A 72,089-nucleotide genomic window follows, 5' to 3' on the forward strand; every position below is an offset into this window, starting at 1 on the left:
TTGTGGCCTTGAAAAAGGTGATCCCCGAGGTCCCCTTTTCACTCAAAAAGGGTGAATATCCGGAGATCCGACATGAGATCCGAAGAAGAGGTTGGGAAGTACTTACCGACCCCATTCAACAAGTCGGAATCTTGATGGTTCAAGAGTTCTATGCCAATGCATGGATCACAAAGAACCATGATCAAAGTATGAACCCGGATCCAAAGAATTATCTTACTATGGTTCGGGGGAATCACTTGGATTTTAGTCCGGAAAGTGTGAGGGTAGCGTTCAACTTGCCTATGATGCAAGGAGATGAACATCCTTACACAAGAAGGGTCAACTTTGATCAAAGGTTGGACCAAGTCCTCACAGTCATATGTGAAGAGGGCGCACAATGGAAGAGAGATTCAAGAGGCAAGCCGGTTCATTGAGAAGGCATGACCTCAAACCCCGTGGCTAGAGGATGGTTGGAGTTCATCCAACGCTCAATCATTCCCACTACACCGGTCCGAAGTTACTCTAGACCGGGCCATCATGATTCATAGCATCATGATTGGAGAAGAAGTGGAAGTTCATGAGGTTATAGCCCAAGAACTCTATAAAGTGCGGACAAGTCTTCCACCTTGGCAAGGCTAGCCTTTCCTCATCTCATTTGTCACCTCTGTTATTCAGTTGGAGTTGACATAGAAGGAGATACCCCCATTGATGAGGACAAGCCCATCACCAAGAAAAGGATGGAGCACACAGAGACCCTCTCATCATGAGATCCCTGAGATACCTCAAGGGATGCACTTTCCTCCACAAGACTATTGGGAGCAAGTAACACCTCCCTAGAGAATTGAGTTCCAACATGGACAACTAAGGGTGGAGCATCAAGAACACTCCATCATCCTCCATGAAATTAGAGAAGATCAAAGAATCATGAAGGAGGAGCAACAAAGACAAGGAAGAGACATTGAGGAGCTCAAGCACTCCATAGGATCTTCAAGAGGAAGAAAGAGCCGCCATCACTAAGGTGGACCCGTTCTTTAATTTTCTTGTTCTTTATTCTTCTGTTTTTCGAATTTTATGCTTATGTTTATCCATGTTTGTGTCTTGTGATCATTAGTGTCTTAGTGTCTATGCCTTAAAGTTATGAATGTCCTATGAATCCATCACCTTTCTTGAATAAAAACGTGCTTAATTGAGAAAAAAAAAAGAATTGCATGAATTCTGAATTTTATAATAGTTTAATTATTTTGATGTGGTGGCAATACTCTTGTTCTCTGAATGTATGCTTAAACAGTGCATATGTATCTTGAATTTGTGGTTCATGAAGGTTGGCTCTTGAAAGAATGATGAAAAAGGAGACATGTTACTTAGGATCTGAAAAATCATAAAAATGATTCTTGAAGCAAGAAAAAGCAGTGAATACAAAAAAAAAAAGAGAGAGCAAGCGAAAAAAAAAATCGAAAAAAAGAAAGAAAAGAAGAAAGAAAAAGAAAGAATAAAGTTGTGATCCAAGGCAAAAAGAGTGTGCTTAAGAACCCTGGACACCTCTAATTGGGGACTTTAGCAAAGCTGAGTCACAATCTGAAAAGGTTCACCCAATTATGTGTCTGTGGCATGTATGTATCCGGTGGTAATACTGGAAGACAGAGTGCTTTGGGCCACGGCCAAGACTCAATAAGTAGCTGTGTTCAAGAATCATCATACTTAACTAGGAGAATCAATAACACTATCTGGATTCTGAGTTCCTAAAGAAGCCAACCATTCTGAATTTCAAAGGATAGAGTGAGATGCCAAAACTGTTCAGAGGCAAAAAGTTAAAAGCCCCGCTCATCTAATTAATACTGATCTTCATAGATGTTTTTGGAATTCATTGCATATTCTCTTCTTTTTATCTTATTTGATTTTCAGTTGCTTGAGGACAAGCAACAATTTAAGTTTGGTGTTGTGATGAGCGGATAATTTATACACTTTTTGGCATTGTTTTTAGTATGTTTTTGGTATTTTTTAGTTGAGTTTTTAGTATATTTTTATTAGTTTTTAGTTAAAATTCACTTTTCTGGACTTTACTATGAGTTTGTGTATTTTTCTGTGATTTCAGGTATTTTCTGGCTGAAATTGAAGGTTCTGAGCAAAAATCTGATCCAGAGACTGAAAAGGACTGCAGATGCTGTTGGATTCTGACCTCCCTGCACTCAAAGTGGATTTTCTGGAGCTACAGAAGCCCAATTGGCGCGCTCTCAACGGCGTTGGAAAGTAGACATCCTGGGCTTTCCAGCAATATATGATAGTCCATACTTTGCCCAAGATTTGATGGCCCAAACCGGCGTTCAAAGTCACCTCAAGAAATCCCAGCGTTAAACGCTGGAACTGGCACCCAAATGGGAGTTAAACGCCCAAACTGGCATAAAAGCTGGCGTTTAACTCCAAGAAGAGTCTCTACACGAAAATGCTTCATTGCTCAGCCCAAGCACACACCAAGTGGGCCCGGAAGTGGATTTTTATGTCATTTACTCATCTCTGTACACCCTAGGCTACTAGTTTTCTATAAGTAGGACCTTTTACTATTGTATTATAATCTTTTGATCATGTTTTGATGATTGAACCCTCTTTGGGAGGCTGGCCATTCGGCCATGCCTAGACTTTGTTCTTATGTATTTTCAACGGTGGAGTTTCTACACACCATAGATTAAGGTGTGGAGCTCTGCTGTACCTCGAGTATTAATGCAATTACTATTGTTCTTCTATTCAATTCCGCTTGTTCTTTGTCCAAGATATCACTTGTTCTTCAACTTGATGAATGTGATGATCCGTGACACTCATCATCATTCTCACTCATGAACAAGGTGACTGACAACCATTCTTGTTCTACAAGCAATCAAGGCTCTAGTGAATATCTCTTGGATTCCTGATAACACGATGCATGGTTGATCGCCTGACAACCGAGTGCTCGCCTGACAAATGAGCCAACCATTCCGTGAGATCAGAGTCTTCGTGGTATAGGCGAGAACTGATGGCGGCATTCAAGAGAATCCGGAAGGTCTAACCTTGTCTGTGGTATTCTGAGTAGGATTCAATGATTGAATGACTGTGACGTGCTTCAAACTCCTGAGGGCGGGGCGTTAGTGACAGACGCAAAAGAATCACTGGATTCTATTCCGGCCTGATTGAGAACCGACAGATGGATAGCCGTGCCGTGACAGGGTGCGTTGAACATTTCCAATGAGAGGATGGGAGGTAGCCACTGACAACGGTGAAACCCTTGCATAAGCTTGCCATGGAAAGGAGTAAGAAGGATTGGATGAAGACAGTAGGAAAGCAGAGAGACGGAAGGGAAGGCATCTTCATGCGCTTATCTGAAGTTCCTACCAATGAATTACATAAGTATCTCTATCTTTACCTTTGTGTTATTTTCGTTCATCACCATATCCATATGAGTCTGCCTGACTAAGATTTACAAGGTGACCATAGCTTGCTTCATAGCAACAATCTCCGTGGGATCGACCCTTACTCACGTAAGGTATTACTTGGACGACCCAGTGCACTTGCTGGTTAGTTGTGCAAAGTTGTGTAATGCCATGGAATTGAACTACCAAGTTTTTGGAGTTCATGACCGGGGATTATGAGAGTTGTGAAAAGTATTGTTCACAATTTCGCGCACCACTTCTGCAGGCATTTTCTTTAGGTGAATGGATCCACCTGCAGAATGGTCCAGTGACATCTTAAAGAACTCAGATAGACCATCATAGAATATATCTAAAATGGTCCACTCTAAAAGCATGTCAGAAGGACACTTTTTGGTCAACTGCTTGTATCTTTCCCAAGCTTCATAAAGGGATTCACCATCTTTTTGTTTGAAGGTCTGAACATCCACTCTGAGCTTGCTCAGCTTTTAAAGAGGAAAGAACTTGGCCAAGAAGGCCGTGAGCAGCTTATCCCAAGAGTCCAGGATATCTTTAGGTTGTGAATCCAACCATGTTCTAGCTCTATCTCTTACAGCAAAGGGAAAAAGCATGAGCCTGTAGACTTTAGGATCTACTCCATTAGTCTTAACAGTATCATAGATCTACAAGAATTTAGTTAAGAACTGATAGGGATCTTCTGATGGAAATCTATGAAACTTGCAGTTCTGTTGCATTAGAGCAACTAGTTGAGGATTTAGCTCAAAATTGTTTGCTCCAATGGCAGGGATTGAGATGCTTCTTCCATAAAAGTTGGAAGTAGGTGTAGTATAATCACCAAGCATCCTCCTTGCACCTCCACCATTGTTATTGGGTTCGGCCATGTCTCTTTCTTTTTAGAGATTCTCTGTAAGGTTTTCTCTGGATTGTTGTGCTTTAGCTTCTCTTAGCTTCTTCTTCAGAGTCCTTTCAGGTTCAGGATCTGCTTCAACAAGAATGTCCTTGTCCTTGCTCCTGCTCATATGAAAAAGAAGAGAACAGAAAAAGAAGAGAAATCCTCTATGTCACAGTATAGAGATTCCTTTATGTGAGTAGAAGAAGAAAAGAATAAAATAAGGAGGAGAAAAATTCGAACATAGAGGAGAAGAGAGAGTTCGAATTTTTAGATGAAGAGAAATGTTAGTAATTAAATAAATAAATAGAAAGAGATGAGAGGGGGAGAATTTCGAAAATTAGGAGAAGAAATAAAATTAAAAATTTGAAACAATTAGTTAATTAAAAGAATTTTGAAAAAGAGGGAGGTCATTTTCGAAAATTAGAAAGAGAAAAGTAGTTAGGTGGTTTTGAAAAAGATAAGAAATAGTAAAACAAACAAAAAGTCAATTAGTTAGTTGAAAAAGATTTGAAAATCAATTTTGAAAAGATAAGAAGTTAGAAAAGATTTTGAAATTGATTTTGAAAAAGATATGATTTGAAAAAGATATGTTTGAAAAAATATTATTGAAATTTATTTTGAAAAAGATTTAATTTTTAAAATTAAAATTGATTACTTGGCTAACAAGAAACTAAAAGATATGATTCTAGAATTTAAAGATTGAACCTTTCTTAACAAGAAAGTAACAAACTTGAAATTTTTGAATCAATTACATTAATTGTTAGTAAAGTTTTTGAAAATCATAAAATAAAGTTAAGAAAAAGATTTTGAACATCAATTTTTTTAAAATTTTTGAAAATAATAAAAAAATGAAAAAATTTGATTTTTGAAAAAGATTTTGAAAAGATAAGATTTTTTAAAAATGAAATCTTGACTTGACTAACAAGAAACAACTTATTTTAAAAATTTTTGACTAAGTCAACCCAAATATTTTGAATTTTATGAGTAAATTAAGGAAAAGATATTTTTTATTTTTGAATTTTTAATGAGGAGAGAGAAAAACACAAATATGACCCAAAACATGAAAATTTTGGATCAAAACCAATGATGCATGCAAGAACAACTTATCAAGAACAACTTGAAGATCATGAAGAACACCATGCATGAATTTTTCGAAAAAATGCATAAATTTTAAAAACATGCAATTGACACCAAACTTAAAAATTGACTCAAGACTCAAACAAGAAACACAAAATATTTTTTGATTTTATGATTTTTTTATAACTTTTTTGGATTTTTTTCGAAAATAAATTTTGGAAAAACAAAAATAAATAAAAAAATTTTGAAAGATTTTTGAAAACATTTTGAAAAGAAAATTACCTAATCTGAGCAACAAGATGAACCGTCAGTTGTCCAAACTCGAACAATCCCCAGCAACGGCGCCAAAAACTTGGTGCACGAAATTGTGATCATCAACAATGGCACCAATAGACTTGAAGCTCTCAAACGTGAATCACACTTTGTCACAACGTCACACAACTAACCAGCAAGTGCACTGGGTCGTCCAAGTAATACCTTACGTGAGTAAGAATCGATCCCATGGAGATTGTTGGTATGAAGCAAGCTATGGTCATCTTGTAAATCTCAGTCAGGCGGATTCAAATGGTTATAATGGTTTTCGAAAATAAAGATAAATAAAGTATAAAATAAAGATAGAGATACTTATGTAAATCATTGGTGGGAATTTTAGATAAGTGTATGGAGATGCCTTGTCCCTTCTGAATCTCTGCTTTTCTACTGCCTTCCATCAATCATTCTTACTCCTTTCTATGGCAAGCTGTATGTTGAGTTTCACCTTTTTCAATGGCTACCTCCCGTTCTCTCAGTGAAAATGGTCCAAATGCTCTGTCACAGCACGACTAATCATCTGTCGGTTCTCGATCATGTCGGAATAGGATCCATTGATCCTTTTGCGTCTGTCACTACGCCCAACACTCACGAGTTTGAAGCTCGTCACAGTCATTCAATCCTTGAATCCTACTCGAAATACCACAGACAAGGTTTAGACTTTCTGGATTCTCAAAAATGCTGCCAATGGATTCTAGCTTATACCACGAAGACTCTAATCTTTCGGATTGGAGGCTAAGATATACATGCTCGTTCTAAGGTAGAACGGAAGTGGTTGTCAGTCACGCATTCATAGGTGAGAATGATGATGAGTGTCACGGATCATCACATTCATCATGTTGAAGTACAACGAATATCTTAGAATAAGAATAAGTTGAATTGAATAGAAGAATAATAGTAATTGCATTAATACTCGAGGAACAGCAGAGCTCCACACCTTAATCTATGGTGTGTAGAAACTCCACCAACTCCACCGTTGAAAATACATAAGTGATAGTGGTCCAGGCATGGCCGAGAGGCCAGCCTCCAAAACGTGATCAATAGTCTCCTAAGATGAACAATAGATTAAAACTGAAACCAAAGATAAGACAGGACCAGATGTGGTCAAAAGACGACTAGTACAATAGTAAAAAGTTCTATTTATACTAAACTAGCTACTAGGGTTTACAGAAATAAGTCTGATTTGTGCTTGGGCTGAGCTTGAGCTTTACACGTGCAGAGGCTTCTCTTGGAGTTAAACGCCAAGTAGTAACGTGTTTTTGGCGTTTAACTCTGGTTTGTGACGTGTTTCTGGCGTTTTACTCCAGAATGCAGTATGGAACTGGTGTTGAACACCAGTTTGCATCGTCTAAGCTCGAACAAAGTATGGACTATCATAAATTGCTGGAAAGCCCTGGATGTCTACTTTCCAACGCAGTTAAGAGCATGCCATTTGGAGTTTTCTAGCTCCAGAAAATTCATTTAGAGTGCAGGGAGGTCAGAATCCAACAGCATCAGCAGTCCTTTTTCAGCCTTCTATCAGATTTTTGCCCAGGTCCCTCAATTTCAGCCAGAAAATACTTGAAATCACAGAAAAATACACAAACTCATAGTAAAGTCCAGAAATGTGAATTTTACATAAAAACTAATAAAAACATCCCTAAAAGTAGCTAGATCCTACTAAAAGCTACCTAAAAACAATGCCAAAAAACGTATAAATTATCCGCTCATCAGAGAAGAAGATACTATTTTCGAAAATTAAGGGGAGAAGATTTAGTTAGGAGGTTTTGAAAGAGAAGAGAGAGAAAGTAAGATATTATTTTCAAAAATTAAGAAAAGAAGAGTTAGTTATGAGGTTTTGAAAAAGAAGAGAGAGAAGATAAGATGTTAATTAAGAAGATATTTGATTTTTAAAATAAGATAGAAGATGAGATAAGAAAAGATTTAATATTAAAATTTAAAATATAAGAAAAGATAAGATGAGAATTAAAAAGATTTGAAAAAAAATATGATTTTAAAATTGGATGTTAGAAAAGATAAGATAAGAAATTAAAAAGATTTGAAAAATATTTTAAGAAAAGATAAGATTTTGAAATTTGATTTTGAAAAAGATTTCATTTTAAAGTTTGAAATTTGAAAAAGATAAGATTTTTAATTTTGAAATTTGAAATTTGAAAAAGATAAGATAAATTTTGAATTTTGAAAAAGATAAGATAAGATTTTTGAAAAAGATATGATTTTTATTTTTGAAAAGGTTTGATTTTTGAAAACTTGACAACTAAGATATGATAAGATAAAAATTTTGAAATTAAAATCTGAATTTTATGGTTAATTTTCGAAAATTAAGTGAAAAAAATAAAAATAGAAAAGATTTTTTTATTTTTGAAATTAATGAGGAAAGAGAAAAACACACAGAAGACACAAAACTTAAAATTTTTAGATCTAGTGCACCAAATTTTCGAAAATTTTGAGGAAAAACACAATGGGACACCAAACTTAAAAATTTGACACAAGAATTAATCAAAGAAAATATTTTTGAAAGATTTTTAGAAAGAAGGACTCAAAGGAAGAATAATTACCAAGAACATAAGCACAATGCTCTAACCAATTGAACACAAAAAATAAAAATATTTTTGAAAATTTTTTTAAAATTTTCAAAAAAAAATAGAGAATAAGAGAATAAAAGATAAAAGACTCAAAGACTCAAAGAACACAAATTAAACAAAGAAAAGAAAAATAATTTTGAAAGAGTTTTAATGATTTTCAAAAATTAAGAAAAAGAAAATAAAAATAAAAGACTCAAAAAAACACAAACTTGAACAAAAAAAGAAAAATAATTTTTTTTTGAAAAAGTTTTTAAGTTTTTCGAAAAATAGAGAAAAAGAAAATCAAAATCAAAGATTTAAAAAAATAAAAATTACCTGATCTAGGGAGTAAGACAATTCGTCAATTTGTCCAAACTCAACAATCCCCAGCAATGGCACTAAAAACTTGGTAGCACGAATCCCCACACATTTCGTACTGTTATACCAGCAAGTGCACTGGGTAGCCCAAGTAATACCTGAGCAAGTCAAGGTCGATCCCACGGAGATTGCGGTTTGAAGCAAGTTATGGTTGTCTTACAGGTCTTAGTCAGGCAAATCAGAAGGTTGTTGGTTGTGAAAGGAATACCGAATTGTAATAAATGATAGGAATAGGGTTGAGGATCGGAGTTGCGTTGTCTTTCTGAATTAACTCTAGTACTACTGTCTTCTCTGTGAATGATCTCTTCAATGGCAGGCTGTAAGTGATTGGCGCCTTTATTGAAAGGTCGCCAATACTCCTCCGGATCTGAACCACGGGGTTAGTGTGGATCCATCTGTGCTTGAGGGTGAAGCGCGTACAGTCCATTCTCCTTAATGATCATACTTAAAACGCCACAGACAAGGTCGGATCTTCCGGATCAGAGAATGATGCATCATAAGGTTCTAGCCTCTACCACAAAGACCCTAATCTCCCCGAAATCGGCTGAACTTGTGTCCTGAGAAGTCCCCAACAAAGTCGTGGATTAGCCGTCTAAGAGATGTATGATTCAAGCTAGTGGTGTGTGCTTTCACTGAAGTATTCACACGAACCCAAGTAGACGTGGGTGTTTGTCAGGCACGTTCATCTTAATGTGATGAACAGAGCTAATTTGTCAAATCATCCTTTTCACCATGATGAAGTACGAATATACATATTAGAATTAATCAAACACGGATCAGAGAAGAAATAGTAATACTTTTATTAATTTATAGGACTCAGCCAGGCTCCTCCCCTCAACCTAGGAGGTTTAGAAAATCATGCTGAAGTAAAACACAAAGTAATTGAAGAAGGTCAAAGAGGGTCTAAATTACATAAATCTAATCTGATGCCTTAAATACTAAACAAATGACTAGTAAGGGTAAAACAATCTTTTTAGTGCTAAAATCCACTTTTGGGGCTCACTTGGTGAGTGTTTGGACAGAGCTTTGATGAGATCCACGTGCTATGAAGTCTCTTGGGCGTGGAATGCCAGCTAGGAGATCCTCATTGGGTGTTTGGACGCTGGTCTCTGCTTTTGGGCGCTGGACGCTTGGAAGGGGGCAGGAAGCTAGCGTTGGACACCAGTTTTGGGCCTTCTAATCCGAAGCAAAGTATGAAGTATTATATATTTCTGGAAAGCTCTAGAAGTCAGATTTTTATAGCCGTTGAGAGCGATCCATAGTGACTTCTGTAGCTCCAGAAAAGTTCTTCCGAATCAAAGGAGGTCAGATCCGGACAGCATCTGCAGTGCTTTCTCTGTCTCTGAATCAGACTTCTGCTCCAACTCCTCAATTTCAGCCAGAAAATACCTGAAATTGTACAAAACACAAAAACTCAATTTCGTGTGCGTGCGTGCGTGCGTGCATGCGTGCGTGTGTGTGTCGCTTTACTCCTATCCTATCCGATTTACGTTTACTGCTTATCTTAGTGATGCGCTTTTTTGTTTAACGCTTTTGTTTAACTTTTCTTCGAAAGGCTTCTAGATATAAATTCTTTTCAACTATATATATATATATATATATATATATATATATATATATATATACTTTTAGAGATTGTAGCGTCTCGCCACTTCTGTTTTATATCCTAGGTGTAAAGTTCTGTGTGATAAGGTGTTACAATCTTTTACTAATAGTAGACTATCAAAAATTGAATATCAAAACTTGTTACAAGTACAATTACTACAGGAACAAGTAAATTTTTTTCTAATCGTCAAGGGGTCAATTACCACTCAATTTTACTACTAAGGTAAGATAAGGATATATATTATACTTAAATTTATGGACTTATATGGTAAATGTATAGACCGATTTTGGTGTTATTGTTGCTAAAATATTTTATTATTAATAGATAATGAATTTGTATAATTATATTTTTTAGCAGAAAATTAGAAAGCCTTGTTCTCCGCCTATAGACCTTATTTTTGGTTAGGACCAATTCTATATTGAAGCTAGAGATGTCTATTAGGACTCCACCAAATTTGGTATGATATAATGAAAGTAGAATTAATTATACATGATTGAAGCTTGACTGTCAAATTGATTCTTAAAACTGATTTTTCTCATGTTGGCTAGGATTTTAATTTGGGTGACTAATACCGTTAATATCATCTTATGCTAGATTTTGTCAAAGTCATGATGAAAAAAGCTTTAGATAGTTTGTTAAGATTCCACTCTAATTTTTTTTAATATTTTCATTTCTAAGTTATAGATTTTAAATTACTAGTGCAGACAAAACTATTTTGTTCTGATAGTCATGAAACTCAACAAAATGGATCATCCAAGACTTAAAGGAATTTTATGATTGAGATTATTATTAGCTTTACATACATGATAGAATTTCGTTATTATGTTGATTGAATTTATGGAGTTAATATTCAATTTAGTTCCAAACTTGTACGTGAATTTCAATTTAATCTCTGAAGTTTTAATTGTATTTTTTAGTTTCCAAATTTTGTAAACGTGACTCACATTAGTCCTTGGGACGATTTTCGGCACAAAAGCGATAATAAAACACTGACATGGACAACCAAATATTATGCTGGAACTTGTAAAACGACGTCGTTATGGTTTTGTCACTTAAATAGTCCAAAAATGATGCCAGATCACTTATTTCTGGAGAAAAAAGTTTTAATAAATACCACTTATAATTTTTGGGTAAAGTATTAAATTGGTCTCCTATGTTTAGGCGTAATCTTGTTTTAGTCTTTAAGGTTTAAAGTATCCTATTTGAATCTAAAAAAGTTTTATTTAACTTCAATGTAGTCCCACCGTGAGATCAAAATTAAATAATTAACGAAATGTCCTACATAACAGCAGTATAAGAACAAGGTTGATAATTTGGAGAACAAACTCTAGAGGCACAAAATCAACCGAGGATGCATAAATACATTAATTTATCATTCTCCTTACAATTTAAATGAAATATTTTCTATAGAACTAAAGAGAATGACAAATAAATGTATTGATGCATCTACAGTTGATTTTGTTCCTCTGGAGTTTGTACTTGTTCTCTAAATTATCGACCTTGTTCTTGTACTGCTGTCATGTAGGACATTTCGTTAATTATTTAATTTTGACCTCATGGTGGGACTACATTGAAGCTAAATGAAACTTTTTTAGATTCAAATATGACGCTTTAAACCTTAAGGATCAAAACAGGATTATGTCCAAACATAGGGGACCAGTTTAGTACTTTATCTATAATTTTTTTTAAACTATTGGAGTGCCAAAATAAAAACAATGTCGTTTTACAGAATTCAACATAGCATTCGGCCATCCACATCAGCATTCCGTTAACATTTGTATGTAAAAAATTAGCCTAGGGACTAACCTGAGTCACATTTACAAAGTTTTGGGAGGCAATTAAAATTTTAAAGACTAAATTAAAATTCGCATACAAGTTGGGAGACCAAATTGAGTATTATCTCGAATTTATATATATATATATATATATATATATATATATATATATATATATATATATTATCTTTTGAAACACAATGTTGGTATTTTTTGTAGATTTCTACTTTTGAGAAGAAAATATTTGATATTGTAGTATTTGTTCCATATAAATTATTATTTATAATGGAAATATTTTTTGTACAATTAATAAAAAAATCTAATGCTGAAAAGATTGTAACAATTTTGACCTACCACAAGCGTTTAAAAACGATAAACTTGATGTTGGAGGGATTGTGACGATTTAAAACAGTCACTAGATCTAAAAAAGTGGTCACTAGAATTAATAACTTAGTGACGATTTTAAACTATTGCTAAATATATTGTGATAGCTTAAAACAGTCACGAAATATAAAAAAATTATCGCAAGATTTAGTAATTTAGTGACACTGTATAACATAAAAAAAACACACTAGCAGGTGTTACAAATTAGTAATACTTTTATCAACGGTGGTCTAAAATCGTTGTTATATCACATAGCAATGCCCGAATTGGTGATACTTTTTTAACCGTCATGAAAAGATTTAGTGATGATTTAAACCCTTGCTAAGTAGTAAAAAAAAAAGTTGCAGAATACTGTTTTAATGTAGTGAAAAAATACCATTCTGTGATTGATTTCTTTTTACTATAACAAAAAATGGGATTTTTAGACAAATAATATAAGAAAATTTGTTCAACATAATTATAATAGAATCATGGAATATCATATTTTTTATTTTACTTGTGTAAACAATTTGCAATTTACTGATGTGGATGAAAAATCAATCAAAAGAAATGAGATCGAAAGAGATAAAAAAAAAAATTATGTACGTTTGGCTTTTGACTTTAGAACTAATGATCTTTCTATTAATTTTATTATTAGAACCGTAACATTTACTGTCATTTTTTTTTTAAGTTTATTCCTGTCAAAGGTCCAAAGAAAAAGAGATCAACGAAGAGTGATTTCAGTTAAAATAAAATGACCGAGGAAAAAGGAACCAATAACGACACAACGAGAGATTCCTGTTAAAAAAGTAGTCAATGAAAATAGCTTACATCGGTTGAATGATATTGCTCCAATCTCTTCCTGTTAAAAAAGTAATCAATAACCCTTTTTTAATCTCTTCCAAATCTCTTATTTTTCCTAATTGATTTCTTTTTCGTTATATTTTAATTCGATTTTTTTACACAAATAAAATAAAGATGTACTATGTTGGATGATTCTATTAGGATTATTTTGAACTAATTATTTTTATATTATTTGTGTAAAAATTCCGTATTTTACTACTAATGAAAAAAAAATCAATAAGAAGATATATAGTTTTTGTCATTCTTTTCCATCATTGTTCTTTCTCTATGTTTCCTTTGAATTCAAGAAGCTAGGTTTAATAAAAATTTATTGAGACTATACTTCTAGTAAAGTGTGGTTTCAAACCAAACTTTTGTTCGTAAATCGTGATTCTAAACCACCGTGTATTTTGTAATTTACTGTTTGAAACCATTTTACATACACTTGAAATATAATACGAAACGAAAATAACCAACTTTATTTTAAGAGAATTTTATAATATTATATGTATTTTTTAGAAAAAAAAAAGTTTTAACTTAACATTCAAGATGGAAAAAAAATTTGTGATTTTTTTTTTTAAAAGTTTCTAATTATTTACATTATATAAAATAAATTTTACTGAATTTATAAAAAGAAAAATTCTAGACCTGAGTACCTGACGCCATAATAGTGACGTATTTTATTTTTATATCAACTACTAACCACGTTTAGCCTGGTAATTTGGTGATGACCCATGTGGCTAATTGAACCATGCGAATGTTTCTCTTTTCCGTTTTTCTGGTTCTCTACAGACAATAGTAAATACTAGGTGTACACCGTTGACCGTTACACGCAAAGGCCGTTTGATCAGAAAAATAAATATAATTTAAAAAATTAAAAAATAAACGACTCCACTGGGGATCGAACCCAGAATCTCTGGTTCCGTAGACCAGCGCCTTATCCATTGGGCCATGGAGTCTTTTACGGTTGCGATTTTCCAACTTTAATAACTGTAATATAATTAGAATATACTATTTAGCCTATGATATCGATTCACTTTACGCCCTCATTTGTCTTGTTTGATTGTTCCTGATTTTAACGATTTTATCCTATTCCATTCCTTTAATAAAGAATCGAATTTTCGTACGGCACTCTGATATCCAAGATTTACACAACATATTGGATGTATATGTACCTATCAATTAAATAGCTGGCAAATATTTCAACCAAAATACCACGTTAATTTTTTTAATTTAATACCCACTTTTACTAGAGACGAAGAGTTTATTTTGTATGCACTAATATTGTAAAATATTTTATTAAGTTGTTATATATGATTATTCAAATAATCAATATAAAAAATAATTATTTTTTATTATTAATATAGTGTTACGTAATTGAATATACATTTAAAATTATTTTAAATTAATAGTGTATTAAAATTAAATTCAGAAAAATAAAGAAGAATTGCACGTTAAGACAACTATTACGTGTATTTTCTTCTCAATTGTTATATGTACATAATAAATCAATCAACAAATCAACTATCCGTATAAAATATATGTTAAGATATAAAATACATATTAAAAATAAATTAAATAACATATGTATTTATACATAAGTACATAATAATTTGGTAATTGATTTTTGATGCACATTTTTTTTATTTTATGGGTACATAACTATTATACCTCCTAGAGGCTTAAACACTTTTCTATTGCTTTTAAATGAATTATTTTTACAATTTTTTATAATTAGCTAAAAATTGCATGTCAATATTCTAAAAGTACGATTGAAAAATGTTCTACTAATTTAATAATATACAAGTAAATATTTAAATAAATTTCTTTCATACTTTTATTTTATCTCAATTAAACAACCAACCAAATTTTATTACCAAAAATTGACTATTTAAAGAGGTCTTAGAAAGAGAATATTAAATTCCCAACAGTTTTCTTTCTGTACTCACAAAATTTCCTTTTTATCGCTAGAACTCAAATTCTTAATCAAGTTTTTTTGCCAGAAACCCTTAATCAAGTTCGATTAAAGGATTAGTGTAGATGTTTAAGCCCAGTAATCTCTACAAAGTAAATTCATACAATGGCATAGTGCATCTAATACATTCATTCCTACAAGGGAAGACACATGTACATTATCTTTTTGGCACACATTTCACATTTCTAAAACTTTGCCAAATGCTACTCTTCAAAATCAGCAAACATCGAATTTTTTAAGAAAAACTATTTGATTCGTACTCCGGCAGTCTGGCGTCCGTGGCCGTTCAGAGAAATTCATCCTCTGACGACTTTAATTTTCCTTCCCTGCAGTCTTCCCTAAACTCGAACAATCACCGATAGCAAGCAAACATCACTTTTATTTCTCCCTTTTTTGTTCTTTTTATCACCTTTCATTATTCCACTCCTCCCTTCCTTCCTATAGAACCCAGACCTCACACTCTTCTTACCTTTGCTGTCACCTCCTTCGTTGTCACTCCATTGGAAAGTGGGTAGTGGTTTTCAGGATTAGAATTTAGGACGAGCAAATTTACAAATCCATTATTTATTATTTTTAAATGAAATGATAAAATCTAATGAATGGTAAAAATGGGAGGAGAAAAAAAAAAAAAACTGGAACAAGTGAAGCCAGTTGAAGTGTCTAGATATACAACAGGCAAAAGCACACACAAGCATGGAACGAACAAATCAAGGCATAGAAAGGGGAAGGGATATTGGAAAAAAATGTGAAATAAAAATAAAAAAAATAAAAAATCACTACATTAACTTCAGTGGGGCAAATGTTGGAATCCGTTCACGATCTAAACAATTAAGGCTATACTGATACAAATTTCTATACTTTCCCTCAATGAATGGTTAGAGCTGAAAAAATTGATGTAATGGAGCTCTGACCAGTTCCAAAAGAAAATTTGTAAAATAACCCTCGAAAAAAAAGAAAATTCTCTGGTATATAACATTTATTGCAGAGTATAGTCTATTCTAGTAGAAAATGTTGATTTCCTTTTCCGCCATCTCATAGACATGATCCTTTGCATCAGATAAAGCACTCTGTGATGTGTATTATTATAGTCAGATCCATGAAAAACATAAATAAAGAAGAAAAAGTAGACAACAAAAGCAAATTCAAAATCAGAAGACAAATTTACCTGCCCAAATTTTGTAAGGAAGTTATTCGCAATGTTTATGGATGTAACATTGACATCCTCATTTGACTTCAGAGCTTGAGCAATAGCAAAAGCGCCATCATCCTTTAATCAGATCAATATATGAAATTAGAGATGCTATGGCTTCTGCATGAACTAAAGAATATAGAAGACCAGAGCAATTCATACCCTTATTTCATTAAATCCCAAGTCTAGAGAGGTTAAAGCTTCATTAACCACTTTCAAGCTGCGAGCCAGGCAGAGTGCACCCTGCAATAGTCAATTCATAAAAAGCAGCCTAAGATAACCAACGCAAAAATAATAGGAAAGAAGGGGGAATTGATTCAAGGTACTGTTTACAAACATCATCTCTTAGTCCATTTGCTCGCAGGTCCAGAGTTTCAATTGTAGTATTATATTTTAAAGCATCTGCAATGGATTCTGCTCCCTTTGCTCCTATCTGGAAAGGCATCTTATTAGAAATATAAGTCACTACAAAAAGTTTACATTAGTTCAAGGTGAAAAAGGTTACCTGGCACCAACCAAGCTTAAGTGTTTTTACGTTTCCATGAAACTTCAGAACCTCAGCCAAAGCATTGGCTCCATCTGGCCCAATGGGATTATAACTAAGTTCTAACTATGAACGAGACATAAAATGTTTGTCAGAACAAACAACTGAAGACAAAAAATAGAACCAGGACATGAAGCTGTCGAGGCTTACAGTGGTAATAACTGAATTATCTTTCAAAACTTTAGCAATAGAAGTCACTCCAACAGCATGAATGTTGTTTCCACCCTGTAAATATTAAATCAGCCAAGTCATGTCCCAAGAAATTATGTTCCCTCATTCTTTTGGGTTGCTAAACCCATGCCAGAGGGAGGAATGATGCGGGATAAAGATATATAAATTAACTGGTATAAGTATTCTTACCAGATCTATTGTCGTTATGGAACGGTTTTCCTTCAAAGCATCTGCAATTTTTTCCGCGCCCTGACGATTTAACCCATTCAATATAATGAGTAGTTGAGGACACATATTGGCCTCTAAATATGTAACTTTAGAAGACTTATTAATTCTACTGCAGTTAATTGTTTCAGTTATTACATAGGGAAAAACAAAAGTTCAGAGTGGAAGTCACTCTAAAAAGAGTCCCCCACCCCACCTTTCCTTTTGTTGTGTTAATGTTTTGCAGCTCATGCATTTGAAAGATGACGAGAATCTTTACTTTTGACAGTTTATATGGTAATTCACAGTCAGCAGTAATAGATGATTTTAAGATGCTATGATATCACATATCATATACTATTGCATCTTAACAATTCTATTAGTTGCAAGACTTGGACTATGTTAAACAGTTTTCACAAGATTGGTGATGATCAAAGTATCAAACACTGGGAATAGGTGGACAATTGAGATAATACCTCATCACCAATGTCATTCATGTAAAGGTTCAACCATAGAATGCTCTTGCTCTTCCTGATATACTCAGCAACATGGACCGCACCTTTAGCTGTTATTGAGTTGTTTCCAATGTCCAGAATTGCAAGTTTCCCTGAAAAACAAATAACCTGTCAACTGCTTGTAAAGTGTTACCATGGAATTATTCAAGTAAGAAGGACACAGTTAATATTTAGAAATCATCACAACAGATAGTTTGACCTTTATAGATAGATAATCCTGTCATCAAAGAACGGACTCCTTCATCACCAATAGAATTTCCATGCAGATGAAGCTCCTGCCCAAAACATTTGGAGTAAATCATGCCTATGTAATGCATGAGATAGTCAAATATTTTTTTGTTGTAAAAAGAGAATATATAAAGAAGCAAGAAACATAAACACTCCACATTTTATTGGTAAGACTTACAATTGGTGCTCTCTTAAGAAATTCAGAATATGATTATGTACAGAAGATGTATATTTTGGAATTGAAAAACACAAATGGACCTAATTGCAAATGTGGGCATTACATTTGGTCAAAAATAAAATAATAGTACCCTTAAAGACTTGTTGCCCTCAAGTGCTTTAGCCAATGCATTAGCCCCCAAAGCGCCACCATAATTGCCACTTTAAAAAGTAATAATGTCAGAAAATTTTCAAAATAAAAGGGAATAGAACTTACTTTTTTATTTTTATTTTTTCTGTGTGAGTATGGGAATATTACAAAATCAAAGGATTTTCTTGCAGAAAACATAATGTAAAAATTTTTACTTACTTGAGATGGATATTGCGTAAGCTGTTATTTTCAAGAAGTGCTCCAGCCAAACTTGAAAATCCCTACCTCCATTTTCATTAAACAAATTACATTAAGATTTTGGGCACTGGCTCTACAGTCTTAAGTACAAGCTTATGCATATTACATACAGAATATTCAATCATATTGTTGTTAAGTTCGATAACCCGCAAACTAGAATTCTTCTTCAACATTTCTGCAATAGCTTTTGCCCCCTGCATAACACAAGACGCAATCTCAGAGAAATGTAGCAAACATTCAATGAATCATAGTTATCAATTCGTACCTCATCACCCAAGTCAGTACTGTTTAGCTGGAGCTTCTCAATGCCAGAGTTATCCACCAGTATGTCACATAAGCACTGCAAACAAGGATATGGCACAACATTAATACCTAATGTATGACAACAATCAAGAATACTTGCTAACATTTTTTTCCCCTCTTTTATTTTCTTGTTTTCTTGGCATAAGAGAGGAAGAGTGGATAATAAATATATCTAAAAAATATCTCTAATAATAAGTCTCGGAATATCACCATCATGGTTAGTTAAGCAAGCCATAAGATTCTTGATATTCAGTTCAAGATGCTTAACCGTAGAAGGAAAAAATATATGAAAATATTCTAGATTTCTAGCAAATAAAGTAGCAATAAAAGCGCATAGTGTCATAGACTATACATGTCAAGCTTCAAAAAATCTAGTATTTCACTTGAGTAGAGCAACAAGTCAACTAACCATAAAAAAGACAAGACAGGTTCGAATAAAAATAGCTATGCTATATTGAAAAGTGAATTGATCCATTAAAGAATCAAGCTCCAAAAACAATTTTGGCTATATTTTTCGGATAATACCCAATACCATATTTAATTGCAAAAGCATAACGAAACCAAAGAAGATGCTATGCTTATATGCTAAACGTGACTTAATCTGCAATGCAATGAAACAATAGGAGAAAATAATTGAGGTTACAATACAAAATTGCAACTGTTTTAAGTTCTTTTTTAAGGACAAGGTGCTTGATGTTCTCTAGAATGAATTAAACTAAGACATAGTTTAGATGATACCCCTACATGTCTCTCTCCTTTCAAATTATCTGAGTTTATAAATAGTGTCGCGTGTTGAAAGCTTACTTACAAATTTTTTAATTAGCATAGTTTATAGTAAAGGAAAGAAAAAGCAAACAAACTGAGAACTGCATTTTCATCGAAGAGCAACCTGTTTCATAATTAGTCCATGTCAAAGTAGTACCAACAAGTATCAAGATAACATAATAAAAAATCAGACTACTGGTACTAACCTTAACTCCTTCATCTCCAACAGGGTTTCCTGAAAGATCAAGAATCTTCAATGCAATGTTTGATTGAAGAACACCATCAAAAGCTTTCAACCCAGCTGCAGTTATTCCATTTGCTGCAAAACTCACTTCCTCCACAATCTATATAGAAAGTATGTCTAAGGACGTGCAGAGCAATAGCAAAAAAGTCTATCTTTGTGAAATATACATGAAAAATCAAGAATGAACCTAAATCTGACTTCCATCAAGAGAACATGATATAAGCAGGACAGGACTTGCAAAATTATCATGAAAAATACAGGTTTTCATAAAATATTCTATTTTATCAACAGAAAACTTAAACATAAAAACTTACAAGTGATACTTATAGTCAAGCATTTTCCATTACAATTTACAACTACATAGTTGCTGCCAATATCTATGTATCTACATCATCATCATCATCAACTACAATAACATTAACACATGCCACCCTTATTTAATGAGGAAAAAGCATATTACTTTATCAATCTTAAGTGACATCTATGTTTGGTTCTCAAAGATAGCAATTAATAATTAATTCAGCTATTAGTAAATTTATTATACCATGTAAACAACTACTCTAACAATACATGTGGACAGCTGCACACTATTGTAAGTATTTGTAAGTACAATTGAAATTTGCAAGCATACAGTGAGCAAAAATTACCCAGCAATATAAGAAAGCAATGATATAAAGAAGGATAACTGTACCTGGTTGTATGCCAAGCTCTCAGCAAGAAAGAATAACCCTTCATCGCCGAAGTTCCGTCCTATCAAATTAAACATATGATCATTGAATTTTGGCTTTAATTTACTTAGTTCTTTCAAGTTTCAATAGTACCCTTGCTTTAAAATAGTAGCGTCAAGTGCCTTGAGTGTATTAAAATTGAGATTGGACAATGGCCTAGTTGTAACGACCGAGAAAAAAACGTGCGATAATTGAAACTTCTTTCTGTTACAAGAGCCTAACAGACTATAGTCAGAAGTTACAATAAAAGAGAGATAATTTCTATGAATGTGTTGATTAGAGGAAATAAGAGGAAGAACTCGTATTATTTCATTTCATCTAGAAGGGGTATATATACAAATATCTATCAACTACTATCATCAACAGTAAGTTACTAACTACCAACTACTTGCTGACTATCAACATTCCGTCTCAAGCTTGAGTATATAGATCATATGTACCAAGCTTGTTACATAAATAACTTATTATGGGACCTCTTGCCTAAGTTGAGAGATATTAGTCAATTGGTCAAGTGGTGACATAACTGTTGTTTATTACAAGTTATATTGTCATTGTCACTGCCCGTAATAACAATATAATTAGCGTACACAATTAGATATTTACATCCTCGAGGAGTGTGGCGATAGTAAGCAGAGTGATCTTTTTGCTTTGAATCATGCCAAATTGCTTAACTATAATGGAAAATCTTCCAAACCAAACTCAAAGATTCTTAAGTCTATAAATTGATTTCCGAAGGCGAGAAACTAGGCTAGAAGACCCCCAAGTAACAAACTCAGGTGGTTGCTTCATGAATCACGAAGAAAAGCATTTGATATCTAATCGATATAGTGGCCAATGACAAATTGTGGCGATTGTGAGGAAAAGACAAACAAAGGCCATCTTGGCCACAGGAGAAAATGTGTCACCATGAGGCCAAATCCTTTGGCAACTAAGTGAGCTTTGAGAATATTCACGATATAAACCCACCAACAACCAACCACAGATTCCATGTATGAAAAAGAGGTGAGTTCCCAAGTATCATTCTCCTAAAGCATAGACATTTCATCAAGCATGGCTTCTCTCCACCCGGGACGAGATAGGGCTTCACCCAGATTTTTAGGAAGAGACACAAGACAAAGATGACGCACAAGTATAGTATCCTGGAGAGATACAGTGATAACTCAAAGCAACATAATATGTAGAAGAATTTCAGGCCAAACATATACATTTTCAAATGCCAATAAGGAGTTCAAACTCAGTAGGCTGGATCAAAATTGATAAAGGAGTCGACATCGAAGGTGAGTTTGGAATAGCCTATGTGAAATATCTGTGTGGTTTGGGCACAGGTGCAGCAGGACGGGCATGAGTCCAACGATGATAGATTTGAATGTAAGGTGGATGAGTGGGAGACAGGTGTTGGGCTACGAGGAAGAGGATTATGATGTTTTGTAGCCATGGGTAAAATAGGGGATCATAATCAAAGAATGTTACTCTAAATATCCTAAAAAAAACCTTTGGAGACCTAGCATACCCAAGAAAAACACATCTGAGGGACCTAGTGGAAAGTTTGTCAAGTTCTAGGGTAAGATTGTTGGACAAAACAAGTAGAGCCAAAGATATGGGGAGGAAGACAATGCATGGGAGTGTGAGGAAAACAAACCAAGTGTGAGGACTTATGACTTAAAACTGAAGAGGGCATGTGATTAATGAAATAGCATGCAGAGAGGAAAGCATCTCCTCAAAAAATGAGAAGGAACATGATAATGAAGAAAAAGAGTCCTAGTGGTCTAAATTATATGACAATTTTTTCCTTCAGCCAACCTATTTTGTTGAGGGGTATGAGCACATAATGTTTGATGAAAGACACCATGAGACGCCATAAAATTTTGAAATTGATAAGATATGTATTCTTTAGCATTGTCACTATGCAATGTATGTATTGGAACACCAAATTGAGTTTGCATTTCTTTACAGAACTTAGTAAAGGTGGAAAACAACTCAAACCAATTTTTATTAAAATAATCAAGTACTATGGGAATAATTATCAATAAAAGTCAAAATGCTTGAATACTGAAGTGGACACGATCTGACTAGGACCCCAAATATCTGATGGACCAAAGCAAAAGGCGACAATGCACGTTTATTGTCACTTAGAAAATAACTACTGTTATGTTTCCCAAGTTGACACAACTCACATGATAGACTAGATAAGCTAGAGTGGCTAGGGTGTCTTAAGATTGGAGAGGCTGGGATGGCCTAACTAAGCATGGATTATGAGAGGGTTAGTGGTGGAGTGGTTGTAAACACGAGGCAAAGAAAGAATGTAAAGGCCATTGGAATCATATCCGACGCCAATCATTCGACTCGAACCGTTCCAAAAAAATCAACATGATAAATGGAGATAGCTGATCATTCCAGGAAATCATTTTAATCATCAATGTTAGCCAATCCCCCCCCCCCCCCCCCCCAAACACTTTCCTTCCCCTTATTTTGGGAAAAACCCCAAGTTTGAGGTTGTGACTTGTGAGGTAAGAGCAGAAAACATCAATGGATGTTGATACATTGGTAGTTCAACTGAATGTTTAGCAGAAACCCAAAGTAATGAAGATCAAACCACATTAAGGAACGAAATAGTGGGGGAACCAAGAATTAAATCATACTCAGGAGGTAATTCATACAATGCCATGGGCATAAAGAACGTTCTTCGTTATTCTAAATCTTTGTCTAGGGAAGTGGCAGGAGGCGATAACTCATTGAAATCATGGAGAGTACCATGCATCTTTCCTAGGTATGCAAACATAGGACCATCAATCTAACAAGGGGAACCAATGCTCATCATCTTTTGACAAACCCCATACAAACGACTTGTATCATTAGTGCAAAGTGCATTTGGCTGCGTCCAAACAGCTTCACAAGTGACGTGTGCACGAAAAATCTGTTTAATAGAAGAATGAATGGTATTCTTGATAATCCTACAAAGTTGGGCATCATTATTAATCCACTTGGCACAATCAGTGGCAACAATTTCTTCGGTCTTTTCGGTGAGATGTTCTACATAATCCTAGCCAATTAAGTACAACTCGATATCCATGGCCCAAGAATCATAACTACTTCATCAAGTTTGTCCATGGCAAGAGGTACCAGCGTAGGTAGCAGTAGAAATAGTAGTAGCCATGGAGACAAGAAATATATCAGCAACACAGGAGGAACATGCCCAGGGGCAAAAACGGAAAGTCACAAATAGCAAAACAGCAACACTGTTGACAGGGTTGGGCATCCCAGGACAAGTCAAGGATGATGATGTGATTTTTTGTCAGATTGGCCAACAGAGTAAACTGTTCTAATAGAAGCTGGAAGGGGTTGTTTGGGCTGCTGGAGATAGAGGAACAAGGCAGGGGATGCTCCAGTGGCCGGAAAGATATACGGTTCTGGAAGTTTTTCAAAAGAGGTCCGTGGATCCTCTCATGGTGCACAATGAATTTTCTCTCTAGGCTCTAGATACCATGTTAATGTAGAGGAAGTAAGAGAAAGAACTCGTGTTATTTCATTTCATCTAAAAGGGATATATGTACAGATATCTATCAACTACTATCATAAATACTAAGTTACAAACTACTAACTACATACTGACTTTCAACAGAATGCTTAGTTTCTATACAACTAGTTACTATGTATGCATGGTTTCAATGTAGTTAATATCTCATTTCAACAAACCTAATTCAATCCTTCAAGTTAGCCCAAAGCAGAAGCATGATCTGATGCTCACATCAATAGAGGGAACTTGAACCATATATCAACCCACTGTGGGATTCAATGCACTCTCTCACGTAAAATGCATGACATTTGAAATACAATGTTATTGACACAGTACATCTGCAGGAGATAGGCTATAATAGTATGTCATGCAACAAAAATTTCCAATAGCTTTAGCTTTTAGGGATTGAAAAAGGCTCAACTCCAACCTCAGTTACAATAGAGTCAACAACAATAAAGCTTGAAATCTCTCATCTCATGTTAGAAGTTCTTAAAACGTGTTAAATGTTTTATTTAGAAATCTATTCACAAGTTTGGAGCTTAGGACAGGTTTAGAAAATAAATTCCATGTTACCGATACCTGAAAAACTAATCGAATCCATTTTGTTTAGATAATTACTCAATTATCTTATTTAAAATATGTAAAACAGCCAAGTAATGAAGAGTATGATTGTCAATCAAATAATAAAAAAATTAAAGTAAAGTTTAAGAGAATTAGTGGATATCTAAATAGCGTAAAAAATGGATTTCAAAACCAGATTAATTCCTGAAACTGAAGCTCCAAATCCACTAGATTAGTGTGTGAAAATTAGGATATTCATAAAACTTTCAACTGAACTTAATTGTTTTTAATTTTTAATTTTTTGGGTCAAAATGCACCAATGAAGATTTTGGTTTGAGCAATGAATAATGACTATTCTTTCTTATGTCAACACACCCAACATACCTGACATATCAATACTTGGAAATGACCTCAGTTCTCGAGCAAACTCATTCAGCTTCTGCTTAGATTGCCTTTCAATCTTTGCACCTAGCTGGGATAACAAATTGGTGCCAGCAGCAATAGACCATTTCACTCCTTGTGAAGCAGATTGGCCTTCGACAGTTGATGACTCCAATCGCTTTGGAGTTGGATAAAGAATCTTCTCCACTACTTTCCAAACAACTGTAAGCTGGAAACAAATTAGTATCACCAATATGAAATTTAACAAATAATGCATGCTTGCAATCACAACCAGTAGACAAAAAAGTAAAGAAACATATTAATATCAACAAAACACCGCTCATTACTAAGAAGCTCAAAAACATTCCCTGTGGGGGATATCATGTAGCAGAGCTAAAATGAGGATTTTGTTCCTTTTTTTTTGGTGTGGTAGGGGATAAAGAATTAAAATTGCAGGCAAGATTATCAGATGTATAAAAACAATAAGGAAAGTCAAAGCCTCCATAAGAAGGCACAACATGCTACCCTACAGATACTGCATTAAATACATAATTAAATACCATCTGATACTAAAACAATGCATCATACAATTTTGTTCATCAGATTATTTTTTTAAACCTTTTCGTCAATATGAGTAAAATAATATAAGAAATTGATAAATGTTATTCTTCTTTGGTACCTTCCATGAGTCTATGACATTTTTCTGAAAAAAAAAATTATGTTTTCCACCTTTTCTGTTCACTCATGAATCAAACACAACTAAGCATTGCCCCCACTACTTAAGGTCCGCTATATACACAACTATTTGGGACGGAGGTAGTATATGTTTCGGAAATGTTATGAAATAAGCAAAGTACTTTTTGACATATACGTTACCCTTACCCTTACCCTTTCCTTTACCTTACCCTATGATTCTTTCGTCTTTCTTTTTTTCCTCCAAAAACAAATGTCAATTCCATAGGTTGTAAGGACAATGTGTCATATAATTGTAGAAGCAACAATATGAACTCACCAAGACTCACCAAATTACAATAGAAAGAAAAAATGCACCCAAAAATAAATAAAAAATAAAAACTACAACAACAAAGGAATAAATGGAAACTATGTAAGGGATACCAAAAGAGATGGCGAAAATCAATCCAAATGGAGCAACAAAGTCAGCAACTCGTTTCAGAGGGGCAATTGGCGCCGCGGTGGCCTGAGACCGGCGGTAGACTCTGCGAGAACCGGTGGAACGAGCCGGAGTTCCTTCAACGCTGGAAGAGGCCTTAACGACGAAGCATCCAAACCGCGCTCTGGAGGCTGCACGCGTTCTCCAAATCGGAAGCAGTGTGAGCTTGCCCAAACCGGCTGCAGTCAGCGGCAGCGATTGCAGTCGGCGGTGGCGGTAGCAACGAACCTGCATATAGAAAGAGCGAAAGGCGTTAGGGTTTTGTAGAATATGAGGGAGAAGAAACGATAAGTTATGGTAGTTAGAGAGTTAGTTATTACTTGAGGGTGAGAGTAGAGAGAGAGAGTGGAAGTGAAGGCCATAAGTAGGAGGATTATGAGAAATGAAGAAGCATAGATTCGACGCAGTGATTATTGATTTCACCGGAGAGGCTTTGCTTGGTGGAAGTGGAAGTGAGAGAGCTGAAAAGTGCAGAGAAAAAAAAGGAAGAGTGGGAAGAAGGTAGCTTGGTTGCTAGTATTAGTAAGACTATCAGTTATCAGTGTCGTCGTTCTCTCCAATTTCCATTATCAACTACGGCTATACTAGTAAGTAGTAAGTGAGATTGAAAAGCGTTGGTGGTTTGGGCTTTATGGGGCAATTCGGCCTGACTCGAGTCCAAGATAAGTGGGCTCAACCAGATCTATTTTCATGGTTTATGAAAATTGGCCCAGGCATCCATTTAGCCTCATGAGGGGCAGTTACGTCCGGGGAGGACACTCCAGATCACATACTCCAGATGATGCTGCAGGAAGAAACAACAATTAGATACTCAAAGAGGGGAAGAAAGTAAGGGTAGAAGTAGAGGGACAAGAATATACAGGCAATCAAGACTCAACCCTCACACCAAGAGAAGAGGAATGGATGGTAGAGACCGAAGAGATAGAGTGAAGGGGGGAACAAAAGAGGTCATTCAGCGATATGGTGAGAAAGGGTAGAATCCAAGTAGAAACTGACAAGAAAGAACGTAGCAGGCAAACCACAATAGAGATGGAGACCACGGAAGGAGGGGTAGCTCCCGTCCTTAGGCGGATTCCCAGACCATTTCTCAGGAGATGGTCTTAGCCGGAGGTGGGGGTCCTGCTTTGCCTGGCCTGAGGAGCAGATGGTCGTGGTTTCAGCCACTGAAGTGAGTCGGAAGCGGAGGAGGTCAGTGGATAGTAACAGTGGTGAGAACTTGGAGGAGGAGGGACCGGTCCTGTCGGTAATGGATCGGAGTTTTGATGCTCTAGCCTTTATTGATTAGTACCTCCTCCTTAGTACCGAGGAGTACTTTTACGACTGTGACGTTACTGGTCAAGCGAGGTCGGCGTATCGGGCTCTTCTTTGCATTTCTATTAACGTTCGCAAAGCGGAGCTGTTGTTGGCTCAGGTGGGTCTCCTCGATAGCAAGCTTCACCAATCTCAGGCGAAGGTTGGGAAGCTGAAGGGAGAGTTGGAGGTGGCGGAGGCGGTTTGGCTAAAGGCAGCGAAGGATGCCGAGAATGTTGGTGCCGAGCTTCTCTGTCTTTTCGAAGTTTAAACTTCTCTCCTCACTCAACTTGTTTGTGATCGTACACTACAACATTTTGGGTCTATGGCCACGATTTTTTTTTTCACGGTAAAAAATCGTGACCATAAACCCTCTATGGTCACAGCTTTTAAGGGTGACAAAAAAAGCTATGGTCACAGTTTTTTTGGAAAGGGTGACCATAGAGTACCTATAGTCACGGTTTTTTAAAAAAAGATGGCCTAAAAGGGTCTATGGTCACGGTTTTGAGGGGTGGCCTAAAGGGGTCTATGGTCACGATTTTTTATAGTGACCAAAAAGGGTCTATTGTCACGGTTTTTCAAAAAAGGTGGCCTAAAAGAGTCTATAGTCACGGTTTTGGGGTGGCCTAAAAGGATCTATGGTCACGGTTTTGGAGGTGACCTAAAGGGGTCTATGGTCACGGTTTTTCACAGTGACCAAAAAGGGGCTATGGTCACGGTTTTTCAAAAAAGGGTGACATAAAAGGGTCTATGGTCACGGTTTTGGAGGATGACCTAAAGGGGGTCTATGGTCACGGTTTTGGGGGTGGCCTAAAAGGGTCTATGGTCACGGTTTTGGGGGTAGCCTAAAGAAGTCTATGGTCACGGTTTTTTACAGTGACCAAAAAGGGTCTATGGTCATGTTTTTTCGGAAGAGTGACCTAAAAGAGTCTATGGTCACGGTTTTGGAGGGTGACCTAAAGGGGTTTATGGTCACAGTTTTGAGGGGTGGCCTAAAAGGGTCTATGGTCACGGTTTTAGGGGGTGACCTAAAGGGGTCTATGGTCACGGTTTTTTACAGTGAGCAAAAAGAGTCTATGGTCACGGTTTTTCAGAAGGGTGACCTAAAAGGGTTTATGTTCACGGTTTTGGAAGGTGACTTAAAGGGGTCTATAGTCACGGTTTTGAAGTGTGACCTAAAAGGATCTATGGTCACAGTTTTAAGGGTTGACCTAAAGGGGTCTATGGTCACGATTTTTTACAGTGACAAAAAAGAGTCTATAGTCACGGTTTTTCAGAAAGGTGACCTAAAAGGGTTTATGGTCACGGTTTTGGGGGGTGACCTAAAAGGGTCTATTGTCACGATTTTAGGGGTGACCTAAAACAGTCTATGGTCACGGTTTTATGAAAGGATGACCTAAAAAGGTTTATGGTCACAGTTTTGGAAAGTGACCTAAAAGTATCTATGATCACGGTTTTAAGAGGTTGTCCAACGAATCATAAGCTTCTCTGTGTCGTTCGTCGGACGTCGTGGGTCACCGTGCTCATCTCTTATCGCTCGCCATGTCCTCGTTGCTCAAAAAATTGTCTTTACTAAAAAGTAAATAAATCAAAGTTCTGAGATTTTGAATTTTAAATTAATTTAAATTTATATAATTTTCAATTACAATTAGATATTTTTGTTTATTTGAAATTAATAAGTTAGATTTTTACTTAATTAAAATTTAAAATTTTAATAATTAAAAATAAAAAAATTATATATAATTTAAATTAAATAATTAAAATTTTTAATTAATTTTATAAATAAAAAAATTATTTAATTACCTCAACTTTTAAATTAAAATACTTATTTAAAAAATTAATTAATAAATTAATTAAATAAAATGATACTTTTAAAATAATTTTATTGAGATAGAATTTAATTTTTAATAACTACTCTATTCCCTAATGTTTATTAAAGTTACTCAAATCCTTATTCTCAAATTAAAACCCAAAAATCCTAATCCTAACTCCTCTTGCTGCCTTTCAGCCGCCACCCCTCACCCTCACCCCTCACCCCTCACTCACGCATACGCACACTCCCTCTTCACACAACACACACGGGCAACTTTTTCCCTCACCCACACCGAGAGAGAAGAGAAGAACAGAGGAGGGAGAAGCTGCCCAGTCGCGGTCGCCGTCCATGGAGCTGTGAGTAGCGCCGCTGTTGTCACACGCCAGAAGAGAGGAAGAGAGATCGGGAAGAGAGAGAAGGACATGGGGAGAAGGAAGCACGCGACAGAGAAGGGGGCACTGCTTGCGCCGCTACACCTCGTCGTCGTCCGCTGTTGGGGCTGCTGCGGGGTGTGCCGTCGCCGTCGAACTTGGTGGAGGAGAGAGGAACGCCATGGCCAGAGAGGAGAAGGAGTGTTCTGCGAGGAGAAGGAGGCGCTGCCCGCACCGTCGTTCATACCTGTCATTTCTCGAGCTCGTCGTCGCTACGTCTTCAAGGAAAGGGTCTCTTTGGAAGAACTTTCTTCCGCCATTTCCTCCTTGACTCACCTCACTGACATGGCCAACCTCTTTAGTCTTCAATGCAGATTGTTAACTTTTTACTATTTTGCTTCTTTTTCATTGCATACTTATCACATCTCAAATCCTACAATAAAATGGAGTTCTACAATTAATTTCAGATTCGTCAAAGTACTGAATACTTTAGTCACTTAATGGTGGTTTTGGATTTAAGTTCTGAGAATGAAAAAATTTGGTGGTCCAATTTGACAATAAGACGAGAGTTATTGATTTTGTTATCATTTAGCTATTTTATTACTTATTTTTTTGAAATTATTTGCCTTCAATTCATGGATTACTGATGTAACTAATGAAGATGTGGCTCCTATTTTTCATGTACATGAGTTAATAATGATTTGGATTGAAAAATTATAGTTGAGTTTGTTGTTAAAAATGATCAACGAGCATAATTTATTGGTAGAAGTAGAATTTATTGCTGTAAATTGAATTTGATGCTGAACATATCACTGAGTAATTTTTTTTTCAATTTTGTTGATGTAAATCGTTAGTACACAATTACACATGAAGTAGGTTTCGTGCATGAAATTTTGATTAAGTGAAGTGACTGAAAATTAATATTCTATTGCAATCCAAATTCAATACGCAAAGTTTATTTATTTAATTGACACAATCCCTAAAGTTTGTTGAACGATTTTGTATGTTCAAATATGCCATGTTTAGTTTCTTAAGTTAAATACTGCACATATATACAAGCTAAGTTAATTTCAGTCTGTAAATTCTTTCTTTTTCAATATTGTTTACTGCTTTGGATTGAAAAATTATAGTTGAGTTTGTAGTTAAAAATGATCAATGAGCCGAATTTGTTGGTAGAAGTAAAATTTGTTGGCTCTCTCTATCACTCTGTGTTGGATTGGCATCACCTCAACTTGCGCCATGGGGCAGGTGCTTCATTTGTTATGCTGAATGTCAAATTAAAATCAAAGTTAATACCATTTTAGAAGTTCATATTTATGTTGACTTCCTTTCATAGCTTTATACACTGGATGGTTGGAGCTTTATAATTCAGAAAATTGTAGTGAGGTTCCATGAAGTAAAAATATAAATATTATACTTCAAAAAATTGTTTCAAACACCCCATTCTGAATAATGTAAATAGTTGTAGAAGACTGAATTAAATCAAACTGCTAAACACTGAACTAAACTGAATGGGAGGCTAGTGACAAATTTCCCAATGTTGACTACAAGTTCTAAATATGAGGGGGGAAGCGGAGATGCAAGTATTATGTAACAGGTTTCTTTATATGTAGTGTAAACTGTAGAAGAGCCCTATTTTCTCTGAGATTTCCTGTTGGCACTAATTATTACAATTCTTGTTGTGGTTGATTCACATCCTTCTTCTGCATGTTCATGATAATATTATGTTTTGCATGAATTTCAAGCAATTTCCTTTGAGCATTGAACATGCTATTTTTATATTGTGTGCAAAAGTTTTCAAGCTTCCTCACTTTTTGATGACATGCTCTTCTTCTTCTAACTCCATTTGTTGTACATAGTGTGCTAGCTCCAGTACTGGGCCTACCACTTAACCCGAAAGCAGCTGCAGAAGCAGAGAAAATTTTGATATAGGTGAGTTAAATTGAATTAGAAAGAAATTAAATTAAATTTACAACTTAGAATGATTCGGTTTGAATGGTTAAATTTTGTAATGGAATGGTTAATAATGCAATTGATTCATTCTATTTCATTCCACTAAAATTCTGATTCTTTTGTTCTATTTTGTGATGTATATATGTTTTTATAATATGTTTTTTTCCTAAGTTGAAGAAGAATAAATGTAGGTGTTTATGTCTAACGTGGCTTTATTTTACATGTTAATGAAGCAGGTGCTGAGCTTTCAAATGGAAAAGTGGCTGAAACAAAAGTTCTCAAGCGTTGAGAAGAAATAATAGCAATACCAGAAACAATCTATCCTAGCAGAGTCTAAGTTGTATTGCTCTCACGCCTGTGGAACAATTTTGTTAATAGTGTCTATTTAGTGTTAGTGTATATATCACTGTATAAAACTAAGATTGAGACAAGTGTATTCATTTAACTATATTGATATGTTAGCTGGTTACTTTAATTACAACTTATCTTAATTGTCGATTATCTTTTTTTATTTTTAGATTTATTTTGTAATTATCATCATTTTGAGATGTGATTATGCTTAAAAAAATTAAATCTCATAAAACAAAATAGGCTATGGTCATGGTAAAAACCTTGACCATAGATAAGGCTATGGTCACGGTTTTGTGGAATGAACCGTGACCATAGATAAGGCTATGGTCACGATTTTAAGGTAGGGTGACCATAGATAGGGCTATGGTCACGGTTTTAAGTGAGGTGACCATAGAGGCTATGGTCACGGTTTTAAGGTGGGGTGACCATAGAGCTATGGTCACGGCAAAAACCGTGACCATAGATAAGGCTATGGTCACGGTTTTAAGGAAGGGTGACCATAGATAAGGCTATGGTCACGGCCAAACCCGTGACCGTAGATATGGCTATGGTCACGGTTTTTATGCGTGACCATAGATTGCCCTATGGTCACGGTTAAAAACTGTGGCCTAAAGTGTCAGAATTTGAAAATTATAACCGTGACCATAGGTAAAAAAAATGTGACCATAGACCTATGGCCACGGAGGAATAGGCCACGGTAAAAAATCGTGACCATAGATCCATGGTCACCCTTTTCACTAGCTATGGTCACGATTTTTTACCGTGACCATAGGCCTTTTTTTTGTAGTGGTAAGTGCTCCTCCAATGCTGAGTCCAAGTCCACCGTGTTGTTGTTTGAAGTGGAGGCTTTGAGGGCCAAGGTGGCGAAGTTGAAGAAGGAGAAATGGGAGTTATTGGAAGATGTTAAGGGCACAATCTCGGCTGCTAGGAGATGGTGAGGGCCCAAGCCCTGGTCCTTGCTCTGGGTGTAGACGTCTCCGTGATAGGGGCGTTCAAGACCGTCAAGGATGGCCAGATTGTAAATTTATAATGAATTTTCTTTTGTAATATTTCTTTAAGTTTGTAGGCCGTTTTCATGACACTATTTTGTAGCTATTTGTTTGGCTATGACTTTGCTCGTTTATTGATATGGAGCCGTTTTGGCCATTTTACTTGTTATGAGTATTTTGAGATCTCTTGGTGGACCGTTTGTAGGTAATGGGCCTCTTTGTGGGCCGTGTTAGTTTTATTTATGTCGTGGATATTCATATTTTTTGGACTCGGGAGTGATTGATCCCCTGGTGTAGCTGCGTTTTAGTTCGTGCCGTTTTGTTGGGGCAAAACATCGAAAAATATTTAAAAGAAATTTTATTTAAAGTTTGGGCCTCGTTAAAACATCCTGATGTTGGTAAGAAAGAGTACCCGAAAAAAACATAGTAAGTGAACTTAAACAATGAAAAAGAGGAAAAAGGAAAAAAGAAAGAAAAAGCGAATAAAGATAATCTAAACGACCTCAATCTCGTCATTTGGGAGGATGCTTCTACGTGTAGTAGCATCGCATGTTGATGGCATTCCAGGATCTCGGGAGTTTGGTCCCATCTAATCGCTCGAATTTGTAAGCTCTGTTCCTGATTACCGCTCTGATTCGATAAGAGCCCTCCCAGTTGAGCGTGAGCTTCCCTTCTTCGGGGGTGGGGGGCCGATGTCGTTTCGCCATAAGACGAGTTCTCCCGCTCTGAAGTACAGTCACATCGTACTGCGATTGTATCTTAGGCTTATCCTCTGCTTTAGGACTAGCTCGCGCAGGTGTGCTATGCTCCTAACCTCGTCCGTGAGGTCCCGTTCTACTTCCTTATCGTGTCCTCCCACGGTTCTTCGTGGTTGGGTTCCCAAATTTCTATCGGAATGATGGCCTCTAGGCCGTAGTTAGCCGAAAAGGGGTCTCTCTGGTCGAGGTTTGGGGGGGAGGTCCAGTACGACCAGAGGACGGATCCAATCTCGTCAGCCCATAGTCCTTTGGCTTTGTCTAGCCGATTCTTGATTCCTTTCACTATTATTTTGTTGGCCGCTTCTACTTGCCCGTTTATCTATGGATGCTCTACCGAGCTGAACTGTTGGCAGATGTCGACTCTTTTTAGGAATTCTTTGAACCATTTGTCCACGAATTGGGTCTCATTGTCTGAGATTATAATTTCTAGGACTCTAAATCATGTTATGACGTGTCTCCGGAAGAACTTTCGGCAGTGGTTGGCCGTGATGGAGCCAAGGGCTTGGCCTCGATCCACTTATTGTAGTAGTCGATGACGACGATGAGGTATCAGAGCTGTCCGGGAGCCGTGGGAAAAGGACTGATAAGGTCGATTCCCTAGGTTCCAAAAGGCTGATCTCCGCTATGATACTGAGCTGATGTGGGGCGGCCTGGTGGAAGTCAACATGGATTTGGTACTTGTCACAATTTTTTACTAGTTGGAGGGAGTCCTTAATAAAGGAGGGCCAAAATTATCCTGCTCAGATAACCTTTTAGGCCAAGGTCTTCCCTCCCACATGGTGACCGCAGCACCCTTCTTGGATTTTACGGAGTATGTAGTCCGTGTCGTCGGGTTCAATGCACTTAAGGAAGGGCTGTGAGAGTCCATGCTTGTTTAATTGCCTTGCTATTGTGGTGTAGCTCGTGGCTTCCCGCTTCAAGCGTTTTGCTTCCTTGGGATCTTCGGGTAATGTCCTGTTCATGAGGTATTGGAGAATTGGAAAGGTCTAAGAGTGCTGGCTTGTGACCGGGAGAACAACCGAGGTCGTGACTAAGACGGACGGTGTTTTGATAACCTCTTGAATTAGTGACTGGTTTTCCGGGATTAGTTTGGTGCTTGCTAGCTTTGAGAGTAAGTCTGCCTTTGCATTCTCTTCCCTGGGAAAGTGTTGGACGGTTACTCCATCAAACTTAGCCGTCAATTCTTATACTTTGGCTAGGTATTCCTATAACAGGGGGTCCCGTGTTTGGTAGCCTCTGTTAATTTGGGAGATGACCATTTGGGAGTTGCTGTAGACTGCTGCTACTTTTGCGCCGACTTCTTTGGCTAATGTTAGTCTAGCTAGGAGGACTTCATATTTGGCTTGATTGTTGGATATCAGGAATTCGTGTCGAATGGATTGTTCGATGGAGATTTCGTTCTTGTTTTCCAGTATTATTCCTGCTCCTCCTGAGCTGGTGTTCGACGAGCCATCAACATGGAGTTTCTAGGTTTCTGCGGGCTCATCTCCGGGATCATTTTGGCTATAAAGTCTACTATAACCTGGGCCTTAGTGGCATTTTTGGACTCGAATTCGATCTAATATTGTGATAATTCAACGGATCATACGAGCATCCTTCCTATGAGATCCAACTTCTGATGCACTTGCCTGACCGCCTGGACGGTTTGAATCGTAATGGGGTGGGCTTGGAAGTATTGTCGGAGGCATCGGGAGGCCGTAAGTAATGTAAAGGCAAGTTTTTCGAGTCGGGAATAGTGTGCCTTTGCATTCTGGAAGACTTTATTTATGAAGTAGATATGGTTTTGTATTCTTTGCTCATTTTCTCTAACGAGCATCGTGGCTAGTTCTTCCTCCGTTATGGACAAGTAGAGATGAAATGTCTCCCTCGTCCTGAGTTTGGAGAGTTTGGGGGGTTCTACTAATATGCTTTTAAAGTGTTGGAAGGCTTCCTCTTATTCAGATTCTCATTTAAAGTTTATACCATTTTTCATGATTTTAAGAAAGGGATAGCCTTCTAGGCTGAGGCACTGGTGCACGAAATTGTGATCATCAATGGCGCCATCAACATGGTACGCTCAATTGCAATCTCAACTCTTTATCACAACTTCGCACAACTAACTAGCAAGTGTACTGGGTCGTCCAAGTAATAAACCTTACGCGAGTAAGGGTCGATCCCACGGAGATTGTTGGTATGAAGCAAGCTATGGTCATCTTGTAAATCTCAGTCAGGCGGATTCAAATGGTTATGGAGGATTAATGATTAAAAGATAAATAAAACATAAAATAAAGATAGAGATACTTATGTAATTCATTGGTGAGAGTTTCAGATAAGCGTATGGAGATGCTTTGTCCCTTCCGTCTCTCTGCTTTCCTACTGTCTTCATCCAATCCTTCTTACTCCTTTCCATGGCAAGCTGTATGTAGGGTTTCACCGTTGTCAATGGCTACCTCCCATCCTCTCAGTGAAAATGTTCAACGCGCTCTGTCACAGCACGGCTATTCAGCTGTCGGTTCTCGATCATGTCGGAATAGAATCCATTGATTCTTTTGCGTATGTCACTAATGCCCCACAATCGCGAGTTTGAAGCTCGTCACAGTCATTCAATTCTTGAATCCTACTCAGAATACCACAGACAAGGTTTAGACCTTCCGGATTCTCTTGAATGCCGCCATCAATTCTAGCTTATACCACGAAGATTCTGATTAAGGAATCCAAGAGATAAACATTCAAGCCTTGTTTGCTTGTAGAACGGAAGTGGTTGTCAGACATGCATTCATAAGTGAGAATGATGATGAGCATCACATAATCATCACATTCATCATGTTCTTGGGTGCGAATGAATATCTTAGAACAAGAATAAACTGAATTGAATAGAAGAACAATAGTAATTGCATTAATACTCGAGGTACAGCAGAGCTCCACACCTTAATCTATGGTGTGTAGAAACTCCACCGTTGAAAATACATAAGTGATAATAGTGATCAGTGGCTTTGGCCCCAGAGAGGGAACCAGAAGAACCAAGATGAAAATACAATAGCAAAAGGTCTTATTTGTAGAGAACTAGTAGCTTAGGGTTTACAAAGATGAGTAAATGACATAAAAATCCACTTCCGGGCCCACTTGGTGTGTGCTTGGGCTGAGCATTGAAGCTTTCATGTGTAGAGACTTTTCTTGGAGTTAAACGCCAGCTTTTATGCCAGTTTGGGCGTTTAACTCCCATTCTTGTGCCAGTTCCGGCGTTTAACGCCAGAATTCTTGAGCTGACTTGAAACGCCTGTTTGGGCCATCAAATCTCGGGCAAAGTATGAACTATTATATATTGCTGGAAATCCCAGAATGTCTACTTTCCAACGCAATTAAGAGCGCGCCAATTGGGCTTCTGTAGCTCCAGAAAATCCACTTCGAGTGCAGGGAGGTCAGAATCCAACAGCATCTGTAGTCCTTTTCAGCCTCTGAATCAGATTTTTGCTCAGGTCCCTCAATTTCAGCCAGAAAATATCCGAAATCATAGAAAAACACACAAACTCATAGTAAAGTCCAGAAAAGTGAATTTTAACTAAAAACTAATAAAAATATAATAAAAACTAACTAAAACATACTAAAAACATACTAAAAACAATGCCAAAAAGCGTATAAATTATCCGCTCATCACAACACCAAACTTAAATTGTTGCTTGTCCCCAAGCAACTAAAAATCAAATAAGATAAAAAGAAGAGAATATGCAATGAATTCCAAAAACATCTATGAAGATCAGTATTAATTAGATGAGCGGGGCTTTTAGCTTTTTGCCTCTGAACAGTTTTGGCATCTCACTTTATCCTTTGAAATTCAGAATGATTGGCTTCTTTAGGAACTCATAATTCAGATAGTGTTATTGACTCTCCTAGTTAAGTATGATGATTCTTGAACACAGCTACTTTATGAGTCTTGGCCGTGGCCCAAAGCACTCTGTCTTCCAGTATTACCACCGGATACATACATGCCACAGACACATAACTGGGTGAACCTTTTCAGATTGTGACTCAGCTTTGCTAGAGTCCCCAATTAGAGGTGTCCAGGGTTCTTAAGCACACTCTCTTTGTCTTGGATCACGATTTTATTATATATATATATTGAATTCACTACTTTTTCTTGCTTCAAGAATCATTTTTATGATTTTTCAGATCCTCAGTAACATGTCTCCTTTTTTTCATCATGCTTTCAAGAGCCAACATTCATGAACAACAAATTCAAAAGACATATGCACTGTTCAAGCATACATTCAGAAGTCAAAGTATTGCCACCACATCAAAATAATTAATCTGTTATAAAATTCAAAATTCATGCAATTCTTCTCTTTTTCAATTAAGAACATTTTTCATTTAAGAAAGGTGATGGATTCATAGGACATTCATAACTTTAAGGCATAGACACTAAGACACTAATGATCATAAGACACAAACATAAATAAAACATAAAGCATAATTTTCGATAAAAAGAAAAAATAGAAAAATAAAGAACAAGGAGATTAAAGAACGGGTCCACCTTAGTGATGGCGGCTTGTTCTTTCTCTTGAAGATCTTATGGAGTGCTTGAGCTCCCCAATGTCTCTTCCTTGCCTTTGTTGCTCCTCTCTCATGATTCTTTGATCTTCTCTAATTTCATGGAGGAGGATGGAATGTTCTTGGTGCTCCACCCTTAGTTGTCCCATGTTGGAACTCAATTCTCCTAGGGAGGTGTTGATTTGATCCCAATAGGTTTGTGGAGGAAAGTGCATCCCTTGAGGCATCTCAGGGATTTTATGATGAGTGGGATCTCTTGTTTGCTCTATCCTTTTCTTAGTGATGGGCTTGTCCTCATCAATGAGGATGTCTCCCTCTATGTTAACTCCAACTGAATAACAGAGGTGACAAATGAGATAAGGGAAGGCTAACCTTGCCAAGGTAGAGGACTTGTCCGCCACCTTATAAAGTTCTTGGGATATAACCTCATGAACTTCTACTTCCTCTCCATGATGCTATGAATCATGATAGCCCGGTCTATAGTAACTTCGGACCGGGCCGGTTGCTAGTGGGAATGATTGAGCGTTGGATAAACTCCAACCATCCCCTAGCCACAGGCTTGAGGTCATGCCTTCTCATTTGAATCGGCTTCCCTCTTGAATCTCTCTTCCATTGAGCGCCCTCTTCACAAATGTCTATGAGGACTTGGTCCAACCTTTGATCAAAGTTGACCCTTCTAGTGTAGGGGTGTTCATCTCCTTGCATCATGGGCAAGTTGAATGCCAACCTTACATTTTCCGGACTAAAATCTAAGCATTTCTCCCGAACCATTGTAAGCCAATTCTTTGGGTCCGGGTTCACACTTTGATCATGGTTCTTGGTGATCCATGCATTGGCATAGAACTCTTGAACCATTAAGATTCCGACTTGTTGAATGGGGTTGGGAAGAACTTCCCAACCTCTTCTTTGGATCTCATGTCGGAACTCCGGATATTCACTCTTTTTGAGTTTGAAAGGGACCTCGGGGATCACCTTCTTCATGGCCACAACTTCATAGAAGTGGTCTTGATGCACCCTTGAGATGAATCTCTCCATCTCCCAATGACTCGGAGGTCGAAGCTTTTGCCTTCCCTTTCCTCTTTCTAGAGGTTTCTCCAGCCTTAGGTGCCATAAATGGTTATGGAAAAACAAAAAGTAATGCTTTCACCACACCAAACTTAGAAGGTTTGCTCGTCCTCGAGCAAAAGAAGAAAGAAGAGAGTAGAAGAAGAAGAAATGGAGGAGATGGATTGGGGCTTTGTGTTTCGGCCAAGGGAGAGAAGTAGTGTGTATGATGTGTGAAAATGAGGGGGTGAAGATGGGTTTATATAGGGGTGGGGAGAGGGGTAGGGTTCGGTCATGTATAGGTGGGTTTGGGAGGGAAAGTGGTTTGAATTTGAATGGTGAGGTAGGTGAAGTTTTATGAAGGATGGATGTGAGTGGTGAAGAGAATGGTGGGATTTGATAGGTGAGGGGTTTTTGGGGAAGAGGTGTTGAGGTGATTGGTGAATGGGTGAAGAGGAAAGAGAGTGGTGGGGTAGGTGGAGATACTGTGGGGTCCACAGATCCTGAGGTGTCAAGGATAATTCATCCCTGCACCAAGTGGCGAGCAAAAATGCTCCTTCTGCCAATCCTGGCGTTAAACGCCGGGCTGGTGCCCATTTTTGGCGTTTAACGCCAGCTTGTTGCCCATTCCTGGCGTTAAACGCCAGTCTAGTGCCCCTTTCTGGCGTTAAACGCCCAGAATGGTGCCAGACTGGGCGTTAAACGCCCATTTGCTGCCCTTACTGGCGTTTAAACGCCAACAAGTTTTTCCTCCAGGGTGTGCTATTTTTCTTTCTATTTTTCATTCTGCTTTTGTTTTTTCAATTGATTTTGTGACTTCACATGATCATCAACCTATAGAAAACATAAAATAACAAAGAAAAATAGATAAAATATAACATTGAGTTGCCTCCCAACAAGCACTTCTTTAATGTCAGTAGCTTGACAGTGGGCTCTCATGGAGCCTCACAGACACGCAGAGCAATGTTGGAACCTCCCAACACCAAACTTAGAGTTTGAATGTGGGGGTTCAACACCAAACTTAGAAGTTGGTTGTGGCCTCCCAACACCAAACTTAGAGTTTGACTGTGGGGGCTCTGTTTGACTCTGTTTTGAGAGAAGCTCTTCATGCTTCCTCTCCATGGTTACAGAGGAATATCCTTGAGTCTTAAACACAAAGGATTCTTCATTCACTTGAATGATCAATTCTCCTCTGTCAATATCAATCACAGCCTTTGCTGTGGCTAGGAAGGGTCTGCCAAGGATGATGGATTCATCCATGCACTTCCCAGTCTCTAGGACTATGAAATCAGCAGGGATATAATGGTCTTCAATCTTTACCAGAACATCCTCTACAAGTCCATAAGCTTGTTTTCTTGAATTGTCTGCCATCTCTAGTGAGATTCTTGCAGCTTGTACCTCAAAGATCCCTAGCTTCTCCATTACAGAGAGAGGCATGAGGTTTATGCTTGACCCTAGGTCACACAGAGCCTTCTCAAAGGTCATGGTGCCTATGGTACAAGGTATTGAGAACTTCCCAGGGTCCTGTCTCTTTTGAGGTAATCTCTGCCTAGTCAAGTCATCCAGTTCTTTGGTGAGCAAAGGGGGTTCATCCTCCCAAGTCTCATTACCAAATAACTTGTCATTTAGCTTCATGATTGCTCCAAGGTACCTAGCAACTTGCTCTTCGGTGACATCTTCGTCCTCTTCAGAGGAAGAATACTCATCAGAGCTCATGAATGGCAGAAGTAAATCCAATAGAATCTCTATGGTCTCAGTGTAAGCCTCAGATTCCCATGGTTCCTCATTAGGGAACTCATTGGAGGCCAGTGGACATCCATTGAGGTCTTCCTCAGTGGCACTCACTGCCTCTTCCTCCTCTCCAAATTCGGCCATGTTGATGGCCTTACACTCACCTTTTGGATTATCTTCTGTATTGCTAGGAAGAGTGCTAGGAGGGAGTTCAGTAACTTTCTTACTCAGCTGACCTACTTATGCCTCCAAGTTTCTAATGGAGGACCTTGTTTCAGTCATGAAACTTTGAGTGGTTTTGATTAGATCAGAGACCATGGTTGCTAAGTCAGAGTGGCTCTGCTTAGAATTCTCTGTCTGTTGCTGAGAAGATGATGGAAAAGGCTTGCCATTGCTAAACCTGTTTCTTCCACCATTATTGTTGTTGAAACCTTGTTGAGGTTTCTATTGATCCTTCCATGAGAGATTTGGATGATTTCTCCATGAAGGATTATAGGTGTTTCCATAGGGTCTCCCATGTAATTCACCTCTTCCATTGATGGGTTCTCAGGATCATAAGCTACTTCTTTAGATGAAGCGTCCTTAGTACTGCCTGGTGCAGCTTGCATTCCAGACAGACTTTGAGAAATCATATTGACTTGCTGAGTCAATATTTTGTTCTGAGCCAGTATGGCATTCAGAGTATCAATCTCAAGAACTCCTTTCTTCTGATTCGTCCCATTGTTCACAGGATTCCTTTCAAAAGTGTACATGAATTGGTTATTTACAACCATTTCAATGAGTTCTTGAGCTTCTGCAGGCGTCTTCTTCAGATGAAGAGATCCTCTAGCAGAACTGTCCAATGACATCTTGGACAGTTCAGACAGACCATCATAGAATATACCTATGATGCTCCATTTAGAAAGCATGTCAGAAGGACACTTTCTGATCAATTGTTTGTATCTTTCCCAAGCTTCATAGAGGGATTCACCTTCCTTTTGTCTGAAGGTTTGGATTTCCACTCTAAGCTTACTCAATTTTTGAGGTGAAAAGAACTTTGCCAAGAAGGCATTGACTAGCTTTTTCCAAGAGTTCAGGCTTTCTTTAGGTTGTGAGTCCAACCATATCCTAGCTCTGTCTCTTACAGCAAAAGGGAATAGCATAAGTCTGTAGACTTCAGGGTCAACCCCATTGGTTTTGACAGTGTCACAGATTTGCAAGAATTCAGCCAAAAACTGATGAGGATCTTCCAATGGAAGTCCATGAAACTTGCAGTTCTGTTGCATTAGAGAAACTAATTGAGGCTTAAGCTCAAAGTTGTTTGCTCCAATGGCAGGGATAGAGATGCTTCTCCCATAGAAGTCGGGAGTAGGTGCAGTAAAGTCACCCAGCACCTTCCTTGCATTGTTGGCATTGTTGTTGTTTTCGGATGCCATGGTTTCTTCTTCTTTTAAGAGCTCTGTTAGGCCCTCTAGAGAGAGTTGTGCTTTAGTTTTTCTTAGCTTTCGCTTCAAGGTCCTTTCAGGTTCTAGGTCAGCCTCAACAAGAATGCTTTTGTCTTTGCTCCTGCTCATATGAAAGAGAAGAGAACAAGAAAATATGGAATCCTCTATATCACAGTATAGAGATTCCTTGAGGTGTCAGAGGAAAAGAAAAATAGAAGGAAGAGGTAGAAGAATTCGAACTTATCAAGAGAGATAGAGTTCGAATTATGCATTGAGGAGGAGTGTTAGTCCATAAATAGAAGGATGTGAGAAGAGGGGAAGAAATTTTTGAAAATTAAAGTGAATTAATTAAAAGAAATTTTGAAAATGGTAATTGATTTTCGAAAAATAAGATTGGGAAGGAAATAAAGTGATTTTTGAAAAAGATTTTGAAATTAGAAATAAAAAAGATATGATTGAAAACTAATTTTTAAAAAGATGTGATTGAAAAGATATGATTGAAAAGATATGATGGAAAAGATATGATGGAAAAATAATTTAAAAAGATTTGATTTTTAAAATTAATGACTTGGCTAACAAGAAATTTAAAAGATATGATTCGGACATTAAACCTTTCTCAACAGAAAAGGCAACATACTTGAGATGTTGAATCAAATCATTAATTGTTAGCAAGTATTTTTGAAAAATGGAAAGAAATTGATTTTGAAAATATATGATTGAAAAGATATGATTTGAAAAAGATTTGATTTTGAAAAATTATGAAAACTTGAAAAAAATTTGAATTAAAAACAAAATCTTCCCTCTTGTGCCATCTTGGCGTTAAACGCCCAGAATGGTATCCATTCTGGCGTTTAACGCCCAAAATGCTACCCTTTTGGGCGTTAAACGCCCAGCCAGGTACCCTGGCTGGCGTTTAAACGCCAGTTTTCCTTCCTCACTGGGCGTTTTGAACGCCCAGCTTTTTCTGTGTAATTCCTCTGCTAAATGTTCTGAATCTTCAATTCTCTGTATTATTGACTTGAAAAGACACAAATTAAAATTTTTTTGGATTTTTAATAATGAGGAATAATCAAAATGAAACTAAGATCAAATAAATAATGCATGCAAGACACCAAACTTAGAAGTTTGTATACTACTGACACTAACAAATTGAGAATGCATATGAGAAACAACAAAACACTCAAGACAAGAGAATGTAAATATCAGAACAAGGGAATCATCAAGAACAACTTGAAGATTAATGAAGACACATGAATGAATTCGAAAAATGCAAGAAGAACAGAAACATGCAATTGATACCAAACTTAAAATGAGACACTAGACTCAACAAGAAACAAAAAATATTTTTGGTTTTAAGATTTTATAATTTTTTGGATTTTTTTTTGAAAATTGAGTGAAAAAGAAAATAAGGATATCAAAATTCTTAATGAGAATTCCAAGAATCATGCAATGTTAGTCTAAAGCTTTAGTCTAAAGAAATTAGACATGGCTAGCCAAGCTTCAGCAGGACATTACATTCAAGAGCTAAATTAATGAGAATCAATAAGCTTTGGTGATGATAAGAACATCACCTTGAAACACTAGAATTCATTCTTAAGAACTCTGAAGAAAAATACCTAAGCTAAGCAACAAGATGAACCGTCAGTTGTCCAAACTCAAACAATCCCCGGCAACGGTGCCAAAAACTTGGTGCACGAAATTGTGATCATCAATGGCGCCATCAACATGGTACGCTCAATTGCAATCTCAACTCTTTATCACAACTTCGCACAACTAACCAGCAAGTGTACTGGGTCGTCCAAGTAATAAACCTTACGCGAGTAAGGGTCGATCCCACAGAGATTGTTGGTATGAAGCAAGCTATGGTCATCTTGTAAATTTCAGTCAGGCAGATTCAAATGGTTATGGAGGATTAATGATTAAAAGATAAATAAAACATAAAATAAAGATAGAGATACTTATGTAATTCATTGGTGAGAATTTCAGATAAGCGTATGGAGATGCATTGTCCCTTCCGTCTCTCTGCTTTCCTACTGTCTTTATCCAATCCTTCTTACTCCTTTCCATGGCAAGCTGTATGTAGGGTGATGAGCGGATAATTTATACGCTTTTTGGCATTGTTTTTAGGTAGTTTTTAGTAAGTTCAAGCTACTTTTAGGGATGTTTTCATTAGTTTTTATGTTAAATTCACATTTCTGGACTTTACTATGACTTTGTGTATTTTTCTGTAATTTCAGGTAATTTCTGGCTGAAATTGAGGGACTTGAGCAAAACTCTGAAAAAGGCTGACAAAAGGACTGCTGATGCTATTGGAATCTGACCTCCCTACACTCAAAATGGATTTTCTGGTGCTACAAAACTCCAAATGGCGCGCTCTCAACGGCGTTGGAAAGTAGACATCTAGAGCTTTCCAGAAATATATAATAGTCCATACTTTATTCGGAAATTGACGACGTAACTTGGCGTTGAACGCCAAGTACATGCTGCTGTCTGGAGTTAAACGCCAGAAACACGTCATGATCCGGAGTTGAACGCCCAAAACACGTTATAACTTGGCGTTCAACTCCAAGAAAAGCCTCAGCTCGTGGATAGATCAAGCTCAGCCCAAGCATACACCAAGTGGGCCCCGGAAGTGGATTTATGCATCAATTACTTACTCAAGTAAACCCTAGTAGCTAATCTAGTATAAATAGGATAAGTTACTATTGTATTAGAGAGTCTGATCTTTTGACAGTTTAATCTCGGGACATTTAGTTCTCAAATCATGGGGGCTGGCCATTTGGCCATGCCTGAACCTTTCACTTATGTATTTTCAACGGTGGAGTTTCTGCACACCATAGATTAAGGGTGTGGAGCTCTGCTGTACCTCAAGTTTCAATACAATTACTATTACTTTTTATTCAATTCTCTTTTATTCTTATTCCAAGATATACGTTGCACTTCAACTTGATGAATGTGATGATCCGTGACACTCATCATCATTCTCACCTATGAACGCGCGTGACTGACAACCACTTCCGTTCTACTTTAGACCGGGCGCATATCTCTTAGATTCCCCAACAGAATCTTCGTGGTATAAGCTAGATAGATGGTGGCATTCATGGGGATCTGGAAAGTCTAACCTTGTCTGTGGTATTCCGAGTAGGATCCCGGGAATCCAGAAAGTCTAACCTTGTCTGTGGTATTCCGAGTAGGATTCCGGTATTGAATGACTGTGACGAGCTTCAAACTCTTGAAGGCTGGGCGTTAGTGATAGATGCAAAAGAATCAAGGGATTCTATTCCAGCCTGATTGAGAACCGACAGATGATTAGCCGTGCTGTGACAGAGCATTTGGACCTTTTTCACTGAGAGGATGGGATGTAGCCATCAACAAGGGTGATGCCTCCAGACGATTAGCCGTGCAGTGACAACGCATAGGACCATTTTCCTGAGGGGATGAAAAGTAGCCATTAATGATGGTGATGCCCTACATACAGCTTGCCATGGAAAGGAGTAAGAAGGATTGGGTGAAAGCAATAGAAAGCAGAGATTCGAAAGGATTCTAGCATCTCCATACGCCTATCTGAAATTCCCACTATTGATTTACATAAGTATTTCTATCCTATTTTATTTTCTGTTTATTTTTATTAATCATATTTGATTTTCTAAATTCCATAATTTTATCTGCCTAACTGAGATTTACAAGGTGACCATAGCTTGCTTCATACCAACAATCTCTGTGGGATCGACCCTTACTCACGTAAGGTATTACTTGGATGACCCAGTACACTTGCTGGTTAAGTTGAACGGAGTTGTGTCCACACATAGCCAAGAGCCATAATAATGATTCCATACAATAACAAAGAGTACTACATTGATGTGATCACAATTTCGTCCACCAAGTTTTTGGCACCGTTGCCGGGGATTGTTGAGCTTGGACAACTGAAGGTTCATCTTGTTGCTCAGATTAGGTAATTTTCTTTTCAAAAAATTTTTCAAAAATCTTTTTCAAAATTTTTCTTTTCTTTTTCGTTTTTCTAATCATGTTTTTCAAAAAAATTAAAGAAAATCCAAAAAAATTAATAAAACCATAAAAATAAAAAATATTTTGTGTTTCTTGTTTGAGTCTTGAGTCAATTTTTAAGTTTGGTGTCAATTGCATGCTTTAAAAAAAATTTTCTTGCAATTTTCGAAAATTTCATGCATTCATAGTATTCTTCATGATCTTCAAGTTGTTCTTGGTAAGTCTTCTTGTTTGATCTTGATATTTTCTTGTTTTGTGTCTTTTCTTGTTTTTCATGTGCATCTTTGCATTCATATTTTCCAAGCATTAAAAATTTCTAAGTTTGGTGTCTTGCATGTTTTCTTTGCATCAAAAATTTTTCAAAATTATGTTCTTGATGTTCATCATGATCTTCAAAGTGTTCTTGGTGTTCACCTTGACATTCATAGTGTTCTTGCATGCATCATGTGTTTTGATCCAAAATTTTCATGTTTTGGGTCATTTTTATGTTTTTCTCTCTCATCATAAAAAATATTCAAAAATCAAAAAAATATCTTTTCCTTATTTTTCTCATAATTTTCGAAAATTTGAGTTGACTTAGTCAAAAATTTTCAAAATTAGTTGTTTCTTACAAGTCAAGTCAAATTTTTAATTTTAAAAATCTTATCTTTTCAAAATCTTTTTCAAAAATTATATCCTTTTCAATTTTTTTCTATTTTTCAAAAATTTCAAAAATCTTTTTTTCAAAATATTTTCAAAACCTTTTTTCTTATCTTTATATCAAATTTTCGAAAATTAGCTAACAATTAATGTGATTGATTAAAAAATTTGGAGTTTGTTACTTGCTTGTTAAGAAAGGTTCAATCTTTAAGTTCTAGAATCTTATCTTTTAGTTTCTTGTTAGTTAAGTAATTAATTTTAATTTAAAAATTAAATCTTTTTCAAACATATCTTATCTTATCTTTTATATCTTATCTTTTTCAAAATTTTATCTTTTTCAAAATTTGATTTTAAAATATCTTATCTAACTTCTTATCTTCTTATCTTTTTAAAATTTGATTTAAAATCTTTTCAACTAACTAATTAACTTTTGTTTGTTTCTTATCTTTTTCAAAACTACCTAACTACTCTTTCCTCTCTAATTTCGAAAATATCTCACCCCTTTTTCAAAATTCTTTTTAATTAACTAATTTTTTCATGTTTTAATTTTAATTACATTTTATCTCTAATTTTCGAAAATCACTAACCCCTTTTTAAAATTATTTTCGAATTCTCTTCCTCTTCTCTTCTTCTATTTAATTATTTAATTACTAACACTTCTCTTCACCTCTCTTCATCTAAAAATCCGAACCCATTCTTCTTCACTCTTCTCCCCTTTCTTCTTCTACTAACATAAAGGAATCTCTATACTGTGACATAGAGGATTCCTCTTCTTTTCTTGTTTTCTTCTCTTTCATATGAGCAGGAACAAGGAAAAAGGCACTCTTGTTGAAATTGATCTTGAACCTGAAAGGACTCTGAAGAGAAAATTAAGAGAAGCTAAGTTACAACAATCTAAAGGTAACCTTTCAGAAATTTTCGAACAAGAGAAGGAGATGGCAACCGAAAACAATAATAATGCAAGGAGAATGCTTGGTGACTTCACAAAGCCAACGTCCAAATTTTATGGAAGAAGCATCTCCATTCCTGCCATTGGAGCCAACAACTTTGAGCTGAAACCTCAGCTAGTTGCCTTAATGCAACAAAACTGCAAGTTTTATGGACTTCCATCTGAAGATCCTTATCAGTTTTTAACTGAGTTCTTGCAGATCTGTGAGACTGTAAAGACGAATGGAGTTGATCCTGAAGTCTACAGACTCATGCTTTTCCCTTTTGCTGTAAGAGACAGAGCTAGAATATGGTTGGATTCACAACCCAAGGATAGCCTGGACTCCTGGGATAAGCTGGTCACTGCCTTCTTGGATAAATTCTTTCCTTCCTCCTCAAAAGCTGAGCAAGCTGAGAGTGGATGTTCAAACCTTCAAACAAAAAGATGGTGAATCCCTCTATGAAGCTTGGGAAAGATACAAGCAGCTGACCAAAAGATGTCCATCTGACATGTTTTCAGAATGGACCATATTAGATATATTCTATTATGGTCTATCTGAATTTTCGAAAATGTCATTGGACCATTCTGCAGGTGAATCCATTCACCTAAAGAAAACGCCTGAAGAGGCTCAAGAATTCATTGACATGGTTGCAAACAACCAATTCATGTACACTTCTGAGAGGAATTCCGTGAATAATGGAATACCTCAGAAGAAATGAGTTCTTGAAATTGATGCTCTGAATGCCATATTGGCTCAGAATAAAGTGTTGACTCAACAGGTCAACATGATCTCTCAAAATCTGAATGGATGGCAACATGCATCCAACATTACTAAAGAGGCAGCTTCTGAAGAAGCTTATGATCCTGAGAACCCTGCCATGGCAGAGGTTAGTTACATGGGTGAACCTTATGGAAACACCTATAACTCATCATGGAGAAATCATCCAAATTTCTCATGGAAGGATCAACAAAAGCCTCAACAAGGCTTTAACAATGGTGGACGCAATAGGCTGAGCAATAGCAAGCCTTTCCCATCATCTTCTCAGCAACAGACAGAGAATTCTGAACAAAACACTTCTAATTTAGCCAATCTAGTCTTTGATCTGTCAAAGGCCACTTTCAGTTTCATGAGTGAAACAAGATCCTCCATCAGAAATCTGGAGGCACAAGTGGGCCAGCTGAGTAAGAAAGTCATTGAAACTCCTCCCAGTATTCTCCCAAGCAATACAGAAGAGAATCCAAAAGGAGAGTGCAAGGCCATTGATATAATCAATATGGCCGAATGCACAAGGGAGGAGGAGGATGAAAATCCTAGTGAGAAAGACCTCCTGGGACGTCCCTCAAGCAAGAAGGAGTTTCCTATTAAGGATCCAAAGGAATCTGAGGCTCATATAGAGACCATAGAGATTCCATTAAATCTCCTTCTGCCATTCATGAGCTCTGAAGACTATTCTTCCTCTGAAGAGGATGAAGATGTGACTGGAGAGCAAGTTGCTCAATATTTAGGAGCTATCATGAAGCTGAATGCCAAGTTGTTTGGTAATGAGACTTGGGAAAGTGAACCCCCTTTGCTCATTAGTAAACTGGATACCTGGATTCAGCAAATTTTACCTCAAAAGAGACAAGATCCTGGCAAGTTCTTAATACCTTGTACCATAGGCACCATGACCTTTGAAAAAGCTCTATGTGATCTAGGGTCCGGGATAAATCTTATGCCACTCTCTGTAATGGAGAAGCTGGGGATCATTGAGGTACAACCTGCCTTGTTCTCATTACAATTGGCAGACAAGTCATTGAGACAAGCTTATGGAATAGTAGAGGACGTGTTAGTAAAGGTTGAAGGCCTTTACATCCCTGCTGATTTCATAATCTTAGACACTAGGAAGGAAGAGGATGAATGCATCATCCTTGGAAGACCTTTCCTAGCCACAGCAGGAGCTGTGATAGATGTCAACAGAGGTGAATTAGTCCTTCAATTGAATGGGAATTACATTGTGCTTAAGGCACATGGCCATCTCTCTGTGACAAAAGAGAGTAAGCATGAAGAGCTTCTCTCAGTTCAGAGTCAAGAAGATCCCCCACAGTCAAACTCTAAGTTTGGTGTTGGAAGGCCACAACCAAACTCTAAGTTTGGTGTTAAGACCCCATATCCAAACTCTAAGTTTGGTGTTGGGACTATACAACATTGACCTGATCACCTTTGTGGCTCCATGAGAGCCCACTGTCAAGCTATTGACATTAAAGAAGCGCTTGTTGGGAGGCAACCCAATTTTATTTATCTAATTTTTATTTTATTTTATTTTATTGTTATTTTGTGTTTTATTAGGTACATGATCATGTGGAGTCACGAAAAAAATATAAAAATTAAAAACAGAATCAAAAACAGCAGAAGAAAAATTACACCCTGGAGGAAGCACAGACTGGCGTTCAACGCCAGTAAGGAGCATCTGGCTGGCGTTCAACGCCAGAACAGAGCATGAATCTGGCGCTGAACGCCAGAAACAAGTAACATTCTGGCATTTGAACGCCAGGAATGTGCCTTAAGAAAAGCTGGCGCTGAACGCCAGTAACAAGCATGAAACTGGCGTTCAACGCCATAAACATGTTACATATGGGCGTTGAACGCCCAGAATGTGCACCACTCGGCGTTTAAACGCCAAAATGGTGTGCAAAGGCATTTTACATGCCTATTTGGTGCAGGGATGGAATTCTTTGACACCTCAGGATCTGTGGACCCCACAGGATCACCTCAGGATCTGTGAACCCCACAGGATCCCCACCTAACATATTCCCACCTTACCTCCTAATCCTATTTACACTCTCCTCCATATCACACTTCCCAAAAACCCTTCACCAATCACCTCAATCTCTCTTCCCAATCACCTATTCACCACTCACATCCATCCACTCTTCCCCATAAACCCCACCTACCTTCAAAATTCAAAAACATTTTCCCACCCAATCCCACCCTAAATGGCCGAACCTACCCTCTCCCCTCTCCCTATATATACCCTTCCATTCTAATTCATTTTCACACAACACTACCCCCTCTACTATACCTTGGCCGAATCCATCTCCCCTCACTCTCCTCTATTTTCTTCTTCTTCTTCTCTTCTTTCTTCTCTTGCTCGAGGGCGAGCAATATTTTAATTTTGGTGTGGTAAAAGCATAAGCTTTTTGTTTTTCCATTACCATCAATGGCACCTAAGGCCAGAGAATCCTCTAAAAAAGGAAAAGGGAAGATAAAAGCTTCCACCTCCGAGTCATGGGAGATGGAAAGATTCATCTCCAAGAGCCATCAAGACTACTTCTATGATGTTGTGGCAAAGAAGAAGGTGATCCCTGAGGTCCCTTTCAAGCTCAAGAAAAATGAGTATCTGGAGATCCGACATGAAATCCGAAGAAGAGGTTGGGAAGTCCTAATGGTGCGCGAAATTGTGATCACTACAACTTCACACAACTAACCAGCAAGTGCACTGGGTCGTCCAAGTAATACCTTACGTGAGTAAGGGTCGATCCCACGGAGATTGTTGCTATGAAGCAAGCTATGGTCATCTTGTAAATCTTAGTCAGGCAGACTCAAATGTATGATGGTGATGAACGAAAATAACATAAAAGGTAAAGATAGAGATACTTATGTAATTCATTGGTAGGAACTTCAGATAAGCGCATGAAGATGCCTTCCCTTCCGTCTCTCTGCTTTCCTACCGTCTTCATCCAATCCTTCTTACTCCTTTCCATGGCAAGCTCGTGTAGGTTTCACCATTGTCAGTGGCTACCTCCCATCCTCTCAGTGAAAGCGATTGGCATATGCCCTGTCACGGCATAGCGGAATTCAGCTGTCGGTTCTCGGTCAGGCCGGAATAATATCCATTGATACTTTTGCGTCTGTCACTAACGCCCCGCCTGCTAGGAGTTTGAAGCACGTCACAGTCATTCAGTCATTGAATCCTACTCAGAATACCACAGACATGGTTTAGACCTTCCGGATTCTCTTGAATGCCGCCATCAGGTCCTGCCTATACCACGAAGATTCCGATTAAAGAATCCAAGAGATATTCACTAAGCCTCGTATGCTTGTAGAACAAGAATGGTTGTCAGTCACCTTGTTCATGAGTGAGAATGATGATGAGTGTCACGGATCATCACATTCATCAAGTTGAAGAACAAGTGATATCTTGGACAAAGAACAAGAGGAATTGAATAGAAGAACAATAGTAATTGCATTAATACTCGAGGTACAGCAGAGCTCCACACCTTAATCTATGGTGTGTAGAAACTCCACCGTTGAAAATACATAAGAACAAGGTCTAGGCATGGCCGAATGGCCAGCCTCCCAATGAGGGTTCAATCATCAAAGCATGATCCAAAGATTCAAATACAATAGCAAAAGGTCCTACTTATAGAAAACTAGTAGCCTAGGGTGTACAGAGATGGGTAAATGACATAAAAATCCACTTCCGGGCCCACTTGGTGTGTGCTTGGGCTGAGAAATGAAGCATTTTCGTGTAGAGACTCTTCTTGGAGTTAAACGCCAGCTTTTATGCCAGTTTGGGCGTTTAACTCCCAATTAGGTGCCAGTTCCGGCGTTTAACGCTGGAATTTCTTGAGGTGACTTTGAACGCCGGTTTGGGCCATCAAATCTTGGGCAAAGTATGGACTATCATATATTGCTGGAAAGCCCAGGATGTCTACTTTCCAACGCCGTTAAGAGCGCGCCAATTGGGCTTCTGTAGCTCCAGAAAATCCACTTCGAGTGCAGGGAGGTCAGAATCCAACAGCATCTGCAGTCCTTTTTAGTCTCTGGATCAGATTTTTGCTCAGATCCCTCAATTTCAGCCAGAAAATACCTGAAATCACAGAAAAACACACAAACTCATAGTAAAGTCCAGAAAAGTGAATTTTAACTAAAAACTAATAAAAATATAATAAAAACTAACTAAAAGATACTAAAAACATACTAAAAACAATGCCAAAAAGCGTACAAATTATCCGCTCATCACAACACCAAACTTAAATTGTTGCTTGTCCCCAAGCAACTGAAGATCAAATAGGATAAAAAGAAGAGAATATGCAATGAACTCCAAAAACATCTATGAAGATCAGTATTAATTAGATGAGCGGGGCTTTTAGCTTTTTGCCTCTGAATAGTTTTGGCATCTCACTCTATCCTTTGGAATTCAGAATGGTTGGCTTCTTTAGGAACTCAGAGTCCAGATAGTGTTATTGATTCTCCTAGTTAAGTATGATGATTCTTGAACACAGCTACTTTATGAGTCTTGGCCGTGGCCCAAAGCACTCTGCCTTCCAGTATTACCACCGGATACATACATGCCACAGACACATAATTGGGTGAACCTTTTTCAGATTGTGACTCAGCTTTGCTAAAGTCCCCAATTAGAGGTGTCCAGGGTTCTTAAGCACACTCTTATTTGCCTTGGATCACAACTTTATTCTTTCTTTTTCTTTTCTTTTTTTTTTTCGGTTTTCTTCTTTCTCTTTTTTTTTTTTTTTGTATTCACTGCTTTTTCTTGCTTCAAGAATCATTTTTAATGATTTTTCAGATCCTCAGTAACATGTCTCCTTTTTCATCATTCTTTCAAGAGCCAACCTTCATGAACCACAAATTCAAGATACATATGCACTGTTTAAGCATACATTCAGAGAACAAGAGTATTGCCACCACATCAAAATAATTAAACTATTATAAAATTCAAAATTCATTCAATTCTTTCCTTTTTTCTCAATTAAGCATGTTTTTATTCAAGAAAGGTGATGGATTCATAAGACATTCATAACTTTAAGGCATAGACACTAAGACACTAATGATCACAAGACACAAACATGGATAAACATAAGCATAAAATTCAAAAAACAGAAGAATAAAGAACAAGGAAATCAAAGAACGGGTCCACCTTAGTGATGGCGGCTCTTTCTTCCTCTTGAAGATCCTATGGAGTGCTTGAGCTCCTCAATGTCTCTTCCTTGTCTTTGTTGCTCCTCTCTCATGATTCTTTGATCTTCTCTAATTTCATGGAGGATGATGGAGTGTTCTTGATGCTCCACCCTTAGTTGTCCCATGTTGGAACTTAGTTCTCCTAGGGAGGTGTTTAGTTGCTCCCAATAGTTTTGTGGAGGAAAGTGCATCCCTTGAGGTATCTCAGGGATCTCATGATGAGAGGGGTCTCTTGTGTGCTCCATCTTTTTCTTGGTGATGGGCTTGTCCTCATCAATAGGGGTATCTCCTTCTATGTCAACTCCAACTGAATAACAGAGGTGACAAATGAGATGAGGAAAGGCTAGCCTTGCCAAGGTGGAAGACTTGTCCGCCACTTTATAGAGTTCTTGGGCTATAACCTCATGAACTTCCACTTCTTCTCCAATCATGATGCTATGAATCATGATGGCCCGGTCTAGAGTAACTTCGGACCGGTTGCTAGTGGGAATGATTGAGCGTTGAATGAACTCCAACCATCCTCTAGCCACGGGTTTGAGGTCATGCCTTCTCAATTGAACCGGCTTGCCTCTTGAATCTCTCTTCCATTGTGCGCCCTCTTCACATATGACTGTGAGGACTTGGTCCAACCTTTGATCAAAGTTGACCCTCCTAGTGTAAGGATGTTCATCTCCTTGCATCATAGGCAAATTGAATGCCAACCTTACACTTTCCGGACTAAAATCCAAGTATTTCCCCCGAACCATAGTAAGATAATTCTTTGGATTCGGGTTCACACTTTGGTCATGGTTCTTGGTGATCCATGCATTGGCATAGAACTCTTGAACCATCAAGATTCCGACTTGTTGAATGGGGTTGGTAAGAACTTTCCAACCTCTTCTTCGGATCTCATGGCGGATCTCCGGATATTCACCCTTTTTGAGTGAAAAGGGGACCTCGGGGATCACCTTCTTCAAGGCCACAACTTCATAGAAGTGGTCTTGATGCACCCTTGAGATGAATCTCTCCATCTCCCATGACTCGGAGGTGGAAGCTTTTGCCTTCCCTTTCCTCTTTCTAGAGGTTTCTCCGGCCTTGGATGCCATAAATGGTTATGGAAAACGAAAAAGCAACGCTTTTACCACACCAAACTTAAAAGGTTTGCTCGTCCTCGAGCAAAAGAAGAAAGAAGAGAGTAGAAGAAGAAGAAATGAGGGAGAAAGGGATGGCTTTGTATTCGGCCAAAGAAGGGGAGAAGTGGTGTTTAGGTTGTGTGAAAATGAAGGAGTGAAGTAGGGTATTTATAGGAGAGAGGGGAGATGGAGTTCGGCCATTATGGGTGGGTTTGGGAGGGAAAGTGGTTTGAATTTGAAGGGTGAGGTTGGTGGGGTTTTATGAAGGATGGATGTGAGTGGTGAAGAGAAAGATGGGATTTGATAGGTGAAGGGTTTTTGGGGAAGAGGTATTGAGGTGATTGGTGAATGGGGGAAGAAGAGAGAGGGTGGTGGTGGGGTAGGTGGGGGTCCTGTGGGGTCCACAGATCCTGTGGTGTCAAGGAAAAGTCATCCCTGCACCAAATGTTGCTCAAAATCACGTTTTGAGCTATTTCTGGCGTTAAACGCCGGGCTGGTGCCCATTCCTGGCGTTTAACGCCAGGTTCTTGCCCTTTTCTGGCGTTTAACGCCAGTCTGGTGCCCCTTTCTGGCGTTAAACGCCCAGAATGGTGCCAGACTGGGCGTTAAACGCCCAACTGCTAGGCTTACTGGCGTTTGAACGCCAGCAACATCTTCCTCCAGGGTGTGCTGTTTTTCTTCCTGTTTTTCATTTTGTTTTTGCTTTTTTAATGGATTTTGTGACTTCTTATGATCATCAACCTACAAAAAACATAAAATAACAAAAGAAAATATATAAAATGTAATCATTGGGTTGCCTCCCAACAAGCGCTTCTTTAATGTCAGTAGCTTGACGGATGGCTCTCATGGAGCCTCACAGATACTCAGAGCAATGTGGAAACCTCCCAACACCAAACTTAGAGTTTGAATGTGGGGGTTCAACACCAAACTTAGAGTTTGGTTGTGGCCTCCCAACACCAAACTTAGAGTTTGTCTGTGGGGGCTCTATTTGTCTCTGATTTGAGAGAAGCTCGTCAAGCTTCCTCTCCATGGTGACAGAGGGAGATCCTTGAGCCTTAAACACAAAGGATTCTTCATTCACTTGAATGATTAGTTCACCTCTATCAACATCAATCACAGCCTTTGCTGTGGCTAGGAAGGGTCTGCCAAGGATGATGGTTTCATCCATGCACTTCCCAGTCTCTAGGACTATGAAATCAGTAGGGATGTAGTGGTCTTCAATCTTAACCAAAACATTCTCTACAAGTCCATAAGCTTGTTTTCTTGAGTTGTCTGCCATCTCTAGTGAGATTCTTGCAGCTTGTACCTCAAAGATCCCTAGCTTCTCCATTACAGAGAGGGGCATGAGGTTTACACTTGACCCTAAGTCACACAAGGCCTTCTTGAAGGTCATGGTGCCTATGGTACAAGGTATTGAAAACTTCCCAGGATCCTGCCTCTTTTGAGGCAGTTTTTGCCTAGACAAGTCATCCAGTTCTTTGGTGAGCAAAGGGGGTTCATCCTCCCAAGTCTCATTTCCAAATAACTTGTCATTTAGCTTCATGATTGCTCCAAGGTATTTAGCAACTTGCTCTTCAGTGACATACTCATCCTCTTCAGAGGAAGAATACTCATCAGAGCTCATGAATGGCAGAAGTAATTCCAATGGAATCTCTATGGTCTCATTTTGAGCCTCAGATTCCCATGGTTCCTCATTGGGGAACTCATTGGAGGCCAGTGGACGTCCAGTGAGGCCTTCCTCAGTGGCGTTCACTGCCTCTTCTTCCTCCCAGAATTCGGCCATGTTAATGGCCTTGCACTCTCCTTTTGGATTTTCTTCAGTATTGCTTGGGAGAGTACTAGGAGGGAGTTCAGTGATTTTCTTGCTCAGCTGACTCACTTGTCCTTCCAAATTTCTGATGGAGGACCTTGTTTCATTCATGAAACTTTGAGTGGTTTTAATTAGATCAGAGACCATTCTTGCTAAGTCAGAAGTATTCTGCTTAGAACTCTCTGTCTGTTGCTGAGAAGATGATGGAAAAGGCTTGCTATTGCCAAGCCTGTTTCTTCCACCATTATTATTATTGAAACCTTGTTGAGGTCTCTCTTGATTCTTCCATGAGAAATTTGGGTGATTTCTCCATGAAGAATTATAGGTGTTTCCATAGGGTTCTCCCAGGTAATTCACCTCTTCCATTGAAGGGTTCTCAGGATCATAAGCTTCTTCCTCAGATGAAGCTTCCTTAGTACTGCCAGTTGCATTTTGCATTCCAGACAGACTTTGAGAAATCAAATTGACTTGTTGAGTCAATATCTTGTTCTGAGCCAGTATGGCATTCAGAGCATCAATCTCAAGAACTCCTTTCTTCTGACCAGTCCCATTGTTCACAGGATTCCTTTCAGAAGTGTACATGAATTGGTTATTTGCAACCATTTCAATTAGCTCTTGAGCCTCTGTAGGCGTCTTCTTCAGATGAAGAGATCCTCCAGCAGAGCTATCCAAAGACATCTTGGATAGTTCAGAGAGACCATCATAGAAGATACCTATGATGCTCCATTCAGAAAGCATGTCTGAGGGACATTTTCTGATTAATTGTTTGTATCTTTCCCAAGCTTCATAGAGAGATTCTCCATCCTTCTGTCTGAAGGTTTGGACTTCCACTATAAGCTTACTCCATTTTTGAGGTGGAAAGAACTTTGCCAAGAAGGCATTGACTAGCTTTTCCCAAGAGTCCAGGCTATCTTTAGGTTGTGAGTCCAACCATATTCTAGCTCTGTCTCTTACAGCAAAAGGGAATAGCATCAGTCTGTAGACCTCAGGGTCAACCCCATTAGTCTTGACTGTGTCACAAATTTGCAAGAACTCAGCTAAAAACTGATGAGGATCTTCCATTGGAAGTCCATGGAATTTGAAATTCTGTTGCATTAGAGAAACTAATTGAGGCTTAAGCTCAAAGTTGTTTGCTCCAATGGCAGGGATAGAGATGCTTCTCCCATAGAAGTTGGGAGTAGGTGCAGTAAAGTCACCCAGCACCTTCCTTGCATTGTTGGCATTGTTGTTGTTTTCGGCTGCCATGTGTTCTTCTTCTTTGAAGAATTCGGTCAAGTCCTCTAAAGAGAGTTGTGCTTTGGCTTCTCTTAGCTTTCGCTTCAAGGTTCTCTCAGGTTCAGGGTCAGCTTCAACAAGAATGCCTTTGTCTCTGCTCCTGCTCATATGAAAGAGAAGAGAAAAAGAAAATGTGGAATCCTCTATGTCACAGTATAGAGATTCCTTGAGGTGTCAGAGGAAAAGAAAAGTAGAAGAAGGAAGTAGAAGAATTCGACTTTGATTAGATAGAGTTCGAATTGTGCATTAAGAAGGAGTAGTACTCCATAAATAGAAGGATGTGAGAAGGAGGGGAGAGAATTTTCGAAAATTAAGTTAAAAAGTTTGAAAACATTTTGAAAAACACTCTACTTGATTTTCGAAAATAAGAGTGGGAAAGAAATCAAGTGATTTTTGAAAAAGATTTTGAAATTAGAAATTAAAAAGATTGATTGAAAACTTATTTTGAAAAAGATGTGATTAAAAAGATGTGATTGGTTTAAAAAAAATTGTGATTGAGAAGATATGATTTGAAAACACTTTTAAAAGATATGTTTTGAAAACAATTTTAAAAGATTTGATTTTGAAAATTAGTGACTTGCCTAACAAGAAAAGATATGATTCAAACATTAAACCTTTCTCAACAGAAAAGGCAACAAATTTGAGATGTTCAATCAAATCATTAATTGTTAGTAAGTATCTTTGAAAAAAAAAAAGGAAAGAAATTGATTTTGAAAACATTTGATTGAAAAGATATGATTTGAAAAAGATTTGACTTTGAAAAACTTTGAAAACTTGGAAAAAATTGATTTTGAAAACAAAATCTTCCCCCTAGCACCATCCTGGCGTTAAACGCCCAAAATGGTATACATTCTGGCGTTTAACGCCCAAAATGCACCCTTTTTGGGCGTTAAACGCCCAACCAGGTACCCTGGCTGGCGTTTAAACGCCAGTCTGTCCTTCTCCACTGGGCGTTTTGAACGCCCAGTTTTTCTGTGTAATTCCTCTGCTGTATGTTCTGAATCTTCAATTCTTTGTATTATTGACTTGAAAAGACACAAATTAAAAATATTTTTGGATTTTTAATAATCAAAATGCGACAAGAATCAAATAACAATGCATGCAAGACACCAAACTTAGCAGTTTGTATACTACTGACACTATATGAGACGCATAAACACTCAAGCCAAAAGAATTCAAAGATCAGAGTAAGAAATCATCAAGAATTACTTGAAGATCCTTAAGACACATGAATGAATGCATGCAATTGACACCAAACTTAAGATGAGACACTAGACTTAAGCAAGAAACATCAAATATTTTTGGTTTTTATGATTTTGTGAATTTTTTTTTTTTGTGTTTTTTTTCGAAAATTAAGTGGAAAAAGATATCAAAATTCTTAATGAGAATTCCAGGAATCAGTGCAATGCTAGTCTAAGACTCCGGTCCAGGAATTAGACATGGCTTCACAGCCAGCCAAGCTTTCAAAGAAAGCTTCGGTCCAAAACACTAGACATGGCCAAAGGCCAGCCAAGCCTTAGCAGATCACTGCTCCAAAAGCAAGATTGATAAAAATCATCAAGCTCTTGTGATGATAAGTTGAAACCTCGGTCCAATGAGATTAGACATGGCTTCTCAGCCAGCCAGATTTCAACAAATCATCATGAAACTCTAGGATTCACCTTCAAGAATTTCGAAAAAAAATACCTGATCTAAGCAACAAGATGAACCTTCAGTTGTCCATACACAAAACAATCCCCGGCAACGGCGCCAAAAACTTGGTGCTGTTGCCGGATTTTGGCACTGATGTCACCGGACAAAAATCTTGCTCAAAACACAAAAAAATCCCCGGCAACGGCGCCAAAAACTTGGTAGCGCAAAATTGTGATCACTACAACTTCACACAACTAACCAGCAAGTGCACTGGGTCGTCCAAGTAATACCTTACGTGAGTAAGGGTCGATCCCACGGAGATTGTTGCTATGAAGCAAGCTATGGTCATCTTGTAAATCTTAGTCAGGCAGACTCAAATGTATGATGGTGATGAACGAAAATAACATAAAAGGTAAAGATAGAGATACTTATGTAATTCATTGGTAGGAACTTCAGATAAGCGCATGAAGATGCCTTCCCTTCCGTCTCTCTGCTTTCCTACCGTCTTCATCCAATCCTTCTTACTCCTTTCCATGGCAAGCTCGTGTAGGGTTTCACCATTGTCAGTGGCTACCTCCCATCCTCTCAGTGAAAGCGATTGGCATATGCCCTGTCACGGCATAGCGGAATTCAGCTGTCGGTTCTCGGTCAGGCCGGAATAATATCCATTGATACTTTTGCGTCTGTCACTAACGCCCCGCCTGCTAGGAGTTTGAAGCACGTCACAGTCATTCAGTCATTGAATCCTACTCAGAATACCACAGACAAGGTTTAGACCTTCCGGATTCTCTTGAATGCCGCCATCAGGTCCTGCCTATACCACGAAGATTCCGATTAAAGAATCCAAGAGATATTCACTAAGCCTCGTATGCTTGCAGAACAAGAATGGTTGTCAGTCACCTTGTTCATGAGTGAGAATGATGATGAGTGTCACGGATCATCACATTCATCAAGTTGAAGAACAAGTGATATCTTGGACAAAGAACAAGCGGAATTGAATAGAAGAACAATAGTAATTGCATTAATACTCGAGGTACAGCAGAGCTCCACACCTTAATCTATGGTGTGTAGAAACTCCACCGTTGAAAATACATAAGAACAAGGTCTAGGCATGGCCGAATGGCCAGCCTCCCAATGAGGGTTCAATCATCAAAACATGATCAAAAGATTCAAAATACAATAGCAAAAGGTCCTACTTATAGAAAACTAGTAGCCTAGGGTGTACAGAGATGAGTAAATGACATAAAAATCCACTTCCGGGCCCACTTGGTGTGTACTTGGGCTGAGCAATGAAGCATTTTCGTATAGAGACTCTTCTTGGAGTTAAACGCCAGCTTTTATGCCAGTTTGGGCGTTTAACTCCCAATTAGGTGCCAGTTCCGGCGTTTAACGCTGGAATTTCTTGAGGTGACTTTGAACGCCGGTTTGGGCCATCAAATCTTGGGCAAAGTATGAACTATCATATATTGCTGGAAAGCCCAGGATGTCTACTTTCCAACGCCGTTGAGAGCGCGCCAATTGGGCTTTTGTAGCTCCAGAAAATCCACTTCGAGTGCAGGGAGGTCAGAATCCAACAGCATCTGCAGTCCTTTTTAGTCTCTGGATCAGATTTTTGCTCAAATCCCTCAATTTCAGCCAGAAAATACCTGAAATCACAGAAAAACACACAAACTCATAGTAAAGTCCAGAAAAGTGAATTTTAACTAAAAACTAATAAAAATATAATAAAAACTAACTAAAAGATACTAAAAACATACTAAAAATAATGCCAAAAAGCGTACAAATTATCCGCTCATCACCTAACCAACCCCATGCAACAAGTCAGAATCTTAATGGTTCAAGAGTTCTATGCCAATGCATGGATCACTAGGAACCATGATCAAAGTATGAACCCGAGTCCAAAGAATTATCTCACAATGGTTCGGGGGAAATACTTAGATTTTAGTTCGAAGAATGTGAGGTTGGCGTTCCACTTGCCCATGATGCAAGGAGATGAACGCCCCTACACTAGAAGGGTCAACTTTAATCAAAGGTTGGACCAAGTCCTAATGGACATATGTGTGGAAGGAGCTCAATGGAAGAGAGACTCCAAAGGCAAGCCAGTCCAACTAAGAAGACTGGACCTCAAGCCTGTAGCTAGAGGATGGTTGGAGTTCATTCAACGCTCCATCATTCCCACTAGCAACCGATCTGAAGTTACTGTGGATCGGGCCATCATGATTCATAGCATCATGATTGGAGAGGAAGTAGAAGTTCATGAAGTCATCTCCAATGAATTCTACAAAATAGCCGAAAAGCCCTCCACCATGGCAAGGCTAGCTTTTCCTCACCTTATTTGCCATCTATGTTACTCAGCTGGAGTTATCATAGAAGGAGACATCTCCATTGAAGAGGATAAGCCCATCACCAAGAAGAGGATGGAGCAAGCAAGAGAGACCCTCCACGGTTCCCAAGAGATGCATGAGGAAGCTCATCATCAAGAAATCCCTGAGATGCCTCAAGAGATGCACTTTCCTCCCAACAACTATTGGGAACAACTCAACACTTCCTTAGAAGATTTGAGCCACAATGTGGAACAATTAAGGGTGGAACATCATGAGCACTCCATCATTCTTCATGAAATAAGAGAAGATCAAAGAGCAATGAGGGAGGAGCAACAAAGGCAAGGAAGGGACATAGAAGAGCTTAAGGACATTGTTGGTCCTTCAAGAAGAAGACTCCACTAAGGTGGATTCATTTCTTGTTCTTATTTCTTTCTGTTTTTCGGTTTCTATGTTATGTTTATCTATGTTTTGTGTCTCTACTTCATGATCATTAGTATGTAGTAACCATGTCTTAAAGCTATGAATAAAATCCATTAATCCTTCACCTCTCTTAAATGAAAAATGTTTTAATTCAAAAGAACAAGGAGTACATGAATTTCGAATTTATCCTTGAATTTAGTTTAATTATATTGATGTGGTGACAATACTTTTTGTTTTCTGAATGAATGCTTGAACAGTGCATATTTTTGATCTTGTTGTTTATGAATGTTAAAATTATTGGCTCTTGAAAGAATGATGAACAAAGAAAAATGTTATTGATGATCTGAAAAATCATGAAATTGATTCTTGAAGCAAGAAAAAGCAGTGAAAAAGAAAGCTTGCGAAAAAAAAAGGGGCAAAAAAAAATTTATAGAAAGAAAAAGAAAAAGCAAGCAGAAAAAGCCAATAGCCCTTAAAACTAAAAAGGCAAGGGTAAAAAGGATCCAAGGCTTTGAGCATCAATGGATAGGAGGGCCCAAGGAAATAAAATCCAGGCCTAAGCGGCTAAACCAAGCTGTCCCTAACCATGTGCTTGTGTCATGCAGGTCCAAGTGAAAAACTTGAGACTGAGTGGTTAAAGTCGTGATCCAAAGTAAAAGAGTGTGCTTAAGAGCTCCGGACACCTCTAACTGGGGACTCTAGCAAAGCTGAGTCACAATCTGAAAAGGTTCACCCAGTTATGTGTCTATGGCATTTATGTATCCGGTGGTAATACTGGAAAACAAAGTGCTTAGGGCCACGGCCAAGACTCATAAGTAGCTGTGTTCAAGAATCAACATGCTTAACTAGGAAAGTCAATAACACTATCCAAAATTCTAAGTTCCTAGAGAAGCCAATCATTCAAAACTTCAAAGGAAAAAGTGAGATGCCAAAACTGTTCAGAAGCAAAAAGCTACAAGTCCCGCTCATCTAATTAGAATTAATATTCATTGATATTTTGGAATTTATAGTATATTCTCTTCTTTTTATCCTATTTGATTTTCAGTTGCTTGGGGACAAGCAACAATTTAAGTTTGGTGTTGTAATGAGCGGATAATTTATACGCCTTTTGGCATTGTTTTTAGGTAGTTTTTAGTAAGTTCAAGCTACTTTTAGGGATGTTTTCATTAGTTTTTATGTTAAATTCACATTTCTGGACTTTACTATGAGTTTGTGTGTTTTTCTGTAATTTCAGGTAATTTATGGCTGAAATTGAGGGACTTGAGCAAAACTCTGAAAAAGGCTGCAAAAGGACTGCTGATGCTGTTGGAATCTGACCTCCCTGCACTCAAAATGGATTTTCTGGAGCTACAAGAACTCCAAATGGCGCGCTTTCAACGGCGTTGGAAAGTAGACATCCAGAGCTTTCCATCAATATATAATAGTCCATACTTTATTCGGAAATTGACGACGTAAATTGGCGTTGAACGCCAAGTACATGCTGCTGTCTAGAGTTAAACGCCAGAAACACGTCATGATCCGGAGTTGAACGCCCAAAACACGTTATAACTTGGCATTCAACTCCAAGAAAAGCCTCAGCTCGTGGATAGATCAAGCTCAGCCCAAGCATACACCAAGTGGGCCCCGAAAGTGGATTTATGCATCAATTACTTACTCATGTAAACCCTAGTAGCTAGTCTAGTATAAATAGGATAAGTTACTATTGTATTAGAGAGTCTGATCTTTTGACAGTTTAATCTTGGGACGTTTAGTTCTCAGATCATGGGGGCTGGCCATTCGGCCATGCCTGAACCTTTCACTTATGTATTTTCAACGGTGGAGTTTCTGCACACCATAGATTAAGGGTGTGGAGCTCTGCTGTACCTCAAGTTTCAATACAATTACTATTACTTTTTATTCAATTCTCTTTTATTCTTATTCCAAGATATACGTTGCACTTCAACTTGATGAATGTGATGATCCATGACACTCATCATCATTCTCACCTATGAACGCGCGTGACTGACAACCACTTCCGTTCTACTTTAGACCGGGCGCATATCTCTTTGATTCCCCAACAGAATCTTCGTGGTATAAGCTAGATAGATGGCGGCATTCATGGGGATCCGGAAAGTCTAACTTTGTCTGTGGTATTCCGAGTAGGATCCCGAGAATCCGGAAAGTCTAACCTTATCTGTGGTATTCCGAGTAGGATTCCGGTATTGAATGACTGTGACGAGCTTCAAACTCCTGAAGGCTGGGCGTTAGTGACAGACGCAAAAGAATCAAGGGATTCTATTCCAGCCTGATTGAGAACCGACAGATGATTAGCCGTGCTGTGACAGAGCATTTGGACCATTTTCACTGAGAGGATGGGATGTAGCCATCAACAAGGGTGATGCCTCCAGACGATTAGCCGTGCAGTGACAGCACATAGGACCATTTTCCCGAGAGGATGAAAAGTAGCCATTGATGATGGTGATGCCCTACATACAGCTTGCCATGGAAAGGAGTAAGAAGGATTGGGTGAAAGCAATAGGAAAGCAGAGATTCGAAAGGATTCTAGCATCTCCATACGCCTATCTGAAATTCCCACTATTGATTTACATAAGTATTTCTATCCTATTTTATTTTCTGTTTATTTTTATTAATCATATTTGATTTTCTAAATTCCATAATTTTATCTGCCTAACTGAGATTTACAAGGTGACCATAGCTTGCTTCATACCAACAATCTCTGTGAGATCGACCCTTACTCACGTAAGGTATTACTTGGATGACCCAGTACACTTGCTGGTTAAGTTGAACGGAGTTGTGTCCACACATAGCCAAGAGCCATAATAATGATTCCATACAATAACAAAAAGTACTACATTGATGTGATCACAATTTCATCCACGATAGGGTTTCACCGTTGTCAATGGCTACCTCCCATCCTCTCAGTGAAAATGTTCAACGCGCTTTGTCACAGCACGGCTATTCAGCTGTCGGTTCTTGATCATGTCAGAATAGAATCTATTGATTCTTTTGCGTCTGTCATTAACGCCCCACAATCGCGAGTTTGAAGCTCGTCACAGTCATTCAATCCTTGAATCCTACTCAGAATACCACAGACAAGGTTTAGACCTTCCGGATTCTCTTGAATGCCGCCATCAATTCTAGCTTATACCACGAAGATTCTGATTAAGGAATCCAAGAGATAAACATTCAAGCCTTGTTTGCTTGTAGAACGGAAGTGGTTGTCAGGCACAAGTTCATAAGTGAGAATGATGATGAGCATCACATAATCATCACATTCATCATGTTCTTGGGTGCGAATGAATATCTTAAAACAAGAATAAGCTGAATTGAATAGAAGAACAATAGTAATTGCATTAATACTCGAGGTACAGCAGAGCTCCACACCTTAATCTATGGTGTGTAGAAACTCCACCCTTGAAAATACATAAGTGATAATAGTGATCAGTGGCTTCGGCCCCAGAGAGGGAACCAGAAGAACCAAGATGAAAATACAATAGCAAAAGGTCTTATTTGTAGAGAACTAGTAGCTTAGGGTTTACAAAGATGAGTAAATGACATAAAAATCCACTTCCGGGCCCACTTGGTGTGTGCTTGGGCTGAGCATTGAAGCTTTCATGTGTAGAGACTTTTCTTGGAGTTAAACGCTAGCTTTTGTGCCAGTTTGGGCGTTTAACTCCCATTCTTGTGCCAGTTCCGGCGTTAAACGCCAGAATTCTTGAGCTGACTTGGAATGCCTGTTTGGGCCATCAAATCTCGGGCAAAGTATAGATTATTATATATTGCTGAAAAGCCCAGGATGTCTACTTTCCAACGCAATTGAGAGCGCGCCAATTGAGCTTCTGTAGCTCCAGAAAATCCACTTTGAGTGCAGGGAGGTCAGAATCCAACAGCATCTGCAGTCCTTTTCAGCCTCTGAATCAGATTTTTACTCAGGTCCCTCAATTTCAGCCAGAAAATACCTAAAATCACAGAAAAACACACAAACTCATAGTAAAGTCCAGAAAAGTGAATTTTAACTAAAAACTAATAAAAATATAATAAAAACTAACTAAAACATACTAAAAATAATGCCAAAAAGCGTATAAATTATCCGCTCATCAGGCACCGAGGAAGCGAGAAAGGGCGGCTAATCAACCGGTTAGCCTTTGGATGTCCTTGAGACTTTCTGGGCTGCTCATCTCAAGAATGGCCTTACATTTTTCTGGGTTTGCCTCCACCCCCGTTGAGTAATCATGAAGCCTAGGAACTTCTCGGCTTCCATCCCGAAAATGCACTTTGTTGGGTTGAGGTACATTTGGTGTTTCCTTAAGATGTTTAGTAGGAGTTCGAGGTCTTTGATGAACTCCTCGGCTGTTCGGATTTTGGCTAGCATGTCATCGATGTAGACCTCTAGCTTAGTTTTAGAGAGGTAGAAAGATTTTGGTGACGAGCCTCTAGTAGGTGGCCCCGATGTTTTTTAACCCGAATGGCATGATCGTGTAGTAGTACGTGCCATCGGGGATTACAAAGGCAGTTTTTTCCTCGTCATGCCAGTGCATGGGTATTTGATTGTACCTGGAGTAGGCGTCCATGAAGCTGAGGTATTGATGTCCTGAGGTGGCGTCAACTAGTCTGTCAATGTTTGGCAGGGGGAATGCATTTTTGGGATAGGCTTTGTTCAAGTTCATGTTGTTGTTTGCCTTCTTGACTAGTACGAGGTTGACCAGCCAGGTTGTGTAAGGGAGTTCTCGGATAAAGCCTGCTTCGAGTAGGGCTTTGACTTGTTTTTTTACTTTGAATGCTCGGTTGGGTAACATTTTTCTTCTTCTCTGAGCCACTGGCTTGACTTTTGGGTCTACGGCCAAACGGTGGAACATTAGACTAGGGTTTATGCCCAGAACATCGGCAAGGGTGAATGCGAATAGGTCCCTGTTTCACTTTAGGAGCTCAATGAGGTCGCCCTTTAGGTCGTAGGGCAGGTTCTTGTTCATGGATGTGAATTCTTCCTTGGTTTGTCCTATCTACAATTTTTCCATGTCTCTTTTTGGTTTCAGTTGGGGCTAGTCGTCTTGGCGTGCATCGAGGTTGGCAAAGAAGATGTCTGTCGCGTCTTAGGATCTCTTACGGAGGGTCAAGCTGGTGTTGTCACACTCCACCGCGATTTCTCGGTCCCCGTGTATTATTCTAATGGTGCCATTGTCGGCTTGGAACTTCATGATTAGAAACTTGGTAAAGATGACAGCAGAGATGTCATTGATTGTCTTTCTTCCGAGGATGATGTTGTAGGCAATGGAGTCCTTGAGGACCACAAACTCGGATAGGATGGTCTTCCTCTGACTTCCAATTTCAATTGTTAAAGGTAACACTATGGAACCGTCCAATTTGAGGAAGTTGTCTCTGAGTCTGTTGTGGGTTTGCAGATTTTCGATTGGAGACCCAGCTTGTCAAAAGCTTCTCGGAAGAGAATGTTGGAATCAGCTCCGGTGTCGACCAGTATTCTTTTCACAAGTTCGATTTCGACCTTTGCTGAGATAATGAATGGAGCGTCTTCCGCTGAGGTGCTGTGTTGGCAGTCATTGGGGGAGAATTTCTTCATCGCTGGAATCGAGGAGATTGGTGCTTGGTTTATTACGGTCAGAACTTTAAGATCTTTTGTCACTGGTGATTTTGACTTTTTCAATGTATCATTTTCGATGATGACGGTTATGATTATGGTGGGTTCGTTTCCGGGCTTTCTTGGGATGCATGTCGTATCACCCTTGGGTTGCATCCTTCATGTTCTGGTGATCTCTCTCTTTCAACTCTCTTAGGTTCTCTGATAATTCTGGCAAACTCGGGGAGTTTTCCGTCCCGGATGGCTTGCTTGAGAGAGTCTTTCAAGTCAAAGTAATCGTGAGTTTTATGTCCGTATCTACGGTGGTAATCACAGTATAGACTCTTGTTACCGCCATTTTGTTCCTTGAGTTAATGGGCTTTCGAGAGGATGCCTCATTTCGCTATTTGATGATAGACTTCTCTGATATGGGTAGGTAGGGGTGTGTAGTTTTTGAATTTCCCTACCCTGGGTGGTTGGTTGGGGACAATGGATTTGAAGTGTTCTTTCGAGGTATCTTTCGGTGGTGGGTTACTACGAGGTGTCGTGCTATCGTGCTACCATTTATTGGCTGCCACGACTTGGCTTACCTCTTCGTCATTTATATATTTTTTTGTGATGTTCAGAATCTCGTGCATGGTCCAGACTGACTTGGTGGTGAGGTGTTTCCAGAAGTCTTCGTTCATGAGGCCGTTGCTCAGACAAAGACTGGCGACCGAGTCCATAAGTCCATCGACCGTTAGCACTTATCGTTGAACCTGTCGAGATATTTCCTTGTGGATTTGTCTTGCCTTTGGGTGATTTTGAGAAGGCTTCTGAGATGCTTTACTTTGGTGATCCTGGTGGTGAACTGGGCCATAAACTTCCTGGAGATGTCATAAAAACTGTCGTAAAGTCGTTGGGGAGAGCGTTAAACCATTTGATAGCAGGCCGGCTAAGGTTACCGGGAAGACCCTGCATTGGACCGCATCGGTGGCCCCTTTCAGGTTCAACTTGGCCTTGAAGGCCGTTTGGTGTTCCTGGGGATCTTTGGTCCCATCGTATTTCATATCAGTGGGTTTGTCGAAGCCCTTTGGGAGTTTGGCTTTCAGGATTTTCTCTGTGAATGGGGTGACTCCCATTATCACGTGCTCACTTCGTGCTCGTTTGGGCACCCAATGGTGCCTCAAGTTGTCCTCATCACGTCGGCATTCTGGGTCTCTGGAAATGCTACGGTCGTGTCATTTGTTGTGTCGTCACTCAGGTGACCTGTTGTTCCTAGTTTCGCAGAGTGATCAGGTCCTAGAGGTTGCTTGACTTGCATGTCCTGGGTGATATCGCTCTTTGGACGTCACTCGGCCTTCAAGATGTTGCACTCTGAGCCATAGTTCTTGGATTATCTAGAGTGCGTTTTCTCCCAAGCCATCGGGTGCTCGGGTCTTGTCAGGCTGACAATCGTTCTCCTTCTGTTGCCAGTTAGGAGTTGGCTGGCAGTGCATGACACTAGTTATCCTCCTGTGGGGGTGGGAGGAGTGCTATCCCAGAGTTCGGGCATTGGGCTTCGCAGGTTTGAGTTGTGGTAGTGGCTTGAGGATTGCTCCTTGAGGTTTTCCATCATGCCGCCACGGTTATCGTCCCCATAGACGGCGCCAGCCAATATACTAGAAGTCTTTGGTATAGGTTGTGAGGTGGATTGGGGACTTGCGAGTCGAGATGGTCACCGGATTATCGGACTGGAGCAATGGGGGGTGGTACCTGCAAAGACACTCTGATGCTCAGGTCAAAATGGATCTAAGAGGTATAAAGTGTGTAGAGTGAATGACGTACCTAAAGGGGCCTCTAGCTCCTTTTTATATAGTTGGTGGTAGTTATCTCATCTTATCTTATCTGGCTAAGATAAATGAGATATTTAAATTCGAATGTTACTTAAAGATTGTAGGGCTGGTTTGGGCCGTCAAAAAGAGGCCGACCTCGGGTAATCCAAGTTGAAAGTCGTTCCAGCGTGAGACCCGAGAACCGAGTCCGTAATAGAATATAATACCCATCAATACATCCATCTTTATAATTGCACAATATTTTTTTATTAGCACAAAAAACAAACAGAAACAATGACACATAAATATCACATTAGTGAGAATTCACGCTAAACATTAACAAATACTACATAAAAAACCATGGTTCTGAAAATTGGACCGGATCGGCCGGTCAAACCAGTTCAACCGAAAACCGGTGATGTAAGCGGTCTGGTCTTCCTCTTATTATTGCTCGAGAGAAAATCGGTGGAAAACCGTTGAACCAGCCGAGAACCAGCTGGTTGGGCCGGACCGGTAACCGGTCGGTTCCCCTAAAACGACGCCATTTTTCAATTTGTTTAAAAAAAAAGAAAACCCGATCCACTCGTGTCGTGAACCAACCCCCTCCCCCCTCTTCCCCCATTCAGTCACCTCACTCCATCGTTGCCGAACCCTAGCCCTTTGAAGCAAAGGAACCCCGAACCCTAGCTCTCCATCGTCGCCACTGTTCTCAGGTCGTCAGTGCCGCTGCCATCCCCAGATCCTCAGCACCACCGCTTATTCCTCTTTCTCGTGTCCGGAACCCAGGTGAGTGGCTCCTCGTCTTCATCTTCTCTAAACTTCTTCTTCAATTTTTATTCCATATTTCTTCAATTCTTCTTTGGTCTTGGCTTGAAGTTTAGTTATTCAATTCTTCTTCTTCGGGCTTCGATCTTCGTTCTTTGGTCTTCTTTGTATGTATGGTTCAGATTGCTGTGAAAATTTGTATGTATGGATTGGTTGCTATTGCTGGAAACTTACTCTGTTATGTCAAACCATCTTTGGGATATGTTTGTGAAGGAATGCTAAGGGCAGAAGATGCAATTAAAGAGATATTTAGGCAATTCAAGACTGCATATCAGCCATACACAGATATTATCAACTCAAGATGGGACAAGCATTTGAAGAAAGATCTTCATACGGCAGCTTACTTCCTAAATCCTTCATTCTTTTTTAACGAAAATTATAAAGAAGCACCTGATGTTATGCGAGGTTTGCTTGATGTTGTTACCTTGTATTGCAAGTGTAACAATTTGGATTCAGTTCAAGCAATGAAAGAAATACATTTATATAGAGATCGGAAGGAAAGTTTTGATAGACCAGAAGCTATTCGAGCTGCATCTGAACTTAAGCCTGGTAAGAATATGGCTGAATATTTGTTTAATTAATAGTAACTTGTTTTATGCTCCTATGTTCTTAATTGATAACTTCTAATATGTTATGGTTTTATAATTGGTAGATGAATGATAGAGGTTATTCGGAGGCTCTGCTCCATGTTTACAAAAGATAGCTATTTGCATTCTTAGCCAAGCATCTGCTTCTTCTGGGTGTGAGAGAAATTGGAGTCTTTTGACCAAATTCATACAAAAAGAAATAGATTGGAGCATGATAGACTGAATGATACTGTTTATGTTACCTATAATTTGCGTCTTAAATCCAAGTAATATATGTTTCATGAAATATCATATTGTTTCATATGTAATCTTTATCATAACAAATTTGTAAATTATTAAATCTTCATAAATTGTATTTAACTTTTTAGGAAGAAAAAAGAAAAAAGAAAGCAAAAGACACAATATGATCCAATTGATTATGAAAGCATCAGTTTAGTTGACTTTTAGGTGACTGAAGAGGTTGTAGAGAAAGAGTCTGATCTTCCTAGTAATGTGGATGACTTATTACGTGAGTATAGTATATTTATTTTCTAATGATTTATTAGAATGTTGTTAGTTTATAATATAATGATAACGTGTATTTTATTAGGTGAAATTGATACTGATTTATATCAAAGTGGCGGTAGTAGTAGTAGTTTTTATGCTGCATCTCTTGATTCTTCTGCTCAAGAGGGTGGGAATGAAGGTGAAGATCATCCACCAAAGCAGATTTGTAACAAGTTCT

The 72,089-nt window shown here is 38.2% G+C and overlaps 1 protein-coding gene and 3 non-coding genes across 4 annotated transcripts; 2 read left to right on the top strand and 2 right to left on the bottom strand.

The window, feature by feature from the left end:
* Positions 1 to 3,749: 3,749 nt before the first annotated feature.
* On the top strand, positions 3,750 to 3,853 carry LOC130984132 (small nucleolar RNA R71). Its single transcript, XR_009088084.1, has one exon. It is a non-coding gene; the product is annotated as a small nucleolar RNA R71 (small nucleolar RNA).
* A 10,214-nt stretch (positions 3,854 to 14,067) lies between these two features.
* Positions 14,068 to 14,140, bottom strand: TRNAR-ACG (transfer RNA arginine (anticodon ACG)). Its single transcript has one exon. It is a non-coding gene; the product is annotated as a tRNA-Arg (tRNA).
* A 1,773-nt stretch (positions 14,141 to 15,913) lies between these two features.
* LOC130982650 (uncharacterized) lies at positions 15,914 to 26,995 on the bottom strand. The gene is made up of 18 exons (XM_057906696.1): positions 26,560 to 26,995; positions 26,185 to 26,467; positions 25,072 to 25,290; positions 20,576 to 20,634; positions 19,847 to 19,984; positions 18,838 to 18,912; positions 18,683 to 18,766; positions 18,534 to 18,595; positions 18,316 to 18,385; positions 17,979 to 18,054; positions 17,741 to 17,871; positions 17,250 to 17,309; positions 17,040 to 17,114; positions 16,851 to 16,955; positions 16,683 to 16,778; positions 16,508 to 16,588; positions 16,322 to 16,423; positions 15,914 to 16,223 (listed from the first exon to the last, which is right to left on the bottom strand). Exons 1-18 carry the CDS (start codon positions 26,599 to 26,601, stop codon positions 16,155 to 16,157), a joined length of 1,827 nt encoding a protein of 608 aa, XP_057762679.1. The 5' UTR covers positions 26,602 to 26,995; the 3' UTR covers positions 15,914 to 16,154.
* A 14,970-nt stretch (positions 26,996 to 41,965) lies between these two features.
* On the top strand, positions 41,966 to 42,073 carry LOC130983326 (small nucleolar RNA R71). The gene has a single exon (XR_009087322.1). It is a non-coding gene; the product is annotated as a small nucleolar RNA R71 (small nucleolar RNA).
* Positions 42,074 to 72,089: the final 30,016 nt, after the last annotated feature.

Source organism: Arachis stenosperma, chromosome 5 (genome assembly GCF_014773155.1).
Source record: "Arachis stenosperma cultivar V10309 chromosome 5, arast.V10309.gnm1.PFL2, whole genome shotgun sequence".
Classification (NCBI taxonomy): Eukaryota; Viridiplantae; Streptophyta; class Magnoliopsida; order Fabales; family Fabaceae; genus Arachis; species Arachis stenosperma.

Bases quoted from the DNA above. Each gene is read 5' to 3' on its own strand.
- LOC130982650 (XM_057906696.1), bottom strand. From the start codon at position 26,601: ATGGCCTTCACTTCCACTCTCTCTCTCTACTCTCACCCTCAA. The intron at 20,635-25,071 runs GTATGTTGGGTG...TTAATTTGATAG, and splicing joins TCCAAGTATTGATATGTCAG to GACGGAACTTCGGCGATGAA. The intron at 18,055-18,315 runs GTACTATTATTT...TGTTTTGGGCAG, and splicing joins AGGGCAACAAGTCTTTAAGG to GAGCTTCATCTGCATGGAAA.